The sequence below is a fragment of the Lynx rufus genome, unplaced genomic scaffold, assembly GCF_022079265.1.
Source record: "Lynx rufus isolate CCGP_SWC_20201006 ecotype Redwood Valley unplaced genomic scaffold, mLynRuf1.p SCAF_2, whole genome shotgun sequence".
Classification (NCBI taxonomy): Eukaryota; Metazoa; Chordata; class Mammalia; order Carnivora; family Felidae; genus Lynx; species Lynx rufus.
Genome location: NW_025814834.1, coordinates 38,651,309 through 38,723,397, shown reverse-complemented (window position 1 = coordinate 38,723,397; position 72,089 = coordinate 38,651,309). Strand labels below are relative to the sequence as shown.

Here is a 72,089-nt window from a genome sequence, read left to right as displayed (position 1 = left end):
TTTTCTATTTCTTAGAGAACACTGAATACGTATAAATACTTGTCTTTAAACCGATTAAATAGAGCTCTTTACAAAGTCATTTTGGCAATACCATTCAAAGGTAGGAAAAAAGTCTCTAATATGTATAAAAGACATACAAACAGGTCTTACAGGTTTCATTTTATAATTTTAGTCTTGAGACAGGTACAATACTGCAAAACTCACTAGTTGATAAAAGAACAGTTAGATCCAAATTGTGTTCTTGGCAAATGGAATAAAATTAAGGTTATTTGTTCAGATGGCTAAAGCTTTTAATATTTTTAAAGGTGACTTAAGATTTTCATGGGCCTAGTTTTCCAAATATCTTTTCTCCCTACCCCCCCACTCGTACGAATGGTCTTCGTTCATGGAGAAGACCAAGTAGAACATTTTTATCTCAAAAGGCACAGAAAAAGGGAACAAAAGTCCCCTTGGTGGAACTTGTATTCTAAGTCCAGATCTTTTACACTATCTGCAAACATTAGATGAATAGAGAGGTTTGGGGATCAGTAAAAAGAACAAGAGGGCTTTGAATTGTTTTTAGAGCTGAATTTCTGTTCTTGTACACTTGATTTATAAGACAAGTACAGTTTTTAATTTCTCAAAGAATTGGGTTGCAACCTTTAATTCGTGGGCTGACCCACTCACCCAACTACATTATCTTTATTTGCTTCTTTACACCAGGGAGAAGATCTTCAACTAAGGTGGAAGTCAAAAGATTCTTAGGTTCTAGATTCAGAGCTGTGTGTTTGGAATGTCTAGTAAATCCTTCCACAGAGGCTTTAGAATGTTTCTCTTTCTCTCTGGGTACATAGTTTCATCTTAGCTCAGGGGAGAAGACTTTTTTTTTCCCCTCATCTTCACTCAGACCCAAAGGATCAACAAGCAGGAGGTGAACTGCTGTTGACCAGTAATACTGCCATCATTGCAGAGGGGAGAAAGGAATTTTTAAAAGTCTGTCAGGCTCTGAATATGGCCATCTTCTGACCATAGAACTCCTTTAAATTCTTTCAGATATCTTGCCAAGTTTCAGCCAGGACAAACAGTAAATATTCCTAGCAGTATTAAACCCTTGAATATAAGAGAGATCCCCAAAGAGCACAAAAGATACTACTCTCCCAAGATCAGAGCCACTCCCAAAGTAACCAAAAGAAAGAGAATTGTGTTGGGGGTCAGTAGGTCCCTAGCCATGAATGGGATGGCACCCCTGTTTCTATCCAGCCTCTGACCCGATGGTTGCCTCGCCAGGTTCTCAGGACATAAAGCAAGATAAACAAGAAGGCAGTAGCTGTCCCTGGGTGAGAAAGGATCAACCACCAGTGGGCACCCAAAAGCAGATTCACAAGATACAATTCAAAGATTAATTCTTACAGCTGTTTTTTGCCTATCAATCTGAATTTGGAAAGGAAAGGACAGTGTGAATTTTTTTACTTTCTTCTCTCAGCCAGACATCACAGACATCTGAGAAAGCTGACTTTGCTGAGAATTCTCACTCTTTGTTAGCTTCTGCTAGTTGTCCCAGATCCCATCTGAAGGCTCGTGTTCCAGCGTATCTCATTCTAGTCCCCAGAAACCACAGAGAAAGGAAAATAATTTTTCTTTTCCCTTTATGAGTGCTTGGCTTTGCTTTTCTAGAGCACCTTCTCTAGAGCACCTCGTACATGGATAAGCATATTTAGGTTAAAAGTTCTCCACTATAGCCATTGTAATTCAAAAATATCTGTTCAGCCTTAAAAGTTTTATTCACCTGAGACCTCACACTGGAGCGACCCAGTCCAGAAAATGGAAGGCTTAAAGTCTGAAAGCTGCTAACTCGAAAGCTGCAGAGCCAGGATCCAAGAGAGATGCAACCTGTGGCCTCCAGAGGCAGTGATGGAGCGGGGAGCTCAGTGGGCACTTACACCAGGCAGCTCACTGCTCCTGGGGACCAGTGCTGTCCTTCAGCTTAACAGTTCTGGAATCAGAAAAGTTTTAATATGCCTCAGTTTATCTTTTAAGAGTTTATTAGAACGCAAGTTTGTTCGAATTGGGCATCATCCAGTCTAGCAGATCAAGAGCTCCAAGGAGGTGTACAAAATGAAAGCCTTTTTATAGCAAAAGGGAGCAAGAACAAGTTCTACTAGACAAAAACTTGAGTTGGTTATTGCAGTTTCTTTCCTTTTAGGGGATGACAGGATCAGGCAGATTACCAAACTACTGCTGATCAGGTAATTCCTGATGGACTTGTTTAAGAGTTCATTTCTGGGAAAGCCAAAACCGTAATTCAGTCTCAGTTTGGGACTGAGCATAAGGGACTCCATTTGAAATTGTTGTCTGGTTTTTAACAGTAAGCACTATGCTGTTTTTCCACTAGACAATTTTATTAAAATCTTTAAAAACTAAAAGCAGTATTCTAAAAATATATGCAGTGGTAGTAGCTGGCAAGTATTTATAGAAATTACCATATAATTTTCAGTTGTCCAGACATGAGGTCACAAGTGACAGGAAAGAAAAGTTTAATGATCACTGAGAAATTACCATATGCCAGGCTCTGCTTTCTTTCTCTACTTTGTCTTATTTAACTAGGAACCCTATGAAATAGTTTATGTGCATACTTTGCCAATGATGAACCTGAGGCTTAGGGAAGTCGGTTATCCAAAATTACTTGGCTAGTAAGTGCTAAAGCTGGGATTTGAACTGGGGTTGGACTCCAAGGTCGTGCTCTTGAAAAGAGAATGACGAACATTATATACGTTGTGTTCTTTAGTGTTAATAGTTATGAAAACAAAAGATGAAAACCACTTAGAGTGTTGCTCCACAGGTCTTCTTAATCAAACGTCATTATTATTGCCTCACTTTCCCTTCTTGTTAAAACAAAGTTCCAAAGAGAAGGAACTAAGTATGGGGACAGACCTACTTATAAGCTTCTCTTAATGAAAGGTAAAAATGACTGAATTTTCCCTTTGTGTTCCACAGCTGAAGAAAGCCCTTGACGAAGCCAACTTCAGATCAGTGGAAGTAACCCGGACCAACCGAGAGCTGCGGCAGAAACTCACAGAGCTGGAGAAGATCCTGAACACTAGCAAGGAGAAAATAAAGAATCAAAAGGCCCAAATTAAGCTCCACTTGTCGACTAAGGCGAATAATACTCAGAATGTAGAGAGGATGAAGGTTGTATGAAAAATGCTAAGTCTCCCTTACTCCCTGTTATCTGATGAGGATCCATGCAGGCTGTGGGGTCTGGCGAAGATAGTTCCAGAGTACTAACAGCAGCATGTGTGCTCCGGGAATTACAGCTACACCTGGGAAGTGGGCAGATTGCAGGGGGATGGACAGACTGTCTTTCTCCAGCAGAGAGAGACACTGCTGTGTAAATGTTTGATTTCTCTTCAGCTGCCATGTCACCTTCTGGCCCCCCATCTGCCTCTCCCACAGTGATCGTACAGGATTTTGCTCTTTCAGGGTCAGTGGGCCAGTCGGGAAGGAGAGCCCAGCAGGGGCTGGTAACTGTGGGTCTCATATGGGATTCTCCACTGATCATCTTTCTATGTTATTTCCACATTTACTTTCAGCAAATAGAAACAGAATTGAGGCAAATGGAGCTAATTAAGGATCAGTATCAGAAAAAAAATTATGAACAGGTAGATGATTTCCACAAACTCTATGTTTACTATTCACCTAAAATCTCACACTTGGACAGGTTCACCAACTGCTTCCCTCTTTGTGCCCTCCCAGTCACTGAGTATCCAGAAATTTGTATCTGAAATGACTAACCTACAGAAAGAGATGCAGCTGTTGGCCAAGAGCCAGTACGAGACCTCAGCACGGAATAAACAGCAAGAGCTGCGCCTGGAGGCAGAGCGGAAAGTAAGGCAGGAACTGGAGAACCGGTGCCAGGTAAAAAGTTCCCTCAGGTTCATCTCAGATTATCAGCAAGTGACACGTACCGAAACCCAACATCAGAGCATCTACGTTTTCTAGATCTGTAGAAGAAACATAAGTCTACAAGTAGGAAGAAGCCTATAGCTTTGAATGTGGCCCATGTTCTCAATTTTCAACTTAATAAGATATTCATTTTTTTTTTTTAATTTTTTTTTTCAACGTTTTTTTATTTTTGGGAGAGAGACAGAGCATGAACGGGGGAGGGGCAGAGAGAGAGGGAGACACAGAATCGGAAATAGGCTCCAGGCTCTGAGCCATCAGCCCAGAGCCTGACGCGGGGCTCGAACTCCCGGACCGCGAGATCGTGACCTGGCTGAAGTCGGACGCTTAACCGACTGCGCCACCCAGGCGCCCCAAGATATTCATTCTTAACAGCTACAGCTCACATATGCAAAATACTTGTTATTAAATAAGACTTCTGAACTGAATTTCAGTCTTTCAGGCACTTTACACCCCTTGCTTCTTCCCTGAAGCTTAGATACACCTGTTGCTATGACAGGATTTTTAGCTCTTCCCAGCCTCTGGAAAAGCATAACATTTTATCACTGCAAAAGGACTTCAAGAGATCATTAAGCCCTTGCTTTCTAACAGAAATTGTCTCCAATGAAAAAATATTCCTTCAGTTCTGGAAAGAGCTATTAATCACTTTTTCTTCAGGAGAATCCATAAATCAAAATCTATGATCATACACATCTGTGGATACTAATGACACTTTTCATCTTATATTTTGGTGGCACCTGAAGTTAGAAAGTGTACTCCATCATGCTTTCATAATTTGATTGCCCATTTATAACAATATGGAAGCTCTTTGTTCCATATGGGACTGTGGGAATTTGTAAAAATCTTTGTATCACGTTTTCAGGAATTGGAAGAAACCATCAGACACCTAAAGAAATGCAAAGAGGCAACAGAGCATAAACTCAAAGAAGCCAGTGTGGAATCGGAACAGGTAAGCCAGACCTAGGGACATAAAGACTTAACAAGTTTCCTCACACACAACAATTTTGAAACACTCAAGTCAGAGTAAAATGCCTCGTTAACATAGTTGGGAGCGTAACAGGCAAGAACCATTATGACTTACGAAGTATAATCTCCATTATGAAGAATGATTTTTAGGTTGAGACTCTGTGTCCTGATAAAAGATAACAGAATGCCAAAATACTGATTAAGTCCAAGTCTTTACCACTTAATATAAGAAGGGGAAGACCAGCATGTGTGTAGATTTTAATGCATTATTACTCAGCATCACTAATAAAAGTGGAAGCTCTTTGTTCAGTCAATAAAAAAATGTTAAGTAGGCCTTATTTTTTTTTTTTTTAATTTAGGTAATTTCTACATGCAATGTGGGGCTCAAACTCATGTCCCTGAGATTGAGAATCATATACTCTTCAGACTGAGCCCGTCAGGTCCCCTGAGTAGGCCCTCTTACTTTGTGATTTTCCTTTCTCTAGTCTTAAATTGGCCTATTTGAAGGTATTTAAAATTATACATTTTTTAGAGCTGGAAAGGGTCTTTGAAATCATGGTCTGCCACAACCATTCCTCATTTTCCAGATAAGGAAAACAGCTTCTAAGGTATCACAGTGATGTTTTTGTCAGTTGGTCATGATGTGTGTGCCTTTTACAGCCACTAAATTACAAGACAACATGACTGTCACAGTGGAATATTAAAGGGAATATGGACTCAGACACACATGAGTTTGAACACTGTCACATGAGTTTGTCACACTGTGACACAGTGCCCTTAAGGAATTTACATTTACTTCCTTTAACTCATCGGTTACCACATCTAGAAAAGTCAGGGTATTGAGACTTACCTTTCCATTGTTCTGTTAGATGGCTCAGAGTAAGTTTCAGTAAACGGTGCCTCCCTTCTCATTTACCAAACAAGAGGAGATAGGATGGATGTACAGGGCCATTTCAAGCATCTTTCCCTCCACTCCTGGTAAAGAGTGCTGGACACTGCCTTTGGTGGGGGGCAGGGTGTGAGTATCACCGGCATTAGGGTATACAAACAGACCTGGAAAATAATTGAACTTTGTATCTTTCTAAAAGTTAAATGCCAGGGGAGCTCTATTTTTTTACCTCACTATTTTGTGCCCACACTGTGAACTGGCTGGGCTAGGACAAATACATGGTCGCACGTATTTACTGTGGACCTGTCATATGTTGGGCGCTGTCCTAGGTGATGGAGACACAGGGTGAAACAAGCCCGACGAAGTCCCTGCTCTCCTAGATCTTGCCTTCTCCCAGGCAAGACAGAAATACCTCTCAAGACTTGAGAATCAAAAAACGAAAATGCTGTCCATGAAACAAATAATCAAAGGGAAGAAAACAGTCATTTTGCTTTTTATTCTAGAGGATATGTTCTGGAGCTGTTTTGAAGCAACCATTATACCACAGAAAAGCCTGTTGGCCCTACCTTAAAATACCATAGTATCCCAAACACACATAAAAGTGCCAGGCACACAGTAGATATTTGTCAATTAAATGAATACGGAGTCCAGATCATCTTAAATGGTCCCTCTAGTCGTCTGCCTTTGAAGTCAATCTAACAAAGGTGATTTGGAAGTTTGTGCTTAGGAGCTGAAGTCTAAAATATTTTGATGATAAAGGAAATAAAGAGGATGCAACTTACGCTAAGCTGGTTCCGTCTTTTACTAATTCAGTTTACTTTCATAAAGCACAACAGAAAAATCTAGTGTAGGGACTTTGGAGAAGTATTTAGTCTTGGAGAACAGAACTCACAAGTCCCAACCATGGTTTGCACTACCACGTTCACTTGCAGCGCTATCTTATCCCATCATTCTGATTTTTCCCCAGGGTTCTCTTACCTTAGGTCACACCCAAGAAATAGGAACAAATGCATGAAAAAGCAACAGGCTTGCAGGCATCCCTCAGCTCTTCATTCAGAAATCTCTCTCATCTGTAGAATGGATATTATGCAAATAGGTTACAAGGACCTTGCATTCAGGATTTGGGTCTTTTAACATCTAGGTAAAAAGTCTTTTGAACCAATACACAAAAAACTGTTTCTTTGTTGTAATGTTTAATGATAACGCTTGTATGTCCAGATAACAGCTAACCTGGAGGAAGCTCATCGCTGGTTTAAGTGCAGGTTTGATGGCCTGCAGCTTGAGCTGACGAGAAACCGGTTGCAGAGGCTTCCCCGAGAAGACGGGTGGATGGAAGAGGTAGGGTATTTGGACATGGCTGTCGTAAGCAATTTTGGATTTGTTCCTTCTCAGATTTCTTTTTCTTCAGCATGGAGCCCACTTCAGGGCGCATACTCACAAACCGTGAGATCATGACCTGAGCCGAAATCAAGTCGGATACTTAACCGACTGAGCCACCCAGGTGCCCCTCTTCAAATTTCTAATTACAGAAGTTCTCTCTTCATCCAGCAACTCTCCCCACTAATCTGTAGATTTCTTTAAACTGCAAAGAAAACAAATGAATTAAATTTCTTTCTTAAAAGTTCTACATTTCCCAACTTGTCTAGATTAGAACCACTCACCTTGATTAATAAATTATATTCGTAAAGACAAAACGGCCTCAGCTATGCAGTTAGTTTTGCAGTGTCGGGTCTGTTTTCTTTCCAGCAGGACCAAGGTAACAAGCACGACGTGGCATCCAGCCAGTCTGCTCTACATCGGTGGGAGAATAAACAGCGTCTTAGACTTACGCCCAAGAAATGTCATTCTGAACTAGAGAGAGATTGATGCCCTTGACAGAGGCACTTCTTCATCGATAGCTACACCACCATGATTTCCAGAGCCCAGCAATCAGGGCTGGCCTTTTCCACAGTCATCAGAACATCAAGTCTTTGATGTGGGCTGAAGCTTTTTGGACTTTATTCTTTCAGGAACTTGCTGATATCAGTACAGAACCACCCCATCTTTTTTGTCTCTTTCCCCATTTTCCACCCAATAAATTTATATGAATTTGTTGTATAATAGAAGTTACTGTTGTATGATACTTGTCTATTTTTCTAAGTACATTTTATCAAAAAGCATTTAGTGAGGTACTAGATGTACAGCCACTAAATGATAGGATATTTTGTTTCGATAAAATCCCCTAGTCTAACACCCAGTAGATAATCCTTGAAAATGGGATCACCTGGGAAATGGTAAAAACTTTTCCACATAAAAAAAAAAAAAAATACCCTTTTATGCTGGGTAATTACCAGCACATCTTTAGTAGGATTAGATCTCTCTTCTTTATTTTTTTTAATTGTTTTAAGTAAGCTCTATACCCAGTGTGGGGTTTGAACTCACAAACCCGAGAATAAGAGTCATATGTTCTACCAACTGAGCCATCCAGGTGCCCCTACAGCTCTATTCTTATATTAGATATCTCAGAGATTGTATTTATAACTTCCTCAGATGTTTACAAATCAAATTATTGTATACAGCAGACTGCTCTGCTCCAGGACTATGCCTGGCCCATGTAGCTCTTCCTTACTATTGTAAGCAATAAATTCAGCTTTATATATATATATATATATATATATATATATACATATATATATATATATATATTTTTTTTTTTTATTTTAGATAGGGAGCGGTAGAGTAGGTAATCCAGACTTAATGAACATAAACAGCTACCATAGCACCTGGCTTTATTCATGTTCAAGTAATGGTAGCTACTGATGATGCTATCAGGACCTAAATTGAGTGAGCATTGTGAATTGGAGGGAATATCATTAGTAAGACTCTCAGAGGTTGAAGAGCCTACCATTCTTCTTCTGATATAAAAAAGACAAAGCTGAATTTATAGCCTAAACTAAGCCGTAATAATTGAGGGAGAGCTCTGTTGGTCAGGCAGAGTCCTCCCTGATCGGAGCAGACTGCTGATCTTATATAACATTTGGGGGAAACACGAAGTTCAAGAATCGCAAGACTTTCAGAGGTCTTGAGGGTTGGTACCATCTGTAGAAGTGTAGTTATGTGGGTAAGGTTGGTAATTGGCATTCAGGGGGCACCTGTTGGAATGCGTCTATTTCTGTGTGTCTGACTTCAAGAGGTGAGGGTTCACTGATTGGCAGGCTGGGAAAAGCCTCCCCAAGTTATCTAACTCCTACAGAATTTATCCCTTTAGACTCTTCATAAGAAGATAAAGTTATTTTAAGGTACCAGAGAGTCAATCTTGAAATAGTCTAAGCAAGAACCCCACAGAACAGTTCCTTTGTCCTGAATTCCTCATAGGACAAAAGATCCCAATTACTGTGCAGGAGAGATGATCAACCTTATTGGGTTGTAAATACACCATTCTTGAGTGTTGTCATGACATTGACCGTTACTGGCCAAGAATATGTTTATCTTCTTCATCCAGAGCAAGGACATTTTTCTCCACTTGTGTTTTGTCCTCAAAGAGTATCATTATTGATAAAGTCAGTGTAACCTTATGTCATTTTTTTAGGTTGGCTATACTAAACCTTAGCTTGGGAGAAGTGAATTATAGCATTAGATTGGTGATCATTTCTAGTAAAACCTATATTTAGAACAGCCTGTTTAGAGTGATGAACTTGCTGAAGTGTTTCTATAGTACTTTTATAATGGTCTGCTGTATACTAGGTTCTATTGTGGGCCTGTACTTTCATCTGAAGCTACCAAAACACAGACAAAATATCAACCAATGGTTTTTAAGACACCAGACATTGTGCAACAAAGAACAGTACTCCCTGAAAGGGAACAAATGAGGTGAACCCTACTATCACCCCGCCTTCTAGCCTTCAGACAGTTCATGCACCTGGTCCTGAGTTAAGGAGCCAGAGTCCAGGGAGACCAGGACTGCTAGAGTTCCAGGACCGAATACCAGAGAGGAGAGTGCTACAGAGGGAGAATTTCAGAGATGTCCCGAAAGCCCTCTTGAGTATTAGCTGAGCACCTGCATGTGAGGAAACCACCTAAAGCTGGAGAAAGAATCATCCAAAAGGGTTTAAGTTAACAGTGGTCAGCACACACACACACACACACACACACAAAATACCAGCTTCCATCAGCCAGCATGAGAAACATCATGATTTGCAGGGCATTGGGTGGAGAACACTAAAGAATACTTGTCTCAGAAGTAGAGAATAGGTAGCCCTACAGCGAACACTGCTCTAGTCCTACCCAGCGAATCTGAAACGCAAGACCCCAAATGATCTATTCCAAGTAACTGCATTCCAAAACAGCTTAAGGATATTTAGAGGAATACAAAAATATATGGCACCCATCAAGGTAAAAATCACAATTTGTGGTACCAATCCAAAGCAGCAGGAAAATTTAACCCAGATTAACAGATGTTAAAAGTGACAGTGGGCCGCCTGGGTGGCTCAGCCTGTCGAGCGTTCAACTTCATCTCAGGTCATGATCTCACCGTTCATCAGTTCCAGCCCTCCGTCGGGGTCTGCTGACATCTCAGAGCCTGGAGCCTGCTTCGGATTCTGTGTCTCCCTCTGTCTCTGCCCTCGTTCTCTCTCTCTCTCTCTCTCTCATAAACATTAAAAAAAAAAAAAAAGTGACAAACAAGGACATGAAAACCGTTACCATAACTATATGTTCAAAGAGTATTAAAACAATGGATGGTAATAGAAAAATTGAAAAGAATTCATAATTATTAACTAGTAGAAAACTGATGGTTTCCTTTAGCAGTAGAGACTGACTACATGTAGGAACATTGGATTTAAAGGGGATTTCAATACAAGATCTGAAGATGTTTTGATTTTTTGATGACTGCAGTTGTTCTAAAGCAAGGAGACTGAGCTGTGGCTCCTGAATTAAGGGATAAGCAATGGTTCTATTAATTGTGCTGTGTTGTTAACACCCATAGAGCATGACCTAACCTTTTCTTGTGAGTACAAAAAGTGATTTGTGAAAATCCAGGAAGAACCCATCTGGACTGTGACTTTGGTCCAGGTAAACTGTCTATGGAGTCATTTGCCCTTGGGGATCCTGACACTATAGCTGTTTGTTTTGGTCAGCTTTATTAAGGTATAATTGACAAAACTGTAAGTTATTGAGGGTGAGCATCATAATGATTCGATACACATTGTGAAATTATTCCATCTGTCACCTCACATACTTAATTTTTGATGAGGACATTTCATTTTTATTCTCAGCAAATACCAATTATATAATACAGTGTTAACTCTAATCATCATATTATACATTCGATCCTCAAACCTTACTCATCCTGTAATTGTAAGTATCCTTTAACAACTTCTATTTCCCCAACCCTTCAGTCATGGCCAACCACTTTTCTGCTCCCTGCTTCTAAGAGTTTGATTGTTTAAGATTCCACATATAAGTGTCTTTGGTGATTTTTTGAATTTTTTTTAAGAGTTTACTTTTAATCTCTGCACCCAACATGGGGTTCGAATCTACAACCCCAAGAGTCACACGCTGTACCAACTGAGCCAGCCAGGTGCTCCAATTCTTTGAGGTATTTCTGGAGACTACCATAAATATCCTAATGTCATAGCAGCTTTAATCTGATCACGTGTATGGGCTACAGCATATTTTATCTGGAAGTAGATCCTACCTATTAAATCTCTGTGTCCTGAAAAAAAAGGACTGTTTCTCTGACAGTGATCCCAAAGAATCAGATACAGGTTGAGACTTAGGAAAGGACTCACAATTGTTCCAAGTTCTCATTTTTCAGAGTGGTTTTAGTAAACAAAAGCAAAGTTCATTGCCTCTCAAACTTCTGTAATTACTATACATTTTCAGTTTTACCTTTTATTACCATCTTTTGTCATAAAGTCATTTATAAGATAATACTCTCTCACACTAGAAGTCATTTTGCTTATCTGTTTGCTTCTTAGACAACTGTAAAATTTGGGTCTGAAGGATCTGATGTTCAGAGTAGTAGGATTAATTGTAGGTAACGGTAATATCAAGTACTGTTCTGTTCCACTTGGGAGTTTAGAGGGAAGACATGGACTTGTGGAGTAATGTCTCCCCCAGGGTGGCATCATTGGACTTCAGATGGTTGTCCTTCAGCTTCTTAGCCAGCACTGGGCAATTATTAGCTCAGTGATCTTTTTGCTTGCAATTTCTCTAGTTTCTTTACCAAAGACTTCCAGTTATTAACAGAAGATATTGAGCCTTGTTTTTATCTCAGGATCAGTTGTTTTAGATAGACAGCCAGAGCCTGTTTACTTTCTAAGGCTCTCTAGAGACATCTAGCTACAGATTACTGGTTTTCCAAAATAGCTTGTTTTTCTTATTAAAGTCCCTAGTTTTTCAATTGTTCCAATTGTTTTTCTTATTAAAGTCCCTAGTTTAGATAATGAGCCCATGAACAAAAAGAAGACAAGGCCCTTACTTCAGCTGTTGGGTCTGCCCCAGGATACCATTTGAAAGAAGAGCAAAATATTTAAGAAATTGGACTTTTTGATGGTATTTGGCATCTCTCTTCTCAAGAGCATTTATTCTGGGCTCTTATCTCGTGATCAATCTCATTTCATTGGGCAAGATGGCTTTATGTTCACACTGGTCTACATCATCATATGTTCTCCACCTTGGACTTCTTTGGGCAATAGGGATTCTACACCATTTGTTAATGCAATTTTTTATAAATGGTCAGAAACAACGTACAATATATAGAAGACTAGAACAGACTGAAATATTTTCTGCTTACCAATCCAGCAGAGATTTCTTAGAGCTCTAATAAATCCAGGATTGAGTCTCCTTGGATGGGCTGATCACATGCCCACCCTCAATTAATCACTATCACTTAAGAGAGAGATTATATACTAATTGGCTAGGCCTAGATGTGCCCATCTCTGAAACAGAATAGTTCCCCAAAGGAAATCTCAGTGATGTTCCTAGAAGAACGGGGAAACAGAGGTAAGTCAAATCAAAACCGTAAATGTCTATCACAACAATCTTAAGATTGTAAGCAGAGAAAATACACCAACACGGTCACTACTGAACTTCATTAACACAGAGCTCTGAGTAGCTGCTAGATTCCTTTCATATTGACACTCCTTTTCCTCCAAAGCATTTATAGGAGACACAAGCTATCAGGTTCTTCCCGAGCTTTTAAAACGGATTCTTTAATAACCTATATAGAGACTTTGAGGCAGCTGCTTAGTCACCTACCTCCTAATGTTTCCTTCACAAGCAATATGAAACAAGAAAGGAAAGGTGAATTCTACATAAAACCACACTCAGCGTAACTTGAAGTCAGACAATGTCAAATCTTTAAAAATAACTAAGTAAAATGAGAAAAATCACCAGATCCCAGTGTGTGTTGTCTCACACTTCTGCCCCACCTCACTAGAAGGTTTGTAACAGACAAAGGCAAACAGAGATGGAAAAAGGAAGCTAGTGAAAGGGTCTCAGTTTCACCGGACACTGTTACCACAAGGACTACATGTATCCTAAACCTGGAAATACTAAAAAAAAAAAAAAAAAAAAAGTGTCCAGTCAGATCAGAGTATGAACTACAGGAAAGGAACTTCTAAATACACATGGTTTAAAGGTGCAGGCATGATTTAAAGGGGCACTGTTCAAAATGTGGATCTGCTAGGGGAACAAAAAAGGTAAAGAGGAAAAGACCTTATTGGAAATTGGACTGTTAAGGGGAAAGGAAATTGAAGTTTTAGGACCAATAAGAAAAAGAGAAGCACAAAATTGAAGGACTCATAACCCTCCCCACAACACAAAAACCTCCCCACCAAATCACAACACCCTAGAAAAAGCACCTGGACTTTGCTATACTGACCAGTGAGGGCTCAGTAAACTAGAAATATTGCAAAACAACCCAATAGCACAAATGTGAATAAGAGGAAAGTTAAGTCTATACAGAGTACTGCAGAAAGTCGGGAATAAAATTACATCTCAACTGAGGAAAATTTCTCCCAATAAACCCTTATGAAGGAAAAGAAACTTCAATATGTTTCAAGTTTGAAGACAAACTTTTCAGGATATGAGAACCACTGTGAAACAAATTTAAAAACTAAGGACATAAATGGACAAAAATCAGAGAAATGAAGAGTGTTGTTTGCACTTAGAACAGTGGAAGAAAAAGACAAAATTATCTCAGAAACGAAGAATAAGTTACAAGATGCCCAAGGGAGAACCAATTCAGATCAAAGTAAGAGACACTGAAGAAAGGCAGGAAAACAAGGAAATGAAAATGGCATTAAGGACTAAAAAAGTCTGGGGCACCATGGTGGCTCAGTCATTAGAGTGTCTGACTCTTGATTTTGGCTCAAGTCATGATGTCACGGTTTGTGGGATCAAGCCCTGCATTGGGCTCCACACTGATAGCATGGAACCTGCTTAGGATTCTCTCCCTGTCCCTCTCCCGTTCTGTCTCAAAATAAACTTGAACAAAATAATAAAAGTAAAAAAGTTCAGAGAAAAGGTAACAGAATGGAATACGGGCAAAGGAATAGTATTTGTGTTAATTGGAGCCCTTATGGAAGAAAAAAGGGTAGATCAGAAGTAATATTTAGAACTACAACCCATAAACACTTTCCAAAAATAGAAAAAAGTGTATCTGAATCTACATATTGAAATAATTCACCAGGAAGCTGGAAAAAAAAAATCAACTTCAAGACACATTCTAATAAAACTATAGATTTCAAAGAAAGTATTCTCAAAGTGTACAGGCAAAAAGATCAAATAACTTACAAAGGCAAAAGAAACTGGCCTCACATTTATAAACCAACACACTAAGCAAGGCAACAATGGAGCAGTGTGGTTGGCAGAATTCTAAAATAGGGCCCAAGATGTCCCACCTTCACGTAGACATAACTGCATCATCTCTTGGGCTTTAAAAATGATGGAGTTCACTCGTGATTAGATTATAGGTCACAGTTGACTTGAAGGAAATTATCCTGTAGAGCTGACCTAATCAGATAAATCCTTTAAGAGCCATTTTCTGCCAACTGGTTGCAGAAGGGGAAGTCTGCGATTTGAAGCGCAAGAAGACTTTTTGTGCCCCTGCTGGCTAGAAGAATAAGGCTGCGTAGCAAGAAATGCAGGTGCATCTACAAGCTGAGCGCCAGCCCTGGCTGGAAGCCAGCAGAAAAATGGAGACTTCAGTCCCAAGACTGCCAAGAACTGATTTCTGCTAACAACCAGAATAAGCTTCAAAGTAGTTCTTTCCCCAGACCTCCATAAAGGAGCACAGTGCTGCCAACAGCTTGGTGTCAGCCTGCGAAATCCTGAGATTCTAGCCCCGCCCTGGATTCCTAACCCACAGAAACTGTTAGGTAAGTTTGTATTTTTTTTTTTAATTTTCTAATTTTTCATTTTTTAAAGTAAGCTCTACACCAATGTGGAGCTTGAACTCACAACCCCAAGATCAAGAGTTGCGCACTCCACCAACTGAGCCCAAGTTTGCATTATTTTAAGCCCCTAAGTGTGTGCTAGCAGCAATAACAAAAAATTAGCACAATTGGCATTTTTTAAAAACTCAAAGAATGTGTGTGAACCAAGGATTCTATATTCAGTTTTCAACTATCAAAACTACAGAAACTTGGATTTGAAGCCAGGCTACCATTGCCAGAGGGTGGGCCAGCCCCTCCCTGTTCCAGGGCCCCTCCCACCTAGTTGTGTAACCATCCCCACCCCCCTCTCCAAGGCCCCCCACCTGGGAATGGGGAGGTTCACCCAAAAAGATAAGTAGAATAAATAAAACTACAGAAAAATGGTTATGAACATATAAGAACTTAGAGAATTCTGCATCCATTAGGCCTTCTTGACGAATTTACAAGAGCAGAGATCAGCCAACTTTTTGTGTAAGGATGAGACAGTAAAGGTTAGAGGCTTTGAGGGTCAAATAGAGTTTATGTCCCATATTATTGTTTTTTTTTTAATGTTTATTTACTTTTTTTTTTTTAACATTTATTCATTTTTGAGAGAGTGCAAGCAGAGGAGGGGCAGAAAGAGGGAGATACAGAATCTGAAGCAGGCTCCAGCTCTGAGCTGTCGGCACAGAGCCAGACGTGGGGCTCAAACTCACAAACTGAGATCATGACCCTAGCCGAAGTCCAACGCTTAACTGAATGAGCCACTCAGGTGCCCCAGTGTTTATTCACTTTTGAGAGAGAGAGAGAGAGCAAGTGGGGGGGGGGGGGAAGGGCATAGAAGGGGACGGGATTTAAAGCGGGATCTGCATTGACAGCAGACAGCCCAATGTGGGGCTTGAATTCTCAAAACTCTCAAGATTATAACTCAAGCCAAAGTCAGAAGCTTAACCAACTGAGCCACAGGTGCCCCGTGTTGTTGTTGTTGTTGTTGTTGTTGTTGTTTTTTAACAATCCTTTAAAGTGGTATGGAGGTGGGGGCGGGGATTCTTTGCTCATAAGCCACACCAAACCAGATTAGGAGCCAGATTTGGCCTTCAGGCCTTATCTTCATAACCCCTGTGTTAGAGAAGAAGCTTCATCCAACTAAGTAGTAATTGAAAATTTCAGGCAAAGGATTGATGGGGTGAAGTTTTAAAAATATATAATTATGTATAGCCATGTATAAGGCAAAGGTCAAGATAAGAGTGGAAAACTGATGTACAAATGTCACATATTATGATAAAGTAGATACAAAAATGACAGAGAGTGGGGGGCACCTGGGTGGCTCAGTGGGTTAAGCACCCAACTCTTGGTTTCAGCTCAGTTCCTGATCTCACAGTTCATGAGTTAGAGCTCCACATCGGGCTCTGTGCTGACAGTACAGAGTCTGCTTGGGATTCTCTCTCTCTCTCTCTCTCTCTCTCTCTCTCTCTCTAAATACATAAATAAATAAATAAATAAACCTTTAAAAAATTTAAAAAAAATTTTTTTAACGACAGAAAGGAAAGGGAAATATAAAAGTAGAATACAGTTGCTGTATGGGCCACAGGAGGGCATTAAAGGATAATGGAATCTTGATAAACCAGATGGTCAATGGTTAAATAAGTAAACAGGACTAAGCGCTTTAAAAAAAAAAAAGTACAGGTGAGGGGCGCCTAGGTGGCTCAGTCGGTTAAGCGTCTGACTTCGGCTCAAGTCATGATCTCACGGTTCGTGGGTTTGAGCCCAGCATCCGGCTCTGTGCTGACAGCTTGGAGCCTGGAGCCTGCTTCGAATTCTGTGTCTCCCTCTCTTTCTGTTCCTCCCCCACTTATGCTCTGTCTCTCTCTCTCTCCTTCAAAAATAAATAAAAAACATTAATAAAAAAATTAAAAAAAAAAGTACAGGTGAGGGAGGTGGTGCAAGATGGTAACGTACAAAGATCCTGACCTCATCTCTTCCCGAGGTCACACGGAATCTACAGCTACAAATGGAACAATTTCTTCTGAAAAAGACCTGAAAACTAGCTGAGCAACTTCTTATCAAGCAAATGAGGAGAAACCACGATGAAGAGGGTAGGAGTCTGAGACCCAGTCTCACCATAAGCCTCACCCGTGACACAGTGACCCATAATCCGGAGAGAACTTACAAGCTTGGAACTTCTCCCTGAGAAGCAAAGGCTTCATACCCCAAGTTTTAAGACCTGTACCCAAGAGATGAGCCCCCCAAACCTGGCTTTGAAATCCAATGGAGCTCTCGTCCATGAGATCCAAAGGGCTATAGCAAAAGGAGAAAAGGCTTTTAAGGGGCACACATGAACTCACCACAGGGCCCAGCAGAGAAGCCCAGATTTTATGTGAGATTGAATAGCTAATCCTAAAGAGTGGGCAGGAGAGGCAGGGGGTCCTGGGATACTCTGTGGGGACAGATGCGGGCCAGCACCATTTTCACACCTCTCTGCCTTGCTAAGGCTGGCAGTCCTTTCCCCCTCCCCCACTCTGCATGCGCTAGCTTCACTTTCTTCCTCTGCCACACTCCAGAGCACCCATGGGGCTGTAACATTCAGAGAGACACTTCTTGGCCAAATGCCTTCCAGAGCACTGCTCAGATGGCAGGCTGAAACACCCCCACCCTTTCTAAGATGCCTACTTGTCCAGGAGCTTTCTTTTCAGCTTAAATATTTCTTGTCAGGCTCGTTTGAGGTGATGAACTGCTTTGGCCTTTTTGTTTGCTTGTCGTTAACTCTTTAGTTTGCCTGCTGAAGGGCAGGCTGCGGTCTGGCATGTTTCTAGGGGCCTGTGGAAGTGGTCTCAGGGAATAGAGCTAGTGGTTGCAGTCTTGGCACTCTCCCTCTGCTTCACTTCGGCTTGCTGGGATCTCCTAAAGAGGAGTTTATACCCTTGTATTACAACCACATCTTTGTGACTCCTGCCTGGGGGACCTGGCTGTACTGAACAGCAGGGTTTATGCTTGTGGTCCCACACAACTATATACATTTGCGGTACTTTAAAATGCACTGCCTGAGGATCTGACTTCCAATCAGCCTGTATATATAGGTGCTGACTGAGATAACACCCCCTTTGGGACACTGACAGTAGGGGCACACCTTCAACCACTGGGAGCTATTAAGCACAAACAGGCTGCTGGAATAAGCACAAAGGTCTGAGAGATAAGAGTTACAGCAAGGATGAACAATAAGGTTCATCTCCTACGTGAGACCACTCCTTCAACATTGAGAGAGGTGGCTGTTACATCTACTGCATAGAAACCAACACAGAGAGTGAAGCAAAATGAGGAAATAAAGAAATATGTTCCAAATGAACAAGATGAAACCTCAGGGAAAAAATATAATAAAACAGATAACTAACCTGATAAAGAGTTCAAAGTAATGATCATACAGGTGCTCACCACGGAGCGCCTGGGTGGCTCAGTCTGTTAAGTGTCCAACTTCAGCTCAGGTCATGATCTTATACCTTGTGAGTTTGAGCCCTGCACTGGGCTCTGTGCTGACAGCTCGGAGCCTGGAGCCTGCTTTGGATTCTGTCTTCCTCTCTCTCTGACCCTCCCCCGCTCACATTCTGTCTCTCTCTCTCTCAAAAATAAACACTAAAAAAATTAAAAACAAAAAAGATGTTCACCAAAACTGGAAAAATGAACAGTCAGAACTTCAAAACAGAGAAAAATGTAAGAAAATACCAAATAGAAGCCACGGAGCAAAAGAATGTAGTAACTACTGACAAACACAGTAAAGGGGTTGAATGGCAGACCACTTGAGCAGAAGAAAGGATTAGTTAACTCTAAGTCAGGGCAATATAACTACCCCATCAGAGCAACAAAGAGGAAAAACAATGAAAAAAAGTAAAAATAGCTTTAAGGAACTTAGGGACAACATTAAGCATACTAATATTCACATTATACAGATCCCAGAAGGAGAAGAAAGAGAGAAAGTGGCAGGAAACATTTGGACAAATAAAGCTGAAAAGTTCCCTAACCTGAGGAAGAAAACAAGACATTTAGACCCAGAAGATCCGAGAGTTCCAAATAAGATGAACCCAAAGAGACCTACCTGAGACACGTAATTAAAATTTCAAAAGTTAAAGGGGAGAATTTTAAAAGCAAGAGAAAAACAACTTGTTACATACAAGGGAAGCCCCATAAAACTATCAGATCTTTTTTCAATGTTTTTATTTATTTTTGAGAGGGAGACAGAGCACCTGCAGGGGAGGGGCAGAGAGAAAGGGAGACACAGAATCCAAAGCAGGTTCCAGGCCCTGAGCTGTCAGCACAGAGCCCAATGTGGGGCTTGTTCCCAAGAACTGCAAGATCATGTCATGTCCTGAGCTGAAGTCAGATGCTTCACTGACTGAGCCACCTAGACACCCCAAAACTCAGATTTTTTTGGAAGAAATTTTGCAGGCCCGAAGGGGGTGCCACAGTATATTCAAAGTGCTAGAAGAAGAAAAAAAGCAATTCCAATCTACCTGGCGAAGTTAATCAGAATAGAAGGAACGATAAAGAGTTTTACAGACAAAAGCTAAAGGAGTTCACCACCAAATTAGTCTTACAAGAAATGTCAGACTACTTTAAGTTGAAAAAATAAGGAGTGCTAATTAGTAACAAGAAAACATATGAAAATGTAACTCATACTGTTAAAGTTAGATATATAGTAAAGGTAGTGGATTAATCACTTATAAAGCTAATACAAAGATAAAAAGAAAAAATAGTAAAAATAACTAAAATGACAATAGTTGATGGATACAAGGATAAAAACATGTAAAATGTGACATCAAAACCATAAAATGTAGCGGGGGGGGGTGTGGATAAAAACAGATTTAGAATGTGTTACAATTAATCAACTTAAAATAGACTATTATATGTATAAGCCTCATTGTAACCACAAAACAACATCAGGTAGATACATAAAAGATAATGGGAAAAAGGAATCTAAGCATCCCACCCAAGCAAATCATCAAACCACAAAGGAAGAGACCAAGTGAAGAAAAAGAACAAAAAAGAACTACAAAAAACCAGAACACTGCCAAAAAAACAAAAACAAAAACAAAACAAACAAAAACAAAAAACAACTACAAAAAAGCCAGAAAACAAAAATGTAAATAAGGCCAACAGTACCTACCAATACTTACTTTCAATGTAAATGGACTAAATTCTCCAAGAAGAAAAAAAAAAAAAAAGTGGTTGAATTTAAAAAACAAACAAGACCCATCTATATGCTCCCTACAAGATAATCACTTCAGCTGTAAGAATACGCAAAGTGAGGGGATGAACAAAGACACTCCATGTAAATGGAAACCAGAAGAAAGCTGGGGTAGCTATATGGATATTAGACAAAATAGACTTTAAAACAAAGACTGTGTTAAGAGACAAAGCATTGTAAAATAAGGGGTCAAGCTCACGAAAAAGGATATAATGAGGAAGTATTTATGCATCTAAATATAGGAGCATTAAATATATATAGCAAATATGAAGAGACCAAAAGGAAGAAATTGGCAATACAAAAATAGTAGGGGATTTTAGTATCCCACTTACATCAGTGGAGATCAGAAAATCAGTAAGGCGGGGCACCTGGGTGGCGCAGTCGGTTAAGCGTCCGACTTCAGCCAGGTCACGATCTCGCGGTCCGTGAGTTCGAGCCCCGCGTCAGGCTCTGGGCTGATGGCTCAGAGCCTGGAGCCTGTTTCTGATTCTGTGTCTCCCTCTCTCTCTGCCCCTCCCCCATTCATGCTCTGTCTCTCTCTGTCCCAAAAATAAATAAACGTTGAAAAAAAAATTAAAAAAAAATAATAAAAGAAAAAAAAAAGAAAATCAGTAAGGAAATACTGGCCTCAAATAACACATTAGGGGGCACTTGGGTGGCTCAGTCGGTTAAGCGGCCGACTTCGGCTCAGGTCATGATCTCGTGGCCCGTGAGTTCGAGCCCCGCGTCAGGCTCTGTGCTGACAGCTTGGAGCCTGGAGCCTGTTTCAGATTGTGTCTCCCTCTCTCTCTGGCCCTCCGCCGTTCATGCTCTGTCTCTGTCTCAAAAAATAAATAAACGTTAAAAAAAAAATTAAAAAAAACACATTAGACCAAATGGACTTGATATTTATAGAACATTCCATCCAAAAGCAACAGAATATACATTTTTCTGAAGTACACATGGAATATTCTCCAGGATAGGTCACATGTTAGTCCACAAAACAGGTCTTAATTTATTTAAGAGGACTGACACGATATCAGGCATCTTTTCCACCAAATGGTAGGACACTAGAAGTCATTACAAGAAGGAAACTGGAAAATTCACAAATATGTGGAAGTTAGCAAACATGCTACAGAACCACCAAGGAGTCAAAAAAGAAATCAACAGAAATAAAATACCTTGGGACAAATGAAAATGGAAATAGCACACCAAAATTTATGGGATGCAGCAAAAAAGTTCTAAAAAGGAAGTTCATAATAAATGACTACCTCAAGAAACAAGAAAAATCTCAAAACAACCTAACATCACACCTCAAAAACTAGAAAAAGGAGAACAAACCAAACCCAAAGTTCATGGAAGAATATAAACAAAGATCAGAGCAGAAATAAATGAAACAGTTAAAAAAGGACCAATGGGAAAGATCGATGAACCTAAGAGCTGGTTCTTTGAAAAGATAAAGACACAAAAAAAATAATAAAATTTTTCAGAAATGAAAGAGGAACTGTTTCAACTGATACGACAAATACAAAGGATCCTAAGAAACTACTATGAACAATTATATGCCAACAAATTAGACAACCTAGAAGAAATGAATAAATTCTACGAACATACAAGACTAAATCATGAAGAAATAAAAAATCTGAGTAGACCAATTCTATTAAGAAAATTAAATCAGTAACTGAATACCTTTCAATAAACTAAAGTCCAGGATCAGATGGCTTCACTGGTGAATTCTACTAACCATTCAAAGAATTAACACCAATCTTTCTTAAAATCTTAAAAAAAAAACAAAAAAACAAAAAACAGAAGAGGAAGTAGTCTTCTGTACTCATTTTATGGGGCCAGCATTACCCTGACACCAAAACCAGACAAAGTTGCCACAAGAAAATTACAGGCCAGTATCCCTGATGAACATAGATGCAAAAATCCTCAACAAAATATTAGCAAACTGAATTCAACAATACCTTAAAATGATCATAACCTATAATCAAGTGGGATTTATTCCAGGAATGCAAAGATGGTCGAATATTTGCAAATAAGTCAATGTGATACACCACATTAAGAAATGAAGGATAAAAATCTTATGATCATCTCAATATGTGCAGCGAAAACATTTGATAAAATTCAACTTTTGGGGCTCCTGGGTGGCCCAGTCGGTTAAGCAACCGACTTCAGCTCAGGTCACGATCTCTCGGTCCGTGAGTTCAAGCCCCGCGTCCGGCTCTGTGCTGACCGCTCAGAGCCTGGAGCCTGTTTCAGATTCTGTGTCTCCCTCTCTCTGACCCTACCCCCTTCATGCTCTGTCTCTCTCTGTCTCAAAAATAAACGTTAAAAAAATTTTTTTTAATTTATTTTTTATTTTTTTATTTTTATTTTAAAAAAAAATTTTTTTTCAACGTTTTTTATTTATTTTTGGGACAGAGAGAGACAGAGCATGAACGGGGGAGGGGCAGAGAGAGAGGGAGACACAGAATCAGAAACAGGCTCCAGGCTCCGAGCCATCAGCCCAGAGCCTGATGCGGGGCTCGAACTCCCGGACCGCGAGATCGTGACCTGGCTGAAGTCAGACGCTTAACCGACTGCGCCATCCAGGCGCCCCAAAATTTTTTTTTTTAAATTCAACTTTCATTTATGATAAAAGTTTCAACAAAGAGGTTATGGAGGGAATGCATCTCAACATAATAAAAGCCATATGTGACAAATGTACAGCTAGCATCATACTCAACAGTGAAAAGCTGAAAGCTTTTTAAGATTACAAATAAAACAAGGACACTTATTCTTGCCTCTTTTAATCAACATAGTATTAGAAGTCCTAGCCAGAGCAATTAGGCAAGAAATAAAAGGCATCCAGGGGTACCTGGGTGGCTCAGTTGGTTAAGCTTCTCTTTGTTTTGGCTCAGGTCATGATCTCATGGCTGATGAGTTTGAGCCCCATGTCCGGCTCTGTGCTGACAGCTCAGAGCCTGGAGCCTGCTTCGGATTCTGTGTCTTCTTCTCTCTCTCTCTCTCAAAAATAAAGTAAACATTAAAAAAAGAAAGAGCATCCAAATTGGGAAGGAAGGGGTAAAACTGTCACTGTTTACAGATGACATGATATATATAAAAACCCTAAAGACTCCACTAGAAATCTAATAGAACTAATAAATTCAGTAAAGTTGCAGGATAAAAATATTAATTTGAAAATATCAGAAAGAGAAATTAAGAAAGTGATCCCATTTAAAAGTGCATCAGAAAAAAAAAAAAGAAAAAAAAAGAAAAGGGGCGCCTGGGTGGCTCGGTCGGTTAAGCATCCGACTTCGGCTCAGGTCATGATCTCACAGTCCATGGGTTCAAGCCCCGCGTCGGGCTCTGTGCTGACAGCTCAGAGCCTGGAGCCTGTTTCAGATTCTCTGTCTCCCTCTCTCTGTGACCCTCCCCGGTTCATGCTCTGTCTCTCTCTGTCTCAAAAATAAATAAACGTTAAAAAAAAAAAAAAAAGTGCATCAGAAAGAATAAAACTTAACCAAGGAGGTGAAAGACCTGTATACTGAAAACTATAAGATGCTAATGAAAGAAATTGAAGAGAGCACAAATAAATGGAAAGATATTCCATGTCCATGGATTGGAAGAATACTGTTAAAATATCCATCCATACTACCCAATGCAATCTACAGACCCAGTGAAATCAATCCCTATCAAAATTCTAATGGCATTTTTACAGAAATAGACACATGATCTTAACATTTGCATGTTTTTATTTTTAAGTAATGACTACACCCAACTAGGGGCTCAAACTCACAACCCTGAGATCAAGAGTTGCATGCTCCACTGACTGAGCCAGCCAGGCACCCCAATAACAACATATTTTTTAAAAAATGAAAAATCTCAGGAGTTTCTTTTGCCTCTTGAGATAACCTGAAGTTGACCCACAGCTGTCACAACTTACTTGACCCCTGCCTATCTCCACTGCCTTTTTTTTTTTTTAATTTTTTTAAATATTTATTTTGGGGAGAGTGCAAGTGGGGGAGGGGCAGAGAAAGGGAGACAAAGGATCTGAAGCGGGCTCTGCTGACAGGCTGAAAGCAGCAAGCCCAATGTGAGGCTTGAACTCACGAACCACGAGATCATGACCTGAGCCAAAGTCGGACACTCAACCGACTGAGCCACCCAGGTGCCCCTCTAGTGCCTTTAACAACATGTAAGTAACTTCTTGATTCGTTCTAGAGAAGACTTCTGGCTTCAGGATGAAACTAGAGTCATTTGTGTTATAAGGCAAAGCCAGAAGTTTGCTATATGAAGCTCTTAAGTAGTCAAGCACATGGACCACGTACCCTCTCTGTATTTTTAATCTTTACAACATCTCAAAGGAGAACCTTGCAAATCCTTCAAAATCCACCTCTGCCTCTAAGTCTCTAAGAAGTCTAGCCATATTTCTTTCTCTAGCTGCTTCTCTGTCCCCCCAGAATCCACTCTCTGTGCCCAGAACCTGTTCACTTTCCACCCAGGCTACTTCAGTGGTCCTACTCTTTGTTCCCTTGTTTCTGTCCAGATGGAGATGGGGCTGGTCTGCCTTCTGCTGTGATCTTCCTAAGAACTCTGCTTGATTTTCCAAGATCTTCCTTACATTGCTAAACACTTTCTTTTGAAGTCTCATATTGGCTATTAAAAAAAAATTGAGATTTACGAAAAGACACCATAAAGTGAAAAACAAATGACAAAGACTTAAGTCCAGGTTAAATAAAGAGTGCCTACAATTCCATAAGAAAAAAATAGGACCCAGTATGTTTTTTGTTTTTTTTTTTAATGAGCAAAGGAGAGGTGCCTGTGTGGCTCAGTGGGTTAAATGTCTGACTTCAGCTCAGGTCATGATCTCACCGCTCGTGAGTTTGAGCCCCGCGTCGGGCTCTGTGCTGACAGCTCAGAGCCTGGAGCCTGCTTGGGATTTTGTGTTTCCCTTTCTCTCTGCCCCTCCCCTGCTCATGCTCTGTCTCTCTCTCTCTCAAACATAAACATTTAAAAAAAAATTTTAATGGGCAACGGATGTAACAAAAGCAATTCAAAGAAGAAAAGGATTCTGAAAGGTCTATAAGCATATGAGAAGATAGGTTTCAACTTTACCAGTATGCAACTGCAACATCCATTTCCCACCTATCAATCGGGGGAGAAAATATGTTTGAACTGGGCCTGGGGAAAACAGGTATCCCCACACAATTGGCAAAGCCGTCTGGGAGAGCAACTTGGTACCCATATTAAAACTGTGCTGGTGCCCTACAATCCGGTAATTCTGACTATACACAGATCTTTTCTTTTTCATCTGGGAGAGTTAAATCAGATCCTACAAAACTTACACATTGTTGGGGGATTGCCCGATGGAGGTGATCCTGACTGCTCCCAGTGCGAGCTTTCCTGTGTGCGGTGGGAAGTTCTGTGACTAGCATACCCCCTCTAGTGGTCAGAGCTTCTACTTTTCTCTCCCAATCAGGAAAGCACCTGAGATGGAGAAGGTGCAGGATCAGCCTCACTCACACCATAAACTGAGCAAGTCTCTGTCCAAGCAAGACAGAACTAATCTGTAAAGCGAGTAATTACAAAAATACTTCTTTCAGCTGTCTATAGTTATGAAGATATGCTTCAATAAGAAAACTTGTTTCATTACAACACTAGCTTGAGAAAGAGGGAACAGACAGCCCTAGAACTCGCATCAGAACTGACTTCCACCTGTCCTACGCAGCTGTGGGCGTTGAGCCAGAGGGATCTGTTTATTGGCTTTCTCTTTCCTCTCTTCACTTGTTTGAACTCCTTTTGCTGAATATAAACACCTGACTCTCTTTACGGAAATGCCAGCTAATTCGGTGCTAATTCGCATTCTACACTTGCTTACCTTGAGTCCACAAACAGGGTAAATGCCGGGTACAATCTTCAGCGTATCGTTAGAAACTTTTAGTGCAGGAAGAGGTTACCCCGATATCTTCTAGACATGTTTTTGGGTCAAGGCCAAAAAATGGACGAGAAACATACGTTAGGGTTCCAGCTGTCCTTTCCATGCTGACAGAGAGCAGTGCAAAGGGACAGAGTTTTGGATGTGATTGCCAAAATGTAGAGAAGAATACTGAATTTCTTCTATTCAAATAAATTTAAGCTTTTTGGAGGAAAATGTTAAAAGCTGGCATGATGAATGATGAAGTACACTTCTAAATTATAGAAATATACTGCAATGTGTTGCGTATAAAAAAATTGCAGGGGATACCTGGCTGACTCAGTCAGTAGAGCACTGGACTCTTGACCTCGGAGTTGTGAGTTGGAGCCCCATGTTGGGCATAGAGCCTACTAAAAAACAAATAAATAAAACTAAAAAAAAAATCATTGTAGGACTTTGTTCCTCCTATAGGAATTACTTATAACCAAACACCGTGAAATGTAAATGACTTTATAAGGGGCGCCTGGGTGGCTCAGTTGGTTGAGCTTCCGACTTCAGCTCAGGTCATTTCACAGTTCCTGAATTCGAGCCCTGCATCAGGCTCCTTGCTGACAGCTGGGAGCCTGGAGCCTGCTTCCGATTCTGTGTCTCCCTCTCTCTCTGACCACCCCCACTCCCGTTCATGCTCTTGTCTCTGTCTCAAAAATAAATAAAAATTTAAAAAAATAAATGAATTTATAAGATATGGTAACTGCCACAAAGAACTTCTCATTTAGATTGTTTTGTAGCCTTTAATTTCCTTATCTGAAATTTTCTTATCTCTTAAATTTTCCCTTTTTTCTTTTTAAAAGTCAATTTCCCCAATCTTTTCATTAAATTAATGAACATTTGCTACGTGCACATGAGCTGGGGAGGGGCAGAGAGAGAGGAAAAGAGGATCCCAAATAGCCTCTGCGTTGTCAGCACAGAGCCCGACACAAGGCTCAGTCTCACATTCTGTGAGATCATAACCTGAACTCAAATCAAGAGTTGGTCGCTTAACCAATGGAGCCACCCAGGCACCCCATCATCTGGGGATATTAATTACATTTTATTTCTCTACTTCCTGCATTGTTTTCTTTGAGGACCCCTCCTCCCCTGCCCATTTGCTCATATGGATCTCTGCATCTCAGAAACTATCCGCAAACACCTAATGCTCACGAGCTGTCTGTTCCTCGGATAGCTGACTGGGGCCAGGTGGGAGTGGGAGGGTTATCCCATTGGCAAACTCCTGGCCAGGACAAGGCTGTTTCACTGGGGACCTGAAACTGTAAGTCTCTATAGGTCTTTTTTCTTGGGCCGGGTTTTTCTCAGAGAGGAAGCCTCTAATCCCCTGCTTGGAGGATATAACTTGGCTGCCACTTTTCAAATAGGAGGAGGCCAAAGTCACTGTTCAATGTGCACTTTCACTTAATCCGAACACTCTGCCTTCAGCTATGCCTGGTGTTCCGGAATCCAGAGATCCGGATACAGCCTCAACAGAAAATAAACCACTAGTGTTCTGTAGGGCAGGGGTGAAGTGGTAACATGCTCTGAGTGAAGAGGGTAACTTTGAAGATCTTTTTTTTTTTTTTTTAACGCTGGCATGCTTTTTTTTCTTTTTTTTAATGTTTATTTTGAGAGAGAGAAAGAGCAGAGGAGGGGCACGTAGGGAGAATCCCAAGCAGGCTCCACACTGTCAACACAGAACCCAACCCGGAGTTCAAACTCACCAATCTTGAGATGGTGACCTGAGCCAAAATCTGAGTCAGACGCTTCACTGCCTGAGCCACCCAGGCACCTCCTACCTGCTTCTTAATAGACTTTCAACTGCTTCACCTGTTTTTAGCCCCACCTCAGCTGCCTTTGGGGATACTGAATGTATCTCTTATGCATGAGCCTCTCTGAGCTTGAATCAGCTTGCTTCTGGCTGCATACTGCCACCACCTGTGGGCACTTAGCTTTCATTCTTCCCTGGTTTATTTAGTTGCTAATTGCCCCTCTGCTTTTTAGCTTCTAAAAACTTTTTTTTTTTAATACTTAAGTAAACCCTACACCCAACATGGAGCTCAAACTCACGAACCCAAGATCAAGAGTCACACGATCTCCTGACTGAGCCAGTCACGTGCCCCAACTTCTAAAATTGTTTTCTCATTTGCCTGTTTTTGGGTTTTGGGCAGTTTTTTGGTCTTGAAACTTCTGGGTAGCTCTGTAAACAGGGATGTGGTTAGTTGACTGCCTTCAACCATTAGCAACTATAAGCTATGCCTTAGCTTCTGAGCAAGTCTGGAATACAAGGGCCTGGCCATGCCTGCCATCATGGGACTCCTCCAGCAGGTAGTCTTTGGTCCACTGCAGATCAGTAAGTCACATTTCTCCATTCAACCCACAAGCATAGTCCAAGAGACGTCCTCAAATACTCTGCTGAAATCCAGATACATTCAAACTGTAGTAGTCCTCTGGGCTACCAAGTCTCCTTCCAAGGAGACAGAGTAGGTCTCCTAAGGAATATAACTCCTATGTGCACTTGAGTAAGCTAGAATCATGTCAGGAACATCATACTTATGTGGTTCCCAGGATCCACCTTTTCCCCACTTCAAAGATTGTTTATTTATCATTTCCTTCTTTAAAAGGCCTCAAAATTATAATTTTCAGTTTCATAACCTAACAGCAACTGGATTTGGGACTATGGACTTGGAAATGAAACATTTATAGGTCTCTCTTATCACAGCCTCAGATTTACCGCTTTTTTCCATGCTTTTCTACCTCATCCTGTTTGAGTATTGTGCTTTTATAGTGTTAACTACCCCAAGCACAGAAATTGAACAATTCTATGGTCTTACTGTTGACTTTACACCACCAGACCATAGACACATTCCTACTGTTCTTGCCTAAAGTTTTTAAAAGCCTCTTTATTGTGGATTAGACTTCATGACACTACTTATAACTCTGGGACACTGTCCCTGGTTTCTATATGCCCTTCCTTCTTGTGAAAATAGCTAGAACACATGAATGCTCAATGAAAACAAAGAAGGAATGATAGCTTATCAGTTAGGACTATTTTTGGTGCAAATAACAGAACTCCAGCTAGTATAAAGTGGAATTACAGAACTGGCTATATTTATAGAAAGAACCCAAGGGTTGGAACACAATTTCGGAAAGCATGGGAATGGAAAACTGGAAAATCTCTAGGAACACACAGCATTCTCTCCATCTCTCATCTCTGCTTCTCTTAATGCATAGGCTCTATTTTTCTTTCTCAACATAAGGGGTTAACTGCTGGTTGGCCCACAGGGAAAGCAGAAAATGTCCTCATAGCTTTCATGTTCCAACCCCACAGCAAGACTTCATCTCAATTCTAAAATTCCCAGAGAAGGAGCGAGGAAACTCGATTGGCCCAGCTTGGTATAGGAGCAGACTCCCAGCTGAATCAACAGTGACCAGTAGAAAACAATCTCATTGTATTAAAGTGGCTGTCAGAATTCCAAGGCTGGAGTGAGGATGGTAGATAAGAAAGTGAGTATCAGCTTTTAAAAAGACCCCCAAAGATGTTTACTACAGGGGCTTTTAATAAGCTGAAGTCCTGGAGGATAGAAAATATAAGTGCCATTCTCCTTTTTCTTTCTAAAATAAATTTATGCTCAATTTTTATGTTGTAACTCTGAACTGGAATTGTGTTCCCATGAAGGAATGTCTCTGAGCAAGGAGCTTGCTAGTGATCTTCAACATGCTACTTAATTTCTCATCTATAAGATGGAGATGATAATAGTAAGACCAACAATAACACCTACCTTGCAGGTGATTCTCTGAGAGGACCAGAGATCATGTATCTAAAGTATCTGGCACTGTACTTGGCACAGAGTAGCGTAGTAAACACTCAGCAATGGTAGCTATGACTTTAAATGCTAAACAAATTCATGCAATATCAACTTTTTTTTAGAAGACTGCTAGAGAGGGGCGCCTGGGTGGCTCAGTCGGTTGAGCGTCCGACTTCAGCTCAGGTCACGATCTCGCGGTCCGTGAGTTCGAGCCCCGCGTCAGGCTCTGGGCTGATGGCTCAGAGCCTGGAGCCTGTTTCCGATTCTGTGTCTCCCTCTCTCTCTGCCCCTCCCCCATTCATGCTCTGTCTCTCTCTGTCTCAAAAATAAATAAACAATAAAAAAAAAAATTTTTAAAAAGAAGACTGCTAGAGAGATTTATTATTTCCTCCAAGGCTGTTCAGGAGATCAACTGGAGTCACAGCCAGTTGAGTTTAATTCAAGAGAAAAACTCAGAACACAGAATACTCAATTCCCTAAGATTCCAAGATGCAAATCTAACTTATACTCTATCAGTTAACTTCATCATTACCTGCAAATGGCATGAAATAAAATATATAAGCATGTGAAACAATTATAAAAATACAATTTATTTAAATTATATACACATTTAAATACACACACACACACACACACAGAATACATGATACATTTACTTATTATATACAAATTTTGCTTTTCAACTACTTTGTAGTGGTAAGAATTCCTAAAAAGCCCTCATACTATTTCTTTGATCCTAAGTCTCATACGTGTTTCCCTCTCACAATTAGAATACGTCATATAATCCAAACACACACTTATTACAGCATTTTTTCCCTTAAAAAGAAACTCTCAAAAACTGTTAGTAAACCAAAAGTATATCTTAAAACTATTGTTATCTTAGATTCAAGAACATAACATATTTAAGTAAAAAATTTTCATCTATCTTTTTAACTTTATCACAGCAATACTTTACTCCATACATAGAATTCTCTAATCTTCCTACATTCCTAGTGATCTTGAAATGCAAACTAGGTCATATTATTAAATGTGGTCCTCTCTTTTCTACATTTTTTTTTGTCAGAAAGCCACCAACATTTGTAATGCATTTTTTAATTTGTCTTGGAACAGGATGTTCTGAATTATGCCCAGCAATCTATACAACTAAGACACATGAAGGTGAAAAGTAAAAGATTAACTCAATTATGTGTCTTCCTACTATATAACCATTTCAAATAATTTTCTTAGGAGCTAAGTCAATTACATAATTGTGCTGATATGAGAAAGAGTCCCAACTTGTCTTTCCTTCAATAACATCCTTTTCTATGTACCTGATAAACTGCCCATGCAATAGTAACAGGGCACTAAGAAATGGAAAGGTCAATGATAATGTAGGTAGAAATGTAGCAAACATTTCTTTCAAATGAATATATTGCTCAAGTTCTGTATTTAGAGAACTGTATTGAGAGGTCACATCTGTCTTACTATATTCCAAGGTACATAGGTGTTTAATACATAGTAATGAATGCACAGATGAATAAATGGTATGAGTAAAAAATGAGCACATTTAGCTCAAAGCTGGCTTAAAGGCTAACATTCTCCATTTCACCTTTGGGGACAATTTTACTAAAAATAATGATAAAAGAAAATGATAGAACAATGTACAAACTCTTGGAATGATACTTTTGCATATCTATCAAAAGATCATTATCACATATTAAAAATTAAATACAATGATAATTCTCAAACTGTCATTTCTATTTCAGGTTAATACTTAGTTAATACTTAGCCCTTAGACAGAAAATATTGGTCCACACACAGCACCAATGCTTCTTTCTCAGCTGAGGTACTTTATATACAGCAATAGGTATACAAAAGCTTTTGAGCCATTCCAATATTCCCACTGCTCTGATAAATTAGAGACAAGTTGTAGGCAATATCTCTTCGTAAGTCTAACTGGTCAACTTCTATACCCTACGAGGAAAAATACATGAATGAATTATATACTGTTATAAACAGTTATATATACTGTTTCATTAAGTAGAAGTATTCAAAAAGCTTAACATTCATGATACTAAAAAAAAAGTACAAAACTAGGCATATATACCTTGGTTCTAAATTTTTACTAGGTAATACTGATTCAGTTAATCACTGTAACAACTATAGAATTAAATTATTTTAAATGTCTAAACCAATAAGTTAAAGAAAAAGTCTCATCCACAAGCCATAGCAGAATAAAATTCCAAATGAATTAAGCATTTAAGAATAAACAAATGAAACCATAAAAGAAAAAAATATATAGTGGAATAATAATATAATCTTGGGTAGGAAAGGCCCTTCTAAGTACAATGGCAAAAGTAGAAACTATAAAGGAAAAAATACGATTTCATTAAAAAATGTAAAACTTATGCATCTAAAAAAGAAATCATAACACAAATGACCAGATGGGAAATACCTGTACTATATAATAGAAAGCCATATAAAGAATAAGTCTAGGAAGGCATACAGCAAATTAATAATAATAATTACCCTAGGGGTGTTATTACCTTTTTTTCTACTTAATAGCAAAGCAATGAACTCAATGGAGTAGGTTAGATCTATACTAATCTTCCCCAATACAAAGTTTTGGAGTCAACTGTAAAAATATCTGCAACAATTAAAAATGATACCTATAAAGCTTAAGGAGCAATACTTAAAGGCATTTATGAAATAAAAAATATAAAAGTGTATGCATTTCATCAGCGTAACTATAAAAATATGTATTTATTTGTTTAATACAAATAGGGTAATAGAAATAGGGTAATAGAAAACAGTTGTGAGGGCATGTGAGGATTACGAATGCAACTTAAAAATATTAGCAACTAGGGGTGCCTGGGTGGTTCAGTCAGCTAAGTGTCAGACTTCGGCTCAGGTCATGATCTCACAGTTCGTGGGCTCAGGCCCCACGCTGGGCTCTGTGCCGACAGCTTGGAGCCTGAAGCCTGCTTCAGATTCTGTGTCTCGCTCACTCTCTGCCCCTCCCCCACTCGCACTCTGTGTCTCTTTCTCTCAAAAATAAATTCTTCAGAAATTAAAATAAGAATTAGACTTTAAACACAGATTGTCATAGTATTGGCAACACTTTACCCTATACAGTATCTTAAAACTAAATTCATACTGGCCTTTCATCTTTATAAAGAAATATGTTCGTTACACTTGAACTTTGAAATGAACAATGGCTGTATTACTCAATAGTCAGGCTTTCTGTCTCCCAGCTCATACCAATAACCACAGAGGCTACCTTAGGGTAACTGAAATGGTCACCACAAGTCATATGTGTCCACATGGTTGCTGATCAGGTCATAAGGTAAGAATGTCAAAGATCTACTTGTTGCTAAATAAACACATTCAATATGGACAAAATGCATTCTTTTTTTTTCTTTTTTAATGTGTATTTGAGAGTGAGCATGTGCATGCATGAGCAGGGGAGGGGCAGAGAGAGAGGGAGAGGGAGAGAGAGAGAGAGACAGAGAGAGAATACCAAGCAGTCTCCACACTGTCAGTGCAAAGCCCAACACAGGGCTTGATCTCACGACCACGACATCATGACCCAAGCCAAAATCAAGAGTCGGACGCTTAGCCAACTGAGCTACCCAGGTGCCCCTGGAAAAAATCAATTCTAATATGTAATTTATTTCACTATCTGGACCACAACATAAGCTAACTGCACTTCTCTCTAGATGAAATGAAATGAAATGACTCCTCAGTTTTTAAAGTAAATCATACAATACCTCTACCACAAGTGGAGGGAGATCCAAGGCCTTCTGATAATAGTGGATTGCAAGATGAATCAGCCCCAGCTGGTGAAGGCCACGGCCCAAATTGTAGAATGATTCCTGGCAAGGCCCACGTATGCTGAGGTATCGATTAAGAAAGGAAAAGCCCTACCCAAAAGAAAAAGATAATTCATTATTATTCTCATTTGACCGGTATATATTTGAACAACTATATGTGCCAGGTATATTCTGTACAGAATACAAGTATTTAAAAAAGGGCGCCTGGATGGCTTAGTCAGTTAAGTGTCCAACTCTTGATTTCAGCTCAGGTCATGATCCCTGGGTCATGAGACCAAGTCCTATGTAGGGCTCTGTACTGGGCGTAGAACCTGCTTGCTTCTCTCTCTCCCTCTCCCACTGCCCCTCCCGCTTGTGCTCTCTCTAAAAGAGACACAATCTCATCCTGAAAGAACATATGTCTGTGGCATAGTGCTATATCACAATTTAGTCTAGAGCTCTTCCGAAGATATAAAGGAAAGATTTATTTTTTTTAAGGACAAAAATATTTACAGAAAACAAAGTCCAATGTTAAAACTGTCAAAGATCCATAATCTTTAAGAACACAGGATTGTTTTTAAGGTTCCAAGTTGGCTTTTGTGACATTAGAGGCCAATAAACTTTTTTTTTCTTTTTTTTGGGGGGGAGGGTGAGAGAGCACGCATGCATGAGTGGGGGAGGGGCACAGAGAGAGAGAGAGGGAGAGAGAGAGAATCCCAAGCAGGCTCTGCACCATCACTGCAAGATCATGACCTAAGCTGAAGTCAGATGTTTAACCAACTGAGCCACCCAGGTGCCCTGAGGCCCATAAACTTCTTGATTCAAGATGTCTAAAAGCTTGAGCAAAATATAAAATCTAAGCTCTTAAAATGGTAATTTTAGAAAGGTTTCTTCTCAGGGACAAACTCACTTAAGTATACCTAAACTTTCTGGGTCAATGGTACCTTTTTTGTAAGTTACCTCTCAGGACCTTAATAACCTCTTAACCCAAAAAACTTGATTATTCTTCCCCTGAAAGCTTCTGACTCAAAGACTTTATGGAAAAAATATCAGAACACAGATAGAATACTGCAGGCTCCACGTGTGTCACAGTGTCCAAAAAGCACCTGCTTCATCTCTTACTGTATTCATTTTCCCCTTTAATGCATCTTCAAGTTACCAGCTGCAGAAAGTTACCTACTGCAAAAGTGCAAGTGTCCTATGTTAAGTAATTAAATAAATATAATCTCCAGCTGTGAGTATAGACTATAAAATGCAACTATTTCCTGGGTGATCTGCTTTCTGATAAATGGTCACAAATTTTTCTTCATAAAAAAAAAAATTAATGAATTCTTTAGAATTAATGCATTTTAGGAATAAAAATAATTATGTTCACTAAACTCATACTTTCTGCATAATAAAATAACCCATATTTATAGGTGACTATAACTTCTACTCCACTGAAAATCATGGTTCTGTTAAGTAAAGCAGACAAACTATTAGTCTCAGAGAAATAGCAAATCTTCCTATTTTAAGATGACAAATTTAAAGATAAAAATTTGAGAAAGAATAATAAGCCCAGATGAATTACTGCAACCCAAATAAACTTGTAGGTCTTCTGATACAGTAACAGGATTTGAATTACCTGCTGCATTTTAAGAAATTTTTAACAAACTTAGGAGACCACTGAAACACTATTCAAATATTTAGTGATTTAAAAACTAGGTAATAGAGACAGCCACTTTATCTCTTAGGCGATAAGAGTTTTGACAAACAAAAAATTTAATGGAATAGAAATAAAAGAGTCCTTTTTACATTAACTGTGTTACTTTCAAACATTTTTGTCACATTATTCACTAAAGTGTCCAAGTAATATACACTGTACATAAAATATTAAATACGGGCAGCATTATAAGATTTACTTTCACAGTATAATAAGAAGGTAGGAAAGATATTAAAACATATGAAATTAGTTTGTTTTTAACTACTCCAAAGGAAAATTAATTATGATCATGTAGCATAAGGAAATAGATTCACAAGAAATTAAAACAATTTAAGAATCACGGTATTTACAACGAAACTTGTTTTTAGAAACTTTTTTTAATGGAAAATGTTTAACATACACAAAAGTAGACAGATTAGGACAACAAACCCCCATACACCCATCACTTCTTGTTTTATTTCAATCTCCAACCAACTAAACACTGCTGTTTAAATATACCAGTGATTTGAAAGTTAGCTTCTAAATTACTGTGCAGTACATAAATTTTTTCCCTACCAGGCAAAAACTACATACTTTAACTATTTTTTTTATTTACTTATTTAGAGACAGAAAGAGAGCATAAGTGGGAGAGAAGGGCAGAGTAAGAGAAACAATCTTAAACAGGCTCCATACTCAGCAAGGAGCCTGATGTGGGGCTCGATCTCACAACCCTGGGATCATGACCTGAGCTGAAATAAGAGTCAGACACTCAACCAACTGAGCCCAGGCACCCCTATTTTAACTATTTAGTAATGAATCAATCCATAAAAATTTCCTATTAATGTTTACCAGAATATAAGCTTCATGAGGGTAAGGAATTCTGCCTGTATTCTCATTCACTACTATATCCCCACTCCTAGCACAGTGGGTGCTCATTATATATTTAATTTATAAACAATCCTACATTACCTAAAACAGCAAAAGTATCCATTAAGAGAGAAAAAAACTTAGAGCAAGAGGTCGATAAATATCACAATTGTCTTTTGGTTTTGGTTTTACTTTTTATTATGAAAAATTTCAAACATACAAAAGTAAAGAGAACATTATAATGAATCCCAACACCTAGCTTTAACAATTCTCATCATTTGAATTTAGGCTTTCTTTTAACCATTTTACTTTAAAAACCAAACCCACATGAAAAATTCCTTTACTGAATCCTGCTATTCCATTCAAGTCAACATTTTTTTCCTTCCATAACTACTTAAAAAACATGTCTTTACATGAGTCAAACATATAAAAACAACACAAAAGTACTAAAGATACAGTGGTAAACAAGACAGATAGAATCCCTGATCTCTTGGAGTTTACATTCTTTTTTTTTTTTTAATTTTTTTTTCAATGTTTATTTATTTTTGGGACAGAGAGAGACAGAGCATGAACGGGGGAGGGGCAGAGAGAGAGGGAGACACAGAATCGGAAACAGGCTCCAGGCTCTGAGCCATCAGCCCAGAGCCTGACGCGGGGCTCGAACTCACGGACCGCGAGATCGTGACTTGGCTGAAGTCGGACGCTTAACCGACTGCGCCACCCAGGCGCCCCTACATTCTTATTAGAGAAGACAAACTATATAAAAAAGTAAACAAGAAAATAAAAAGACTACAACCATGAAAACTTTAAAAGAGCAATTTGTTGGTGGTGATGTAAAGAAACAGTCAACACAGTCACATATTCATACATTACTAGATATATATATTATGTATTTTTAAAACTGATTTACAATAAATCAGTCATCAGGACCTAGAAGACTGGAGGTCTTAGGGGCTCCAAAGTCTTAAGGAAGCCTCCAGACTCTTCTGTGTCCTCTTTGTGATCTGGCTGTGTACCCTTTCTACATGGCTACATAAGTCTTAGCCAGGAGCACCACCACTAGATGTTGAGTCCATGCTGAGTGCTAAACAGAGGGATAGGTGTTGGAACTCCCAACATGTATGTATACTAAGCAGGTATTCCTTCTAAAGCAGGACAACAAAAGCATTAAGTATATTCATTTTTAAAGAACATAAAACCAAGTAATGAGAAATCTAAATGAATTACCTGCACAGTAAGAGCATGTCTCCTTAATACATACTTCTGAGAGGCCATGTGAATAAACGTTAGGCCTATACACAGGCTATAGAGAGGTTCATGGGGATGGGTGCGAAAGGCTTGCACATATTGTCCTGAAAAAAGAACAGTGGTGTCAGATGGGTGTGACAAGAGCATAGTTCCCTATTTCTTCAGTTATTCAAATATACTTTATTGCTAAACAGTACTGATTTTTAACATATGCAAGGTGTACATTTTAAAATATCAATCAGATGCACACTAATTTGAAATTTTAAAACAATGTATAAAATATAACAAAATTAGGAGGATTTACCTATAAATATATCCTGATCACCCAGATTAAATATGAGCAACTAAAACCTTCTTTTAGGCACAGCTAGACATTTCCATGTAGAGTAATACTTCCAAAATAATTTACCAATTGTGATCCTAAGTCTATTTTAAGATCTTAAATCTATTTTATTTATTTTTAAAAATTTTTTTTTTTTCCACGTTTATTTATTTTTGGGACAGAGAGAGACAGAGCATGAACGGGGGAGGGGCAGAGAGAGAGAGAGACACAGAATCGGAAACAGGCTCCAGGCTCTGAGCCATCAGCCCAGAGCCCGACGCGGGGCTCGAACTCACGGACCGTGAGATCGTGACCTGGCTGAAGTCGGACGCTTAACCGACTGCGCCACCCAGGCGCCCCGATCTTAAATCTATTTTAAAAGAAACAAGGGAATGTGTCTTTGGTGAATTCTTTTGTTATAAATTCAAATGTGATAGATCATGGAGATGAAAAAAAGAAAAATAGCTCTGTTTTGTTTTTTAGGATTATGGGTGTTGTTTCCCAAATGGAGCACTACTTTGTTTTTCCTGAGAAAAACATGTTTTCCTTGTTTCCATGTATTTACATATGTAACTGCTTCATGTCAAAAGTTTATCCATATGAGACAGGGGAATTTAAGCAAAATTTTTATTTTTTTGATAAGCAAATTTTTAAGCAAATTTTTTTATAAAGGGATGATCTATAATTTATCATACATAGGTAAAAACTTCTATTCTTTCCAGCTCTGTGCCAGAAGACATGGCACCACAGAATCTCTTTAGCAGCACAGATGGTAGACTGCCATTTGCACTTTCTATTTTTACCTTCTGCAAAAGGTCCTAAATATAGGAAAATAATATATCTGTTTTATATTTTCTTACCATTAAACAAACAGTTCCAAAACACACACACCAGAGGTAAGTTTCAACATCTGATGTTCAAGGTTACTGTCAAGTGAGTTGGGCAACACTAGCTCTTAGGCAGCAAGAGATACATGCCTCATTTTAAATTTAAACATTTGGCCAGGTATTTTTCTAATTTGCTTCTGATTCCCTATTATAGAAAATTTCAAGTGATTAATTTTCCCTGAGTTTAATTAGAATTAGCAAGCACAATGTAAATAAACCTTGGTATAAAGACTTGTCTCCTTAAGGAACAAACTATCAGCAAATCTTAAATCCATTTTTGTACTATAGCAAATTAAAATCAGGTAGCAAAGAATCCATACACACACACACACACACACACACACACACACATATATTTTTTTTTAGACAGAGACCGCATGAACCAGGGAGAGGGGCAGAGGGAGAGAGAGAGAAAGTCTCAAGCAGGCTTCACGATCCACACAGAGCCTGATACAGAGTTCAATCCCATGACCTTGGGATAATGACCTGAGCAGAAATCAAGAGTCAGATGCTCAATCGACTGAGGCACCCAGGCACCCTGCAAAGCATCCATAATTAATGAAAATTATTTAGAAAACAAACAAGTCTAAGCAGGAGAATTATTGGCTTACTTCAGCCTTTTGAACCAAAGCTTTGTAAAAAAAAATAAATACTAATATTCATTATTATCATTACTGCCAACACTTACAGCTACTTACTGTATATGCCAGGCATTTTTTTTAATGCTTTACATTAACTCATCTAATTTTCACAATAATTTGTAAGGCAGGTCCAATCATTACCTCCATTTCAGAGATAAAGAAACTGAAGCACTGGGAGGTAGAATAACTTGCCATGAGGGAGCTGCTATTTAAACACAGGTAGGGGCGCCTGGGTGGCTCAGTTGGTTAAGCATCCAACTTCAGCTCAGGTCATCATCTCACGGACCGTGAGTTCGAGCCCCGTGTTGGGCTCTGGGCTGATGGCTCAGAGCCTGGAGCCTGCTTCCGGTTCTGGGTCTCCCTCTCTCTCTGCCCCTCCCCTGTTCATGCTCTGTCTCTCTCTGTCTCAAAAATAAACAAACAAACAAACAAACAAAAAAACCCCATAAACACAGGTAGTTTTCTGCTCCAGGCCCGGCTGTTAACCATCATACCATCCACACTTGACAAAGTCACATATAGGACACTTACCAAGCGCGTGCTTAAAACTACCAGATACAAATGCATTGTGTCCATTTAAGACACACAGGGCATGATTATCTGGGTTTTTCAGCATTAGGCGAAGACAGAAGCGATGATGTCGTACCTCTTGGGAATGCATGGTAACCTGATTGAAAATGTTCCAGAGCTGAGGTTTATTGACATTTTCCATTACCATCACCCTAAAATTGCAGACAGAGAGGGAGGGTAAAAAATAATGTAAAAAGAAAAACTTCTGATTCTAAGAATGAAATACTTCATTCAGCGCAGCAACATTTTCCTACAATGAAAACCAGACTATTGCAACATATTTAAGCCTAAACACTCACACAGTGATTTTTCTCAGAAGATGCTACTTGAGTTAGTATTTCTACATCTTGTTTGTTCTTTTTAACAAAACTTTTAAACCAAAAAAAAAGAATCAAGTAGTTTAAGTTTCACCTATTCTCCCCCAGCCCACTACAGCTCCAGTACAATGAACAGTGAGTAACAGCTAATAACAGTGTGTGCCAGACATTGTTAAAAGGCCATATCTATAATAATTCACTTAACTCTCACAATAATCCTACAAGGAGGTAATATTATAATATCCATTTTATAAATGGGGAGACTGAGGTACAAGAGGTTAAATACATGAGAGGGCATGCCTCTGAGAATCATCAATGATTTGAATTTACCTGTAAGCCACAAGAGAGTTAAAACAATTTATTAATTCTTGAGTATGAGAGACTAAATCAAAGTAAATACACATCCTCTTTCAAAGAATCTAAAATAAGTTATTGGAAAACTACCTGATATAGTTGTATGCCTTTCTGAAATTTTTGTCCAGTATTGCAGCAGACAGACCAAAGTATTCTAATTCTTTGCGTTTTTGCCTGTCATCATAAAATGAATAATATTCCAGTGAAGAATCCACAAGTAACTCAGCCTCTTGAAATCGGGATAGGTCGCATAAGGAGTATATGGCCTTCAACAGAAGGTTCCACCAGTCCTCTTTTGTCAAGACACTTGTGAGTACAGCAAATATTGCTAAAATGATACCAGTGAAAATCAGTTAGGACACTGTATTTTCAGAAATAACAATATTAGAAAAATCCCTATGATCAATTTTAAGGCTAAATTTAATACACACATTCCTATGGGCCTGAATTCTTGCCAACACTCTTTAGACAATGATGAAGTGGATAGTTTTCTGCTTACACTACTTCAACACCAGCCCTCTGCTCTGCCTAACAATCCACAACCCCAGGTAATTCTTACTTCTGGTTTGTCCTCTACAAAGTCCAGCTATGTCATCTGTATCTGTCAGTGCTAGCTAGGATATATGGTCCTCCAGGGCAGAAAAAGTAAGTGAGTATTCCATGACTGCAGTCAGATACAGGATTCTGCACATACAAGGAATTCAAAAGTTTGCTTAGCAAAGGACTTCAAGATTTAGATTGTTCTTGATCTTTTTATAATCTTAATATTTTCTCTGCCTCCAAATTTCTTTTCCTTCAAAATCTTGTCTGTAAGAGCGTCCTTTTTTATAAATTTATAACTCGAGAAATATCAAAAGCTATAAAAATTTTTTAGTCTTTGACCCAGTAATTCTCCTGAGAATATATCCTACACAAATAGTCAAAAATATGGATAAATGCATAGTATTATTTATAAAAGAAAATTATCAGAAACAACCATATATCAAAAAATAATAAGGGAATAATTAAATTATGGGATTGCTATCCAATGGAGTATTAAACATTCCTTAATGATAATAGCTATGAAGAGACCAGCATGAGAAAACATATGTGAGAAAATGTTGAGTGAAAAAATCAGAGTACAGGCATGCATGGGTAGCTCTGTCAGTTAAGCATCTCTTGATTTCAGCTCACAGTTTGTGAGTTCAAACCCACACTGGGCTCCGTGCTGACAGCGCAGAGACTGCTTGGAATTCTCTCTTTCCCTCTCTTTCTGCCTCTCCCTCACTTGTGCTCTCTCCCTCACTCATGCTTTCTCCAAAAAAATAAATAAACTTAAAAAAAAAAAAAGTACAAAGATGCATGTAACATAAAGAGACCTTGTTCATCCTATCCTGGTACACAAATGTAACATGATCCCTACCATGATGAAATTAACAAAAAAACCCCTTTATGAACCTAAGAAAAACCAACAATGGACCTGAAATGAGAAAATACTGAAAGAGAAATCAGTATCACATAATCGAATAATAATCACAGAAATCGACAGAATCACATATAGAGAAAAATATAAGAAAATATAGTCTTAAACACATGAAGCAGAGTCTACCTTTGAGATGGGCCCAGAATCCATGAGCTGTAGAGATAGGCTTCTGAGGCATTTATATCTAGATTATGAGCAGCTGATCCTCATTCCTTTCCTGACTCTCCTCCCCTGCAAAACCTACTTACGTTAGGTCCTCATAATGTACTTACAGAGATTCAGCTCTTCTGGATTTTAAAACCCTTTTCCATTGCACACTGCACACATTGACAGACTGATACCTCCAGTTGAGACTCTTTTCAAGTTTCTCTTTTCAACCTCACCCAAACATACTTGAGGCATACCTGAGGCATTACTAAATATAGACGCCTTTTAAAATCAAATTACTCGAGACTAGGTCAGAGCAATTTATTTTAGAGTTTCTATGACTATTGCTACATTTATCAAAAATGAATTTAACAGAGAATGAAATACATGTAATTGAAGTGACTGGACAAATATAGTAATTTATATTGCCATCTAATCTTCACAAATTTCTTAAAATAACATATTTTCTTCTTAAAAGGTCAAAAATTCTGTTTAGGTTTTTCACAGGGAGATCCAAGCAGATGGTTTCCTTCTAATTTTTAAAAAGTAAAGTATTTACATGTAGCCTTCCTTTTCTTCTTTTAACATCAAATGAGTTTATTATACTTGAAGGATCTGGATTAGAAATTTCATTTTATTTGAAAACGGTGTATTTTCTTTTCTTTCTATGAGAGAGAGAGAGAGAGCAGAGGAGAGGGGCAGAGGGAGAGAGGGAGAGGGAGAGGGAGAGGGAGAGGGAGAGGGAGAGGGAGAGGGAGAGGGAGAGGGAGAGGGAGAGGGAGAGGGAGAGCGAGAGGGAGAGGGAGAGCGAGAGGGAGAGGGAGAGGGAGAGGGAGAGAGAGAGAGAGGAAGTGAGAGGGAAAGAGAATCTTAAGTAGGATCTATGCTGAGCGGGGAGCCGGACGTGGGACTCCATCCCACAACGCTAAATCATGATGTGAGCCAAAATCAAGAGTCAGATACTCAACTGACTGAGCCACCCAGGTGCCCCAGAAAAGGGTATATTTTCAATTAAGTTACTATCAGGTATTATTTCATGAATATTTTTTGAATTCAGTCACATTTTATGCAATAAAGCAAATGAAAGTAATTACCTTTTGCATCACAATTTGCGGTCTCTTGGTCACTGTTGTCTGATATTTTGTCTCTTGACACTTTTATAAGGTAGAGATGCCTCTCTCCAGATTTGGAGCTAGATATCAAACAAACTTGAGCTCTATTCATTGCTACCTGAATTTAAAATAACAATTTGAGATTTTTTTAGTCATATACTTTTTTTAATATTTTATTTTTAAGTAATCTCCATACCTAACATGGGGCTCAAACTCACAACCACAAGAGTCTTGTGCCCCTCCAAATGAGCCCGTCAGGCACTCCAGTCATATAATTTTTTAAAGAAAATCTATGGGTCACAAGTACCACAGGTATATCTGAAATCTTCTTTAGTAGGGAAAAAAAAAGGCCAAATTACTGTGTATTTAAACACCTAAAAGAGAACAGACTTATTTTTTTCTTCCCAAGGGAATTTAGATCACACTGCTTACCTTAGCAGGGAAAAAGAAGGCAATTCACATTAACTTATAACATATGTACATGCACACATAACCACTTCCCTGAAAAAAAGCTAGACTTGGAAATGATGTCACACATGGAAAACATTTTTGCAAAGTGAACAATTTTGGCACGTGGTACTGTCTACAAAGCCAGTAACTGACAACACTATGGTTCTCACTTTTCTGAATTTGTACTAGCAAAGACTTTATTTCACTTACTCTACCTACAGTCAAGTTTACACTTTCATGTAGAACTTTCAGTTACAGTCAACCCTTGAACCATACAGGTTTGAACTGCACAGGTTCACTTATACATGGGTTTTTATAGTACAGTACTATAAATGTATTTTCTCTTCCTTATAATTTTCTTAACAACATTTTCTTTTCTCTAGCTTCCTTTATTTTAAGAATACAGTACACAATACCTTTAACACACAAAATATGTGTTAATCACCTGTTCATGTTATCAGTAAGGCTTCCAGTCAACAGTCGGCTAGTAGTAGTTATGTTTTGGGGAAGTTAAAAGTTATATGCGAATTTCAACTGTGTTAGGGTTGATGGTCCTAACTCCCATGTTGTTCAAAGGTCATACATACCAGTAACCTCTAAGTCTTTTGTCTATATCTGACTTTCATTTTCAAAAGTTTGAGAGTAGAACAGTTATAAAATAGCTATAATCTATGTTTAAATCAAATTCTAAACATTTAAACAGTCAACAGCACTAACATAAGGAAAGACCATTACCCACCTTTAAAAGCATGGCTAACATGGTAAGTAAGGTATCCACATAACCATACGTTTTGCCTTGGGAAAACAATAGAGTAGAACGATGAAGCAATAACTTCAGTTCCTAAATAAATAAGCACATGATAATGAATGTGACAAGATTCCTTTGCTGTAAGTTGTTTTGTCTGCATGGAAGAGTTTTTTTTTTTTTTTTAATTTTTTTTTTTTTTTTTTACATTTATTTATTTTTGAGAGACAGAGACAGAACACAAGTGGGGGGAGGGACAGAGAGAGAGAAGGAGACACAGAATCTGAAGCAGGCCCCAGGCTCCGAGCTGTCACGGGGCTCGAACTCACAAACTGTGAGATCATGACCTGAGCCGAAGTCAGACACTTAACCGACTGAGCCACCCAGGCGCCCCAGAAGAGTTTTGTTTTAGAAACCAAACCTTAACAACATTTGCTTTATGATCTTTCACAACTTAAGATCCAACATTTTAGACACATAACTTACAGTGTCTAACAAGAGGCTGAAACTTAAATTCAAAATTACTTTTCAAAAACAGTGAATTTAATACACTAAAATAAATCTTTTGGGTACAAACCGTATACACATCCTTAATGGAGGAAAAAGTTCAAAAACACAATCCACCAAGGAAAACTTCCTTTCACATGACATGGCCTACCTGCTGTGCAGCATTTGCATCCTGTGCTAAAGTATCTGGATCATACATTGGTTCCAGAGCTTCCAGAGCTTTCTCAGGACGGCCCAGCTGCTGCTGAAGGGTGGAAAGTGAAATTCTTGCATCCAAATGAAGGGGGGCCAGATCAACCACTTTGCCATAGCTTTCCGCAGCGCGTTCCATATAGCCTAAGGCCTTTAAACATTCTAAGATGATGTTAAAATAAAGCATAATAAATATGATCTACAGATTTGTAAGCTTGCCAAAATTATTTTTCCACTTTAAAGAAATATTAAATATTTCTTATATTAAATATAAAATTAATATAAAATATAATATTAAATATAAAATATTCCACTTTAAAGAATTATAAAAATGAAATGTCTGCATATTTCTAATACTTTAAAACAGCCATTCCTTCTAATCTCCATCTACTGATTGATCCATCTATTGATTTCTCTAAATCCAAATTGCTACAAGGATGTAATCAGCACATACATACACTTTGAGGTTCTGCTTTATTTACTTATTAGCATTATACTTTCCACATTTCCCACATCTTCCTTAGCATTTTGAATGGTTATAACATTCAACTATTTATTTAACCATATTATCTGATATTTAGGTTATTTCTGAATTTATACTCTAATACATAGCAATGCAGTAAACATTTTCATGTATATAAACCATGTCTAAAAATTGGCAAACCTATTTAACCCACAGAGGTGTTTTGTTAGGCCACAGTGCTGTTAAAAACAATACATGGCCTCCATTTTTTAAATTTCGGATTTTTATGAACTCTAAGTTACCGGATTCTTTTGACAAATCTGAATTGGCAACACTCTCCTGTTCCCACATGGCACATCAGCCTATGCTGAGAAACAGCAGCATCCTCTAGAGAGGGCTCTCCAGTTCTCCCCCCAAGCCCTGCGCCTCTTCACTTGCCCACTTCACTCATTTTCGTTATTTGCCAGGCTCCTGAGTTTTGTGATACCCAATATAAACTACCTCCCCTCATCTCACTCAATTATTTCCTCAGGGTAAGTTCTCAGAAGGGAAGTTACTGGGCTCTATTCCTCAAACTTTATGCCAATCAGTCATTAAATCCTACCAGTTGAACTCTCCAGCGACAACACTAATCTAGGCCTTTTCCATCTCATTCCCTTTTCATTACAATTACCTCCTAAAATGGTTCTTTCACTTTCAATTGCTTTCTCAAATTTCGAATTTCTCAACTCTCTCCCGAGTATCATCTTTAGGTTAAACTTTGATAGTAAGCAATAAAAACTCCATCTCCCTGCTCATGTCTTTTAAATTCAAATATCACAAATAATGTTTTTATGATGGTTATTACATTTGTATTCATGTTCACTCATCCAAACAGTAAAGAGTTATCTTTAAGTGTTCTTAGCAATTTCATATTGTGATAGGTCTCAAAATAACCCAAATTGTCAATCAATGCTTCTCTAGTTATAGAAAACTTTCTACCATTATATAATATTTTAAGAACTATTAGAACTTTCTGCTATCATGTAATATTTTAGACAAAAACTATTCAACTTTTAATGCATCTTTTATGTTGATTCAATACAAAATCCCATTAGAATATTTTTGGATTTCATACATTTAAGAAATTTAGTTGTTTTTCTTAAGCTATTTTTTTTACTTTAAATGATTTATTTCAGATTATTATAAATTTAGATACAATAAAATGAAATGATACATAAAACCCAATCTTGAGCATACATTTGCAGCTCAAAGAACACTGAAAATACATGAAATTTTTTCTCAAAATAAAATATTAAATATAAATCCATAAAAACTCTTTCAAAATTAGACAGCACCCCAAGTCTGACAATCTATTACTAGAAGTCAGAGCCTATGGTTAAGACAGGTAAATGACTTGTATAAAGTATTTTTACCAAGGACATGGTTAGTCCTACTTCATTCCGGTAGCATTAAGTAAATCTTTCTTCCAAAGCATTAATGTGGGGGAAATCATATAGTGGCATACCATGACAATTTAAAATACTAACATTCATAGGGTTGCAGAATCACTATGTTGTACACCTAAAACTAATGTAACACTGTGTCAACTATACTCAAAAAACAAGCAGACAAAAGAAACTGATTTTCAAAAAACTGCCCTGAAACTAGAAATACTTTCACTTTTACCAAGACATTAATATTTTAAATAATTATTACCACTTTGGAAAGTAAGTTCTTGCCTGTTTATATGATTAAAACTTCTCCCTCCCACAAAGAAGTATTACCTGCATGCCGAAGCCAAACTACTGCGAGGTTGTATCTTTCAGAGCAGACTAGTGCACTAAGGAGGGGAAGTGCAGAATTATATTCACCAACATCCAGAAAAGCTTCAGCAACATCTAGATAGAGGTCTCCCATATCTTCAGGATTCTGTTCCACTAGTGTTGTCAAGAGAGGCTAGACCCCAAAATAAAAGTCTGAAGTCAAACAATCATTACAAATATGGACATGTAGGTATATTTCTCTTTTCACATGTCTATCAGTTATTTGAAGCAAACCGAAAAGGAGCAAGGTTTAATGAAAACAGCTTTAAATAACCATTTTTCTATTCATTTCTGAATCTCTATTTCTCTATTAGAAAGAACTCATACTACCATCACTCATTCAACATATTACTTTTAAAGTATTTTTTTTTAATGTTTATTTATTTTTGAGAGAGATCAAGCATAAGTGGGAAAGGAGCAGAGAGAGAGGGGGACAGAGGATCCGAAGCAGGCTCTGCATTGACAGCAGAGAGCCCAACGTGGGGTTTGAACTCACAAACTGTGAGATCATGACCTGAGCTGAAGTCAGATGCTCAACCGACTGAGCCACACATTACTTTTGAAGGCCTGGTGTAAGCAGACATGGCAGGAGCTAAGACAACACTGACTTGCTGTGCTCTTTCTCTGCTAAGACAAACATACCCAAGCTTCAGGGACTCTGTGTTTGCTGATATTTCTGTCATTATTCAAAGGTCACCTTTTCAGAGAGGGCTTTCCTGACCACCCTCCTACTCCCAATATTCTCTGTTCTTCACTGTTTGATTTTTTTCCAGAGTATGTACCACCAACTAACATCCTATATTTTGCATATTTATTTTGTTATCCATTTACTCCCATTAGAATAAAAGATCCATGAGGGCAGGGTTTGTGTATTATATTCAATACCTTATCCTAAGGTCTGCAAAGCAGATGCCCAATAAATTTTTTTATTCAACGAAATACTCCAAAGCTGGCAAAAGGGAAGAACTTTCAGAATTTACCAACTGTCTAAAAAGCCCAATCTCAAATTCTGATCTCTGGATTGTTCTCATTTAAAAAGGAAAACAAGGGGCACCTGGGTGGCTCAGTTGGTTAAGCATCCAACTCTTGGTTTTGGCTCAGGTCATGATTTCACAGTTCATGGGTCCGAGCCCCCCACTGGGCTCTGCAATGACGTTGCAGAGACTGCTTAGGATTGTCTCTCTCCCTTATCTCTTTCTGCCCCTCCTGAGCTCACATGCGCACACTCTCTCCTTCTCTCTCAAAATAAATAAATAAACTTAAAAAAAGAAAAGGGAAACAAATTATTACAAGCCCAGTTCAGCTTTTGTAAGATATTCACACACAAATAATTTGATGCTTATGGTGACTTCCTGGGTTACTGAAAAATGTGAAATCTAGGGTAAACTTACAATTACTTGTCATCTAAAGAAAATAATGTGATTTTATCTGAAGTATCTCAAGTGCAGATCTTTTTTTTTTTTTTTTTTTTTTTTCAACGTTTATTCATCTTTGGGACAGAGAGAGACAGAGCATGAACGGGCGAGGGGCAGAGAGAGGGAGACACAGAATCGGAAACAGGCTCCAGGCTCCGAGCCATCAGCCCAGAGCCCGACGCGGGGCTTGAACTCACGGACCGCGAGATCGTGACCTGGCTGAAGTCGGACGCCCAACCGACTGCGCCACCCAGGCGCCCCTCAAGTGCAGATCTTAATGTTACTTACATTAAGTGGTTCAAGAATGTTGAGATGTACAAGGCAGACCATCAACTTCACTGTGATATCTATTGGCACACCATCAGGTATAGTGCAGGTAACATTTTCACCAGCTATGGATTAGAAAGACAGGCAAAAAACAGTTCCTATATGCAAGCTTAGAATGTAGGGCAAATGAAGCAAACTCTGTATCTTCTACATAAGATCTCATTTACTTCATTCAGAGCAAATGATTCTGTAGTCAATTCTAAGTTGGACCAACTCTTATTACTAGGTTTTTATATTCTCTTCAGTCTGTCCTTTGGTAGCAATTATCCTTCCAATTCTTTTCCTAATACTTTATCCACTTATCTGAAACCTACAGAAACTCCCACACCTTCTATCAAATCTACAGAGAAAAAAAAAGAGAAAGACAAAAATGACCAACAAGAATATATACACTCTTTCTTTTTGAATTCAAAAGCCTCTTTTCAGTCTTTATGATAAAGAGGCTAAGAAAGGAATAAATTAAATGTTGTGTTATTTTCTAAAACTTCATTAAGGTAAAACAGTTAAAAAAATTTTAATGTTTATTCATTTTTGAGCAGGGGAAGGGCAGAGAGAGGGGGAGACAGAGACTCTGAAGCAGGCTCCAGGCTCTGAGCTGTCAGCACAGACAGAGCCTGATGCGGGGCTCAAACCCACAAACTGCGAGATCATGACCTGAGCCAAAGTCGGACACTCAACCAACTGAGCCACCCAGGTGCCCCAAGGTAAAACAATTTTTAAAGCCCTGAGAAATCAGTCAAAGGAATTTTTATCCACATTTAAAATATTTTGTATTTTGTAAAGTCTAGTAAGTTCCGAGTAAGTTTCCATTTCAGAACAAAAAAAAAAAAAAAAACCAAAACACTGAAGCATAGAGAAACATCAGAGATTGATCTTAAGTGGTAGAATAAAACCTACAATTATATTAAAATGAAGTAACTCATGTTTTATAGAATTTGCCATATAAATTATAGAATTCCCTAAAATTATGAAGTCCTGGAAGGATTTGGACAAGTTTAATTAAGAGATTATTTTTATCTCTAAGCTCCAATATAATAACTGTTACAGGAAACCAACTTAAGACATTTATTTTCCTCAAACAGAGTCCTAAAATTTAAATTTACCTAGACCATAAGCTCCATGAGGATAAGGACTAATCTGACTCACAACTATATCCACAGCCTATTTCTTCTGTAGACAGTGGCTATGGCATACCTATTAAAGATATAGTGTGTACAGATGTGTAAATCAAAAATTTGATTTCAAGAATAATCACAAAGTAAAACTCAATGTTATGTTGAAAATAAGACACATGCCTGAAATCATATAACTCAGGAAGGTTGAAAACAAAATGGCAAACCAAAGATACAATAGGCAAATGAAAACAAAAAGAAAGCAGGGGTCACAATCTCATCAGACAAAGTAGAATTTGGATGAACTATATTTTAATAGAAATAAGAGGGTCACTTTATAATGCTATAGGACAGGGGTGTCTGGGTGGCTCAGTCAGTTGAGCGTCCGACTTCGGCTCTGGTCATGATCTCATGGTTCATGAGTTTGAGCCCCGCGTTGGGCTGTGTGTTGACAGCTCGGAGCCTGGAGCCTGTTTCGATTCTGTGTCTGTCTCTCTCTCTCTGCCCCTCCCCACTTGCGTGTGCTCTCTCTCTCTCTCTCAAAATGAACAAATATTATAATGCTATAGGACAGTGCCACTCAAAGGGAAGTCTGAAGCCTATAGTGGTCCACAAGCAGTTACCAGTTCTATCAGGTAAGTACAGAGATTGAGAATAATTATTTAGACACTTTAGTGGCAATTTGACAATGCTAAAGAAGGCAGTAGGTATTATTTACAGCCCCTACAGTTTAAATAATAGTTTATCAACTAACATATAGCAGCGGTATCTTTTTTTTAATTTATTTATTTTGAGAGAGAGAGAGTGTGTGTGTGCATGAGTAGGGGAGGAGCAGAGAGAGAGGGAGAGAGAAAATCCCAAGCAGGCTCCGTGCTAAGAGCAGTATCTTTTAAACCTCATTTTATTGTGAACCTCAATGGAAATGCTTATTAATCCACCAATAAATGTTCTCATTTTCAAAAATGCATATGAAAAACAAATTTTGCTTACATTGAAAGTGTTTTAATGTCCTAGTTGTCTGGATTATCTCTTTCTTTAAAGTTATTTTATCAACTCTAAGATGCCCGATTTCAGATGCACCATTATTTTATATACTAAGAGAGACAAACACCACTACTTTAACTGTGACATGTTGTTGATTTATGTTAAGATGTTTCCTGAATTCAGATATGTTAAATCATTAAGAAAGGAAGAGAGGGAGGGAGGGAGGGAGGGAGGGAGGGAGGGAGGGAGGGAGGAAGGAAGGAAGGAAGGAAGGAAGAAGGAGGAATGGCCAATGAAACTCAGCAAAATATATTAAACAAAATGACTAACAAACATATCTACAATTAAAAGTTGAACATAATTCTATTTTTCCTTAATATTTTCAAAATAATAGCAGTATATTTCAACATGACTTAATTTTTTAGAAGAAAGATCTCAAACAGAGGCGCCTGGGTGGCTCAGTCAGTTGAGCATCTGACTCTTGATTTTGGCTCAGGTTATGATCTCTCGGTTCATGGGCTCGAGCCCCGTGTTTGAGCTCTGTACAGACGGCACGGAGCCTTGGAATTCTTTCTCCCTCTCTCTTTCTGCCCCTCCGCCACTCATGCCTTCTCTCAAAATAAATAAACTTAAAAAAAAAGAAAAATTATGGCTGCAAAACAACTTAACTGAGACTCAACTCTAGTTTAGGCCAGGTCCAAGAAAACTATCAAAATTGACAGAGTCCTTCAGAGACCCTAATGCATGCTCTCATGCCATTGTAATTCCTACTCTTTACTACTCATTCACTACACATTCATTATCCAAGATCCTCAACCAAAGCACCTTATCTAATCCTGTCCATACCAAGTAGTGCTCCTACACCCTGGGACCTCAGTCTGATATGCACCTCCTCTTGGGTGTTCGCTTAAATTATACTTCTAGAAACCTCCTCTGATCTTAGTATATTGCTTTTCTCTATTTTCCCATAATGTCAGGTTTACTACAGAGATGATCACACTGTTCCTATTAAAATTAAATTGTATACATTTCCTTTGAATCCCACTCCCCCATGTCCTTAAGGGCAGGAAATATACTCATCCTCTGTATATTCCCCACACACCCAGCATAGAATCTTATAAGAAACTCTTATTTAACTGGGCTCTTCATTCCCCAACAACTTTTCACTTCAATATTTATCTTTCCTGTGTCTTATTTGTGCCTTGTTCTCTATGAATTAGCACACAAATTGACTGTAAAAATGAATTACTACTTTACATTAGGATAGATCCATTAAAAAAAAAAGGCTTTTGTTTTTGAATAATTATGCCTTAACCCAAAGGATTATATAATGATGGAATTTTTAGGCTTCATGACTGCCAGGGAGAGAAGTATTTTGAAGCAGGCAGTACTCAGGTAACAAGTGTCTTCCCACTTCCCCACCACCACCAAAAGCCTCATGGGGTAGAGGTGGAAGGTACTACATAGGAATTTCCTCACAAGAAAAGGGACATCTATTTTGCCCAGAGTTCAATTTTATTACAACCTCAGACAGGGTCTTGCATGCTAATATTTGCACAGAACAGGTTACTGGGTGTGATACAAAGGAAAAAGCTGAAAGAGATACTGCAAGCCATACTTCAGGTATGACTTTCTAGCCAGATCCCTAACTACATACTTTAAGTTTTCAAAGATAGTAATCATATCAGTTTCTACTTTTTATGTGAATGCTTAAGTTTGAAGTAGATTTTTTTCAAGGAGAGTATTTTAAGTCCTTCCTAAAAATTAAATTGCTTTATATCCAAATGTTTTTGATAGCTGTTTCAGTAATCCATTCTTTGTTCACGTATCACTAAAAAGACCTGGATCAATGAGAAATGCCATGTTCAAATGGATGTACTGAGAAGTAAAAAGGGACCGAAAACAATTTTTTAAAAAGATGTCTTGTGAGTAAATATCCATAGGAAAAGGATATGAAATCTCTATAAAGAAAAAAATGCTTCTGGGACAACTTGTTATGAGAACATTTAACTATCAATTTCTAAATGCCACATTATAAAAAAGAGAGGATTATGTATACTATCCACTCTACGCAGAAGGAACTACAACCTTTATTCTCTTCTGAAGTGCCTTCTTCTGTAGTTTTTTTTTCCAGCACAATTCCAGAAAAATCTGTTATTACCTAAAAGAATGGAAGAAAAAAAGGAAATGATATAATAGATACATATGAAAAACCTTTTCACAATGCAAAGATTTGTACAGTTAATTCAAATAATATATAGTTCATCCTAAATGAACTATAAAAAGCAACAAATCTCTTTAAAATAAGGAACCACTGTGATATATTGACATTTTTATGTCATATTAACTAAATGTTTAACAGAAGATACGTAACTCCCCTATATCAAACCAAACTACTGTTCCCAACAGCTTAGGAATGGAATCACAGCAACTGGTCTGGCTGCTCAGTCCTGCTACCCTGAAGTACAGGCTATCTGGCACCTGTGATAACGGCGAGAGCTTTTATCATATAACTATACTTTACCTTTCATATGGAATTACTATAGAATCTAGAAATCTGTTTCCATATAGATTTTACAAATATAACTTAGTGTATAAATAATTTAATTTTTTATAACTCAAGTGAGGAATTGTCAATTTGTAAGAATTTCCAAAATGCAGAAATGTGTCCTAAATCTAAGAGAGAAACACATTACATGTTCCTACCTCCAAAGCTCTGTCATACTGTTTGTTAGAAATATATAGTTCAGCTGCTACATTAACATCTTCCATGGAAACAAGACCCTGATGTTTTGAAAAAGCTTCTTCAATTATGTTAATAGCTGAAGTAACATCATTGGCTTCATAGTAACTCCTGAAAAAATAAATGACAAAATGGATGAATACTTATTTAATTCAGATTATAAAACTCACATCCTTGCTCAGACCATCCATTACCTATGATTTCCATTTTCTTAAAATCAGAGAGGAGAAAAAACTTTTCCTTAAGATCATAATCATAGCTGATCCAGAGAAAAATGGGCAATGCCCATTTGACAATGCCATCATGTCAAGCCCCTCACTCTACAAAAGCTACCTCATACCATTCCAGCTCATCCTATCACCCAATTCCAACAACTGTTCCACCTCAGTGGGGTCTACAAAGCATCGATCTACCTGTTTCACTGTCCTGCAGCCTCTTGTCTTCACTTTCCTCCTTCTCCATAGACCAACATTGTAATTACTCCCTTGTGCATCTCCTCACTTCTCCTGTCCTTCTGTCCCTTCTGATAAAGTCATGTGATAAAATCCCAACCCTTGTTAATCCAAATATGCCTACTCTTCACAACCACTTGTCAAGCTGACCATGCTGACTGGACTCACTCTAAATTAATGATCACTAGCCTCAAGTGGGCTCATGGTGCTATCAGCAGTCTTGCTACAGTTACCTTGTGCAATACTTTTCAAACCTGAATATGCATACAAAGTAACTGGGCATCTTGTAAAAAGGCATATTCTGATTCAGTAGAGCTGGGGCAGGACTGAGATTCTAATTTATGACAGGTTCCTAGGTGATACAAATGCTGCAGCAAGGCCCCAAAGACCTAGACAACCGCTTCTCATCTCTCCCTTCAAACCTCCAAAACTCTCTGATCCTGTCAGCTGATGACCTTGCTTCTTAGTTTGCAGAGAACCAGATCATGACATCCCACACACTTCCAATACATCTTCCTACTTACACACACCCATGGCCATATATTCCACATTCTCCACCTATAAGGCAAACCCCCAACTAGATCCCATTCTCTCCAACCTACTCAAGGATATCACTCAAGCAACTGTCCCTTCTCTCATGAATCTTCAGTGTGTTCCTCAATTGTGGATTACACCAGCTGAATACAAATCCACTGTAATTTTTCCCAACTTAAAAATTATCTCTTACCCCTACAACCCATTCTAATTATCCTCTCATTCCTCTGCTCCCCTTATAAATTTCTCCAGAGCTGCCAATACTCCAGGAACCCTCACCCCATCTCCAACGTCAATACTCAGTCCTCATTTTACATGCTCTATCTGGACTATTTCATCCCTCCTCCTTGCAGTGCTTTCTTCAATACATTTCTAGTATATCATGTTCTCTTAGTTTCTTCCTACTTCACTGCCCATTTCCTTTCAGTCTCCCTGCTGCTTCCTCCTGATTTTCCTGATTTCTAAACACTGGAGTGCCTCAGGGTTTAGTCCTAAGAACTCTTCCCTTGTCTGTGTGTGTGTGTGTGTGTGTGTGTGTGTGTCTCCCTCTCTCTCTCTTTCATACACACACACCCACCCATCTCCTATTAGAAAATCGTTGAGTTCAGCCTTAAAATACACCCAGAATCTGATTACTTCTCACCACCTGCACTTTTATCCTGGTCCAGGCTACTATTATCCCTTCCACAGATTACTGCACTAACCAGATCAAGATGGTTGATCCTAGATTGAAATACCATTTACAGATACCTCTAGAAAAGAGAGCTTACAAGACATTATTTAGCCAAAATGTTTCCTGCTTTGCTTTGATGTACAGCATGTCAGAGAAGTATAGTAGCATATAATATTTTATCTTTTATTTTTATTTTCAAATTTTTATTTAAATCCTAATTAGTTAACATATAGTGTAATATTGGTTTCAGGAGAATTTAGTGATTCTTCACTTATATATAACACCCAGTGCTCAACATAAGTGCCTCCTTAATACCCATCACCCATCTAATCCATCCCCCACTGACCTCCCTCCATCAACCCTCAGTTTGTTCTATAACGTTAAGTCTCTTGTGGTTTGCTTCCCTCTCTTTTTATTCCCTTCTCCTTTGTTAATCTGTTTTGTTTCTTACATTCCACATGAATGAAATCATGGTATTTGTCTTTCCCTGACTGACTTATTTCACGTACCATAATACACTCTAGTTCCATCCACGTCATTGAAAATGGGATATTTTAAAATAAAATATATACCACAGTCAGTGCTGTGTCAACCACAAAGAAAAATTTTTGTTTTAAGATGTTATTCTAGTACTAACTAAAGATACAATTATAGAAAACCCCAGACCACAAACATTTCAATAGCATATTTACAACTAATCTAATATTATTGCAAATGTACATCAACTAAGTTATGGAAACCTAGGAACCTAATCATCCTTTTAGAACATGCCCCATTTTTAAACTTCAGAACACTTGAAGGTAACTGTATATACAAATTTTTCTAAGTAATCACACAGTTGACTTGGAAACAGAAAATTACTGAAAAAAAAAACCCACCTCTATATTTAAGCACAATATAAAATATAGGAAATAAAACACTTCTTTTAACCTCAATAAAAAATATATTCTACTTCAAATATGTGCTTTGACGTGTAAAATAAGATGATTATCAGGAGCATCTATATATACTTCACTCCGAACTTACTTTGCCATATCTCTAGTCAACTGCATAAAACGTTCTCCATCAGATGGAGATAAAAGGTTTAAAATACGCCTATAACCATCCATTGCCATTTTATGATCCCCCATTTGTTCATAAAGGCTTGATCGCTCCCACAGGTAACGGACATTAGTAGGTTCATATTTAAGAGCTAAAAAGAAAAAAGAGAATACAAATTATGGATTTATCACAAAAAGGTGTTCATGATACTTGGGTATGACCAATTCTCTTTTCAGAAAATTAAATGAACGCTCTAAACTAATTGTCTAATAGAACTAAGTGGGTTACTCTGGAACAAATCTATCTTCACAGGAACTCTCAGTTAGGTTTACTCTAAGACCAGACAGAACCTGAATCTCTACATTAATCTTCATTTGGTAACTTAGTGTGATGTTAACCCTCAAGGAACAGCTTAGAACCAACAATGATCTCAGTAGGAAATTGAAGGTAGTGTTCTACCAACTTTTGTGCCATATTAGCTCACACTATAAAGTTGCTGATAAACATGAAAGCAGACAGGCTCCAAATACTTAACCCTGGGATGACAGAATATAGGGATGACAGAATACAAGGAATAAATACATTTCAGCTAACATCACCCCAGAGTAGCAAGTACAATTATCAAAAAATATATTATGTAACATTTTTATCAAACAAAATAAGAAAAACATTTTAATTACCTTTTGTGTAGCAAAAAATAGCTTGCTTAATATTATCTTGTTCCAGAGACATTTCTGCCAATCTAACCCATTCTTCAGTGTCACTGGGATTTAAATGTGCAGCAATCAACTCAAACTGCAGAGACTTCTCCATGTCACCTTGGTCCTCATATATCATGGCCAGAGTAGAGAATGGCTCATAAGCCAGAGGAGCTATAATGAATTAAAAAAAACAAATTCCACTGACTGAGGAAAGAAGCATGAGATGATGCAATCCTGTGGCTCAAATTATGATCTTGTAATAATTAAACTCTTTTAAACACCTAGCAGAATTATACAAACTACTTGATGGAATTTAGAAGGTATCATTTCATGAAAAACTCTATTCTCCACTATGTGCTCCTTATGAAAATCCCCCTTTGCTAAGGCTAAACATGGCTTAATAACTGAGTGAATTCATCCCAATGAGCATCAGCACATCAGTGTTGAATCTTCATGATCCAACAAACACAGGCATATGGAATGAATGGACTGAGGATATCTAAACTGCACCTAAATCCAGGATATCAAAATGAATAGTTGATCTGCATTTCTGAAATGTTTCTGAAATGAAGTTCTAAAATCACAAGGAATTAAAGTCAAAGTTATTGTCAAAAATAAACAACTATAAACTAATATAAAGGAAAAGATAATATTGCAATGTAGGAACCAAACAACATATTCTCAAGAAAAAAGTGTGGTTTATCTTATTTCTCAGATAGAAAAGAAAAAGCAGTGACCTCAAGTTATCCTAATAAGCAATGCAGGAAATTTTTAAAGTAAACTGTATGTCCAATGTGGGGCTTAAACTCACAACTCCAAGATCAAGAGTTACGTGCTCTACCAACTGAACCAGCCAGGTGCTCCAATCCAGGAAATGTTTAACAAGGCTTCAGGAAGGTTGGCTGGGACGATGGTAGAGTAGGCGGACCCTAACCCCACTTCATCCCATGGATGCAACTAGATAACACTGATATCAGCATAAATAATCCAGAAAACGATCTGAAGACCGGCAGAACAAAAACCACAATAAAAGGTATAGAAGAGGTCACAATGAAGAAAGTATGAAGTGTGAAGACACAGTCTGGGAGACAAAGAGGGCTGTCTGCAACAGGAAGGAAGCCAGTGGTGCAAAGAAGGAACCTTCACACTGGAGAGCCCACAAATGGTGAGGTGAATCCCCATAATATTTGCCTTTGAAAGCGAGAGGAGCCGAGTTTCGTTGAGTTCTTATAACCAATGGGACTTAAAGTCTGTAATTTTAAAAATCCACCAGCATGGCTCTAGGAGACCCGAGAGGATATTAGCAAGCAAAGTCCCTACCCTTAGATAGCACAAAAAACAGGCCACGCAGATACCATGCAGAACCAGCAGCTTGAAAGATACCAGGGGCAGATGGAAGGGAGAGTGATTTGTTCATCTCAGAGCACGTCCCAGAGAGACAGGGATCACGGGGAGACCCCTCCAGGAACAAAGGAGCTAGCAGGCGTCATCTCCCTACCCATCTACCCCCAGCATAAACAACAACCACCTGCAGGAACCAACACTCGCTACCTAACTTGTTTAAAGCAAGCCCTGCCCCCTTGCACTTTGGCAGATCCACCCTTCCTAGCCAAACTGGCCTTAGTCCCCGTTACAGGCCCTTCCCCCAGAAGATCAGTGCAAACCACAGACACCACATCTCCCAACCTGCAAGTTGTGTGGGACTTCAAACGCGGCAGCTGCAAGTGGTGGCAGGTCTCATTTTGCAAGCAGACCACTGCACACCTTGTTAAAATGCAATCCACTTCTGCTAGGGACCAAACAATGCCCACAATAGGCAAAGAGAGCCTCTGCAGACAACTGAACTGAAAGAAAAAGAGGCCAAGACTCAACAGCAGAGCACACAAGACACATATAGGAGACACTCCCTGAAGCACGAGGCCCTGGGGAACAGGGGACACTGGACTACAGTGCACTACAGGACCTCTTCTTCATAAGGATATTATCGTTAAGAGCAAGAGAAGTAGCTGATTTTTCTAACATAAAGAAACAGACACAGAAAGTCAGACAAAATGAAGAGACAGAGAACTATCTCCCAAATGAAAGTATAGAACCAAACCACAGCAAGAGACCAAAGCAAAATGGATACAAATACGCTTGATACAGAATTTAAAGTAATGATCATAAAGATACTCACTGGACTTGAGAAAAGAATGGAAGACATCAGTGAGACCCTTAACACAGAGCTAAAAAAGAATCAATCACAGATGAAGAACATAATAAATGAAATTAAAATACACTTAATGGAATATCAGTCTGGATAAAGCAGAAGAACAAATTAATGACCTAGAAGACACAGTAATGGTAAGTAACCCAGCTGAGCAAAGGAGAGGAAAGAAAATTATGCAAATTGGGAAGTATTAGGAAACTCAATGACTCCATCAACCATAACATAGTAACATAGTAACATGTGTATTATAAGGATCTCAGAAGAAGAGAGAGAAGGGGGCAGAAATTTTATTTGAAGATATAACAGCTGAAAACTTCCCCAATCTGGGGAAGGAAACAGATCCAGCTCCTGGAGGCAGAGATACCTCCAAAAATTCAATAAGGAGGTTCACACCAAGACACATAGTAATTAAAATAGCAAAGTGCACTAATAAGGAAAAAATATAAAAATAGCAAGAGAAAAGAAGACAGTTACACACAAGGGAAATCCTATGAGGCTATCAGATTTTTTAGCAGAAATTTTACAGGCTGTAAGAGAGTGGCATGATATATTCAAAGTGCTAAAAGGGGAAAATCTGTAGACAAGAATACTCTATCCAACAAGGCTATCATTCAGAATGAAGAAGAGATAAAAAGTTTCTCAGACAAACAAAAAATAAAGGAGTTCATCACCACTAGACCAGCCCTACAAGAAAATTAAAGGGGACTCTTTGAATGCAAATGAAAGACCCTACATGAAAGTATGAAAAGTAAAAAACACGAAAGTAAAAATATTTCTGCAAAAATAAGTCAAAGCATTCATAAAATAAAAGGATGTGAAATATGACACTATGTATCTAAAACATGGAGGGGAGAGAAGAATGGGCTTAAGCGACCATCAACTTAATATAGACTGCTATTTGCAAAAGATTTTATATGCGAACCTAATGCCAAACACATAAAAAACCAGTAATACATATGCAAAAAAATAAAGAGACAGGAATCAAAGTATATCATTAAAAAAAGCCAACAGGGGCGCCAGGGTGGCTCAGTCGGTTGAGCGACCGACTTCGGCTCAGGTCATGATCTCACGGTTTGTGAGTTCGAGCCCCGCATCAGGCTCTGTGCTGATGGCTCAGAGCCTGGAGCCTGCTTCGGATTCTGTGTCTCCCTCTCTCTCTCTGCCTCCCCCACCCCACTCATGCTCTGTCTCTCTCTGTCTCAGAAATAAATAAACATTAAACAGTTTAAAAAAAAAAAAAAAGCCTACAAACCATGAAAGAGCAAGAGAAGAAAGAATCAGAGAAAATATGCAGAAACAACCACAAAACAAGTAACAAAATAGTAATACATATCTATCAATAATTACTTTGAATGTAAATGGACTAAATGCCACTATCAGAAGACAGTGTGACAGAATGGATAAAAAATTAACACCCATGTATATGCTGCCTACAAAAGACTCATTTCAGATTGAAAGACACCTGCAGATTCAAAGTGAAGGGATAGAGAAACATTTATCGTGCAAATGGATGTTAAAAGAAAGCCAGGGTAGCAAGACAACAGACTTTAAAACAAAGAGTTTGGGGTACCTGTCTGGCTCAGTCACTAGAGCATGCAACTCTTGACCTCGGGGTTGTAAGTATGAGCCCTACATTTGGTGTAAAGATTACTTAAAAAAAATAAAATCTACAAAAATATATATAATTAAATTTAATTTAATTTAATTTAAAAAAAAGACTGTAACAAGAGACAAGAGCTTGAGTGGCTCAGTTGGTTAAGGATTCAACTCTTGAATTTCAACTTAGGTCATGATCTCATGGTTTGTGGGTTTGCGTCCTACATTGGGCTCTGCACTGACAGTGCAGAGCCTGCTTGAGATTTGGTCTCCCTCTCTCTCTGCCCTTTCCCCACTCACTCTCTATCTCTGTCTCAAAATAAATAAAAACATTTTTAAAAATTTTAAAAAGAGACAAAGAAGGATATTATATAATAATAAGGGGGCCAATCCAACAAGAGGATATAACAATTGTAAATATTTATGCACTCACCATGGAAGCACCCAAATACATAAAAACAGTTAATAACAAATATAAAGGAAATAACCAGTAATAATACAATAGTAGTAGAGGATGTAAGTGATGTCCACTTATAACAATGGACAGATCATCCAAACAGAAAATCAGCAAACAGTGGTTCTGAATGACACACTGGACCAGATGGATTTAACACACACATTCATAATAAAACAGCAGAATACACATTCCTTTCAAGTGCACATGGAACATTCTCTAGAACAGATCACATTTTAGGCCACAGAGAAAGTCTCAACAAATTAAAAAAAAAATTGAAGTCATACCACACATCTTTACTGACCACAAAACTATGAAACTAGAAATCAACTGTAAGAAAAAATCTGGAAAGAGCACAAATACATGGAAGCTAAATAACATGCTACTACACAATAAGTGGGTCAACCAAGAAATCAAACAAGAAATCAAAAACTACACGGGAACAAATGAAAACACAATGATCCAAAATCTTTCAGACACAGCAAAACTGGTTCTAAGAGTGAGTTTATAGCAATACAGGACATCAAGAAGCAAGACAATTTTCTTTCTTTTTTTTTTTAATTTTTTTTTAACGTTTTATTTATTTTTGAGACAGAGCATGAATGGGGGAGGGGCAGAGAGAGAGGGAGACACAGAATCGGAAGCAGGCTCCAGGATCTGAGCCATCAGCCTAGAGCCGGACGTGGGGCTCGAACTCACGGACCATGAGATCGTGACCTGAGCCGAAGTCGGCCGCTTAACCGACTGAGCCACCCAGGCACCCCGCAAGACAATTTTCAAATAAACAACCTAACCTTATGGGCGCCTGGGTGGCGCAGTCGGTTAAGCGTCCAACTTCAGCCAGGTCACGATCTCGCGGTCCGTGAGTTCGAGCCCCACGTCAGGCTCTGGGCTGATGGCTCAGAGCCTGGAGCCTGTTTCCGATTCTGTGTCTCCCTCTCTCTCTGCCCCTCCCCCGTTCATGCTCTGTCTCTCTCTGTCCCAAAAATAAATAAAAACGTTGAAAAAAAGAAAAAAAAAAAACCTAACCTTATATCTAAAGAAGCTAGAAAAAGAAGAATAAAACCCAAACCCGGCAAAAGGAAGGAAATAATAAAGATCAGAGTGGAGGGGCACCTGGCTGGCTCAGTGGGTATACAATACTCTTGATCTCAGATTGTGATTTCAGCCCCACACTGGGTACAGAGATTACCTAAAAATAAAACCTTAAAAAAAAAATTAGAGCAGAAACAAATGATAAACTAAAAAAAAAATAGAACAGATCAATGAAACCAGGAGCTAAGTTCTTTGAAAAGATCAACAAAATTGATAAACCTTTAGTAAAATTATCAAAAAAAGGAAAAAAAAAAAGTGAGAGGACCCAAATAAACAAAGTCACAGACGAAAGGAGAGAAATAACCAACACCACAAAAATACAAAAATTGTAACAGAAAATTATGAAAATCTTTATGTCAAAAAATTAGACAACTTAGAAGAAATAAATAAATTCCTAGAAACATATAACCTACCAAGACTGAAGCAGGAAGAAATAGAAATTTTGAACAGACCAATAGCAGTAATGAGACTGAAGCAGTAATCAAAAAACCAAAAGTCCAGGATTAGACAGCTTCAGAGGTAAAATCTACCAAACATTTATTTTTTTTTATGTTTATTTATTTTGAGAGCAAGTGTGCATGCACACACATCAGCAGGGGAGGGGCAGAGAGAGAGGGAGATAAAGAATCCCAAGCAGGTTCCATGCTGTCAGCACAGAGCCTGATGCAGGGCTGGATCTCACAAACTGTGAGATCGTGACCTAAGTCGAAACCAAGAGTTGGACACTTAACCGACTGAGCTACCCATGTGCCCCTTAGCAAACATTTAAAGAAGAGTTAATACCTATTCTCCTCAAACCATTCCAAAAATATAAGAGGAAGGAAAACTTCCAAATTCACTCTAAGAGGCCAATATTACCCTGATACCAAAACAAGATAAAGACACCACAAAAAGAGAGAACTACAGGCTTGTATCTCTCATGAATACAGATGCAAAAATCCTCAACATATTAGCAAACTAAATCCAACAATACATTAAAAAATCATACAACACAATCAAATGGGATATTCCCAGGATGTAAGGGTGGTTCAGTTTTCACAAAAAATCAACATTATACATCACATCAATAAGAGAAAGGATGAAAACTACATGATCATTTCAACAGATGCAGAAAAAGCATTTGAAAAAGTACAACATCCACTCATGATAAAAATCCTCTGCAAAGCAGATCTAGAGGGAACATACCTCAACATAATAAGGGCCTTATATGAAAAACCCACAACCAATATCACACTCAATGGTAAAAAACTGAGAGCTTTTACCCTAAGATCACAAACAAGACAAGGATGTCCACTCTCATCACTTTTATTTGACATAGTACTGGAAGTCCAAGCCACAGTAATTAGACAATATAAAGAAATAAAGAGCATCCAAATTGGTAAGGAAGAAATAAAACTCTATTTGTAGATGACTTGAAGACTCCACCAAAAAACTATTACAACTGATAAATGAATTCAGTAAAGTCACAGGATACAAATCAATGTACATCAATCTGTTGCATTCCTATATACTAATAATGAAGCAGCAGAAAGTGAAATCAAGAAAACAATCCCAAGGGCACCTGGCTGGCTCAGCTGGTAAAGCATGTGGCTCCAGATCTCGGACTCATGAGTCCAATGTAGGGTGTAGAGCTTATTAAAAAAAAAGGGGGAGGGGGGCAGATACCTGGGTGGCTCAGTGAGGTGGGCAACCAACTCTTTGATATTGGCTGAGGTCATGATCTTGCAGTTGTAGGATCAAACCCCACATCAGGCTCTGCACTAGGCATGGAGCCTGCTTGCAATTCTCTCTCCCTCTCTCTCTGCCCCTCCCCCACTCACTTGCTCTCTCAAAATAAATAAATAAACCTTAAAAATAAAATAAAAACAGAACTACCCTATGACTCAGTAATTGTATTACTGAGTATTAACCCAAAAAATACAAAAACACTAATTTGAAGGGATACATACACCTCAATGTTTATAGCAGCATTATTTATAACAGCCAAACCATGGAAACAGCCCAAATGTCCATCAATAGATGAATGGATAAAGAAGATGGTGTGTGTGTGTGTGTGTGTGAGTGAGTGTTATTTGGCCATAAAAAAAATGAAATCTTGCCATTTGCAATACGGATAGAGCTAGAGAGTATAAAGCTAAGTGAAATAAGTCAGTCAGAGAAAGACAAATACCATATGATTTCACTCATATGTGGAATTTAAGAAACAAAACAAATGAGCAAAGAAAAAAAGAGGGAGAGAGAGAAACCAAAAAACAGATTCTTAATAGAGAACAAACTGATGGTTACCAGAAAGGAGGTGGGTCAGGGGATAGGGGTGAGTAAGAGGGTATAGGGATTAAAGAGTACATTTATCATGATGAAAAAAATAAAATTAACAAAGAAAAAACCAAAGACCTCTAAAAGGACCCTTGCCCAGATAAGATGAAATGCCAAAATACTGAAAAGATAAATGAACAGTTCACTGTATTACAGTTACCCAAGCCACTACGCAGGTCACCATTTGGCAACGCATCAGGAAAACAAAATGACAAATATAAGTGATTAATCAAAGAGTCACTTCTGAAGATATCCTTCAATGAGCCCAAGATTTGCAGTTTAATGAAAAATGACATATGTAAATTGTGTCTTTTACCAAAAAGTAGATTAAAATAATCTAGCTCTGCCTAATCTGGAAAATGAAAGAAAAAAAAGAACACGTGGTTTCAACACGTGTCATATTTAAAAAACACTAATGCTCCAAAAGTCTAAAAACCCCAAAATGAAACATTAAAAAACAAACAAAAACAAAAAAAAAGGCTATATGAGTTCAATAAATATTAATATTACATTAAGTCATACTCTATGATTTTCATTTTCTTGGTAATGATTTCTACTGAATATGAAAAATGGCAAATCACTATTATCACAATCATTTCCAAGCTTCTGAATATTTTTTCCAAATAGTACAGTGAAGTGCTCATCCACTTGTTTTAAGGCACACTATTACACTGCTATTGTCAATAATCCCCCCTACAGAAAACACCTTGTCTTATGATTTCCATGCACATCAATATTGCCTCCTCCCGTTCTCCTCGAGCAAAGCGAATGTTGGCTTCACCCATGAGACCCCTCAGAGCTCTGGGAAGTTTACTTCGAGGTCTTTTCTCCTGTATAGAAAAAAAATGACATTTAGACTAAAATATAGTAGTGTCTTAGATTTCAATTCCAACCAAATTAATAAATGCAGAACATAATGAAACTGAAATTTCCCTTTAAAATTTCTCAATATTCTAAATTGAGAAATAAGGACTAAATGACTATAATTCTAACCCATTAATATTAAAGTCTATATTTCAGGAAAAAGTCTAAAACTAATCTCAAGAAGAAAAAGAAATATTGTATAACATTCTCCAAAAAGGAACACCTCAGAAAACTAAAACAAACTTCCTACAGTAGAAAGTTCAAACCACAGTGAAGTATATAAAGTAAAAATCAAAGTGGTCAAGAATTATTAATTACTAACTAGAATAATAACAAATGTAGAACCTGATGTTGCAAAATGGATTTATGTGCCACTAAACTTATAACCTACTGAAGATCCTCCTTCCTTCTAATTTATCTACTCAGAAGAAAGTTGGTTAAAAAGTTATAATATGGGGGGCGCCTGGGTGGCGCAGTCGGTTAAGCGTCCGACTTCAGCCAGGTCACGATCTCGCGGTCCGTGAGTTCGAGCCCCGCGTCAGGCGCTGGGCTGATGGCTCAGAGCCTGGAGCCTGTTTCCGATTCTGTGTCTCCCTCTCTCTCTGCCCCTCCCCTGTTCATGCTCTGTCTCTCTCTGTCCCAAAAATAAATAAACGTTGAAAAAAAAATTAAAAAAAAAAAAAAAGTTATAATATGGAACTTTTAACAGCAAAACTATAGCATATTTTGACACATGCAATAATTAAGGTTTTACATTTTAAAAAATCTCTACGGTGAAACATAAGAAAGTAGGTGACTCAGTCAGTTAAGCGTCTGACTCTTGGTTTCAGCTCAGGTCATGATCTCACTGGCCTGTTTCGGATCCTCTGTTTCTGTCCCTTCCCTGCTCATGTTTACAGGCTCTCTCTCTCTCTCTCTCAAAATAAATAAAAAGAAAAAAAAAAAAACGTAACAGTTGTCTCATGATATTTCCTTTTTTACAGTTTGAATTCTTTCCAAATATACGTATAATTTAAAGATCTTTTCCAATTACTATGTCACATTTTTACATTATGTTTATAAAGACTAAAATAAATTATTTACTTTCATCATCTTCTTGGTTTCACGATTGAGAACCATCTCCAATACAAACACATCGCCTGCAGTGGGTTGCTCAGGTGTTTCTTCTTCCTCTTCTTCTTCTTCTTCCTCTTCCTCCTCATCATCTTCATTCTCTCCAAGCATGGAAGCAAAGACCTTGTGAACTGATCTACTGACTCCATCTGACGTTTCTCCTGAAGAAAGACACATGGAGATTGCCAACAAACAAAAACCCATTAGAACACTCGGTAGTCAAAAGGGAAAAAAATAATCCAGTATTTTCTGGAAGTAAAAGTAGAGAACAAACATTCCAAAACACAACCCAAAGAAGAAATCTGTTACAAAGTCATATATTTTACTCTGCAGGAACTGCTGACTCAACCTTTAGGCCTCATTAAGATGTACAGGAGAATTAAGTGGGAAATCAGAAGTGTACATAGTTAACACTTAAAAGCAGAGAGGAAAAAAAAATAAAAGAACTGTAAGACACAGACCTAAAAACTAAACAAGTCTGATGGTACACACCAGGTGGCATAGCATAGTGATTAAAGATAAGGCCTCCAGAGTCAAGCTGTCTGATTTCAAACTTCATCTCCAATTATCACTAACTGTATAACCTTGGGTAAATTACTGAAGCTCTCTGAACCTCAGTTTCCTCATTTGTAAAAGAGGTTAATAATAATGTCTGACAGGGGCATTTGGGTGGCTCAGTCGGTTAAGCGTCTGACTTTGGCTCAGGTCATGATCTCATGGTTCGTGAGTTCGAGCCTCACATCGGACTCTGTGCTGACACCTCAGAGCCTGGAGCCTACTTCAGATTCTGTGTCTCCCTAGTCTGTTCCTCCCCCACTTGTACTCTCTCTCTCTCTCTCAAAAATAAATAAAGATTAAAAAAACATTTTTTTTTAAATAATAATGTCAGAAAGACCAAAGAACTCTTGATCTTGGGGTTGGGAGTTCAAGCCCCATGCTGAGCACAGAGCTTATATGCATACATACATACACACAAACATACATAAATAGTGGTTGTACCACTTAAATAAATAGGTAGATAAATAAATACAGTACCATAATAATAATGTCTGCTTTAGGCTTACCCTAAGGATGAGGTGAGTTTTTATATATATGCACTTAGAATAATGCCCAGGATACAGTAAAAGCTTAATAGATGCTATTATTAAAATAGTATTATCATTTCAGGAACAAAATAATATGACATAATTCATTTGTATCTGAGGATGCCACTATAGTACAATAATTTTTGCAAGTTCATAATGATAACCTTAAATGATCATGTAATGCTTAAGTTTGAGGCCAATTTTCTGTTAAAGCAGAGACATGTGACATATTTTAGAAAAACTCCAATGAAACAGTTAAAATTTTATATACATTTTATATAATTTTACATAATTGTATTAAAAAACTTGCAAGCTTATTCACTTACATGAAATACGTCAAATCCCAAAGATGCTGGATAGACAAGATAGTTAATATGTTTGAGGAAGGACAAAAATTTTTAAAAACCCACATATTCTGAACAACAAATAAGTAATCATTCTTAAAAAGTCATAATGACCAGCTTCAAGAATTGTGAACATCCTAAATAAATGTAAGAATATGTACACAGAAGATCCAAGGGGCGCCTGGGTGGCGCAGTCGGTTAAGCGTCCGACTTCAGCCAGGTCATGATCTCGCGGTCCGTGAGTTCGAGCCCCGCGTCAGGCTCTGGGCTGATGGCTCAGAGCCTGGAGCCTGCTTCCGATTCTGTGTCTCCCTCTCTCTCTGCCCCTCCCCCGTTCATGCTCTGTCTCTCTCTGTCCCAAAAATAAATAAACGTTGAAAAAAAAATTAAAAAAAAAAAAAAGAAGATCCAAAAGAGTATACATACATACGGCCAGAATACATGAATTAAGCAAGGTTCCTGGATACAAGGTTAATATACAAAAATTACTCGTAGTTTTCTATCAGCAATAGAAACCTCCACTTGGTCCAAGGAGGCAGGAATAAAGCTGGTTTTCTGCATGTAAACTCTGTGTAAAAAGAGTTATTCACAGGGAAAAGAACCAGCCTCTACTTCTACCCCCTAGAACTAGAAAGTTTAATTTAGTTCTCATTCAGATACTATACACAAAGCTACATTCTAATTGACATTTCAGTATCCCATATAACTTGTCATGGGTAAATGGATACTATGAACTATTATCAGTATTCTGTTCACAAGGAAGGTATGTCAATCACTGGAAATTAATGAATTTGCAAACTAGTTCATCAATTAGACTCTGATGGCTGTAATTAGATGGGACTAACCAAATCTGGTATCTGCACTTGCAGAGCTGAGGACTGGATTCTCGAACGAGGCAGCATACCAAGAAATCTATACTGTGTGTAAGGACCCATCTGGGGCAGCCAACTGGACTTCCACACTGGCATTTTTTTATCTTATCTCCTATGACTAATGCAGTGGTTTGGAAGCTACTTTGTTTAGAAGCATAAATCATTACCATTGGGGGAGTATAGTCTGGAAATATTAGTAACCAAAAGGGCCAGTTTAAAAAACAGTGACTCTACAAAGGCTCCCAAATACTGATGTCAATTTGAAATACTTTTCCACAAAAATAACCCACAAAACTAACCATCACCATATTCAAAACCTCATCAAATATTTATTGAGCACCTATTATATGCCATGCACTATTATTATGCTACTGACAAACTAGATAATCCAGAATACCACTGCAATGAAAAAACAATGTTTTCATTAAATTATTAGGTACTCGTAACATTTAATGCAAGTAGCAAATGATTTTAACATACCTTCATTGACCTCATTGTCCTGCGATTTGCTGGAGTCAATTCCTGATGATGATGGAACTTCAGAGTCATGCGGATTTTCTTCAACTGATAACTTTCCTTTTTCCTGAACACTCTGTGATTGAAAATTAATAATTCCAAAAAATAATGCAGATTTAGTTCTCTACAGATGGGAATAGGGCATTTGCCTCATTTTCTATTTCTTTAAAACTTGAGCTTTGCATAAGTTTGAATACTGTCAAAGCATTTCAGTCTTATCCCTCACGACTGTCTGAATCAGTCACTTGTAAAAAATAATTTACTACATCTGGATTATTTCATGAATCTACACAGTATATCCTAGCTTTTTAAATGAAAAGAGATGGGTCTTTATTAGATGCATGAATTAGGAACGAATCCACCAATTAATTTCAAAGAGTGCGATATTTGTTTTCCCTCGGACTTCTTATAAGTGAAAGGATATGTAAAGTTCAGATATTCTAAAGTATCAAAAAATATGAGTGAAGATTTTATCAGAAAAGAAAACTCGCTTTCTTGTGGAAGATTACATCACACCACTGGGAGACTCCTCAGAAATGGGAGCTCGAACCCCTCGGTTTAAAAGTAAACTGAGGCCTGGGGCGCCTGGGTGGCGCAGTCGGTTGGGCGTCCGACTTCAGCCAGGTCACGATCTCGCGGTCCGTGAGTTCGAGCCCCGCGTCAGGCTCTGGGCTGATGGCTCGGAGCCTGGAGCCTGTTTCCGATTCTGTGTCTCCCTCTCTCTCTGCCCCTCCCCCGTTCATGCTCTGTCTCTCTCTGTCCCAAAAATAAATAAACGTTGAAAAAAAAATTTTTAAAGTAAACTGAGGCCTAAAGAAGAGAGGTGAGTTGCTCACCCGAACACAAAAAGAATCGGTGGCAAAACTACTAGAATCAGAAACACTGACGGGGTAGGGGAGGAGGGGGTTGGGGGAGGAGGGGGCTGGGGGAGGAGGGGGCTGGGGGAGGAGGGAAGAGAGACAGAGAAGAGGTTACCACAAAGACAAGCTTTTTGGTGGGAGATATTTCTTAAGAGGAGATTAACACAGGGATGAGAGGTGAGAACCCGCATTTGGGTAAGAAGGGGAAGAAGCTGCTAGGAAGTCCCGGCCCGCCCCATCACAGCGAATGGGGTCATCTGGGTCCCCCACATCTAGCTGCATTAGGGCGACACGACAGTGAGGGGCATCCTGGCCTGGCCATCGCCTCACTTTCTTCTCGCGGGTTTTTCTCTCTTCTCTCCGCCTTTCGAACTCCTCAAAGGAGATCTTCCCTTCCAGGTAGTCGATGAGCTCTGGGCTGAAACCCGACATTCCTGCTTCGGGGTGCGAATACGCAGCAACAAGAACCAGGACAGAGAACCGGAAAAAGCGAGACTTCCTAGATTTTACCCAGCTCCCGGGCGCGAGAAAAGCGACCCGGCGTCCTCCTGAGAAACGGGCCCGGCCTGCGCCGCAGCCGCTGCGCTCAGGTTCCGCAGGCGCATATGGTCCGGCAGCCTTCAAGGGGAGAGAGGGGCGGAGCCGGCCGCTCGGGTCCTCGCCTGCTGCCCTGGCTCAAATGTATTGTTTAAGAGGATTAGGGAGTTAAAAAAAAAAAAAAAATGCTTGAAAGAAATGTTCCTTAATCTAGATCGTTTCCCTCAATTCTTCATTCTCCTAATCCGCTTCCTTTTATGAATGTTTGTTCTTTAATTTGATCTTTTCTCTGGTGCATTTTCTTGATTTAACCAACTGCACTGCCACGTGCATGTTTCATTTTCCATTTTTCTCCTGCCACAGAAAGCTAAAGTCCTCTCCCAATTTGTGCTCTGAGTCTCATCTCCTCCACCATTAGTTTTCCCGTCTTCCACAAATTCTCAAACTCTCCCTTTCCTCAGGGCTCCTCAGTCTGTAAGTAAGTTTATCGGGACTTCACGTTCCACCTATCACTCCCACCCAAGTTTTCTTTTCTTGACAGTC

At 38.5% G+C, this 72,089-nt stretch overlaps 2 protein-coding genes, 1 long non-coding RNA gene and 1 other non-coding gene across 7 annotated transcripts in view; 1 reads left to right on the top strand and 3 right to left on the bottom strand.

Moving 5' to 3' along the window:
* CCDC150 (coiled-coil domain containing 150) overlaps nt 1–7,858 on the top strand; it is a 96,601-nt gene extending 88,743 nt beyond the window's left edge. The window contains exons 22-27 of the mRNA XM_047083678.1: nt 2,974–3,168; nt 3,570–3,638; nt 3,733–3,894; nt 4,802–4,888; nt 7,013–7,132; nt 7,544–7,858. Coding sequence (XP_046939634.1) covers nt 2,974–3,168; nt 3,570–3,638; nt 3,733–3,894; nt 4,802–4,888; nt 7,013–7,132; nt 7,544–7,660 — 750 coding nt within the window. The 3' untranslated portion in view covers nt 7,661–7,858. The remainder of the gene's footprint in view (nt 1–2,973; nt 3,169–3,569; nt 3,639–3,732; nt 3,895–4,801; nt 4,889–7,012; nt 7,133–7,543) is intronic.
* Nucleotides 1–10,401, bottom strand: part of LOC124515125 (uncharacterized) — a 23,002-nt gene extending 12,601 nt beyond the window's left edge. The window contains exons 1-5 of one of the 3 annotated variants that reach the window (XR_006962752.1): nt 10,305–10,401; nt 7,456–7,585; nt 7,025–7,376; nt 6,773–6,864; nt 5,244–5,958 (exon numbers count right to left, since the gene is read on the bottom strand). This is a non-coding gene — a long non-coding RNA (uncharacterized LOC124515125). Of the gene's footprint in view, nt 1–5,243; nt 5,959–6,772; nt 6,865–7,024; nt 7,377–7,455; nt 7,634–10,304 lie in introns of those variants that run through there. The other 2 variants (XR_006962753.1, XR_006962750.1) reach the window with 2 other exon arrangements.
* Nucleotides 879–949, bottom strand: LOC124516822 (small nucleolar RNA SNORD56). Its single transcript, XR_006963211.1, has one exon. It is a non-coding gene; the product is annotated as a small nucleolar RNA SNORD56 (small nucleolar RNA).
* Nucleotides 10,402–30,711: 20,310 nt separating the features above from the next.
* Nucleotides 30,712–71,485, bottom strand: GTF3C3 (general transcription factor IIIC subunit 3). Of its 2 annotated transcripts, XM_047084036.1 has the most exons (18): nt 71,340–71,485; nt 70,114–70,225; nt 67,303–67,493; nt 66,062–66,185; nt 57,665–57,856; nt 56,970–57,135; nt 54,248–54,395; nt 53,630–53,702; nt 49,407–49,510; nt 47,665–47,836; nt 45,395–45,597; nt 44,731–44,832; nt 43,524–43,659; nt 40,911–41,148; nt 40,111–40,301; nt 37,709–37,833; nt 33,892–34,044; nt 30,712–32,095 (listed from the first exon to the last, which is right to left on the bottom strand). In XM_047084036.1, exons 1-18 carry the CDS (start codon nt 71,439–71,441, stop codon nt 31,973–31,975), a joined length of 2,655 nt encoding a protein of 884 aa, XP_046939992.1. In that variant the 5' UTR covers nt 71,442–71,485; the 3' UTR covers nt 30,712–31,972. The 2 variants fall into 2 exon arrangements, with proteins under 2 accessions (XP_046939992.1, XP_046939993.1); XM_047084037.1 differs by lacking the exon at nt 33,892–34,044.
* Between the last annotated feature and the right edge of the window lie 604 nt (nt 71,486–72,089).

Coding starts and splice junctions, on each gene's coding strand:
- GTF3C3 (XM_047084036.1), bottom strand. CDS start 71,441: ATGTCGGGTTTCAGCCCAGAGCTCATCGACTACCTGGAAGGGAAGATC. Junction 67,494..70,113: donor GGACAATGAGGTCAATGAAG/GTATGTTAAAAT, acceptor GTCTTTCTTCAG/GAGAAACGTCAGATGGAGTC. Junction 32,096..33,891: donor TCCCTCCACTTGTGGTAGAG/GTATTGTATGAT, acceptor TTTTCCTCGTAG/GGTATAGAAGTTGACCAGTT.